Below are 59,047 nucleotides of genomic sequence, written 5' to 3'. Positions count from 1 at the left end.
AGCTTAGTTGGACGTGGACAAAGGTGTAAACGAACTGAGTTCTAGCTGAGATTCAAATTTGCCGAGTTATTAAAATTGAATTCAAATTTGGTTTAATTTTTGCTTACTCGAAATCGAGTTGAACTCAATCAACCTTAACTAGTATAAATGAATGTCTTACACTATGATATACATATATATAATAAATATCCAAAAAATTAAAGATATAAATACATACATACATACATATATATATATATGTATATGTATATGTATGTATGTATTTTTTTTTTAAAGATTGATTGAGTTTCATTAAACGTGACAACCTTTCGAGCCTCACTTGGATGTTGAATTCATCAAACTATTTGAGATGCTCAAACTTGGCTCGAGTTCAATCAATGAACTCGTGCTCGAATTTTGATCGAGCAAATTCATGAGACCCTGAGTACGTTCGATTTATTTACACCTTTAGATGTGGCAATCTTTCGTAAGATCAATTACTCTCTCTGCCTATCCTGATTATTTGATTTTGCTCAACGTTCAAGAAAACTGTAGTTGTCAAATGCGATAGAGTCGAATATTAATTGCTTTTAAAGGAAGGTAGCAAGTATATTAGGATATTTCAATGTAGAAAGTATGTCATGCTTACTACATAGACATACATACGATGGAGGGAATATTTCATTTCCAGTAGGGTAGGGCTCATACAATCTTTTTTTTTTTTTTTTTTTTTGGTTCTTTGATGTTTTTTCAAATGAGCCTTTCATTTTCTTGAAAGGCTATCATCATACACGATAAGCACTTGGCCGGTAAGATACAATACAACAGGTGACACTTTGCATTCAGTGTTTGATGCCGTCAAGCAAAGGTTCTAAAGAAGGCTGGGAGCCTCAATAGTAGACTGAAAAGGACAAATGGAAAGATGAAAGTGATCATGTTAAAGATAACAACAAATTCATGTCAAGGGGACTAGAAATAAGAAAACTAAAAAATTTTATTATTGTAGCGTAGAAAAGCTTTGGTCTTGATTTTTTTTTTTTTGTCGCAACAATAATATTTGTATAACTTACTCTAATTCAGTCTAAAAGGAGAATGAGTCGACGGAATTTTTCCGTCGAAGAAAGCTACAATTAAGTGATAAGGTGAGAGATAAGGGTTCAACCCCTTACCACGACACCACCACCAAGAGAAGCTTTGGTCTTGAAGCCAAGCTCAAAAGTAAAGAGGTACAAGTAACTCTTTTTTAGGTAAATTTGGTACATGGGATGGGGGGATTAGATTAGGTTCCTAATCTAATCAAATGTTTGGTCACAAAAGCTTAGGCAATTTTTTGTCAGATGGGATTCTTGAAAGAAGATCTATTGCTGACAAATTATGCTTGTTGACACCAATACAGAGAAGATCAGGTTGGCTACTAATCAACCTAGCGTTTTGATACCTGAAGTGCTATGGCAAGCAAGTTGTCAGACAGGCCAAGAATGGGGGGTGCAAAAGCATGTTAGATGCCTCCATGAACATGGCAATAAACATGATGGATTCCATTTAAGTTTTATCAGATCATTTTGCATAAATCCTTAGCCATGTTAAAATGAACAGATTGCCCAAGGAACTGCTCATTCACTGCAAACAATGGAATAGTTCTCAGGAATATTGAGAATTCAGAGAGGAGAAGCCCTATCAGATCTTTCCAGCTTTAGATCAGGGCTCTCTCAGGCCCATGCTACATGTGCATGGAATAATGCAAGGAATAAGTTATCCATTTTTGCATCTTTAGGACTTGAGAACTTAGACTGGAAACTCATACGAGATTTCATAATGCTTAGATGCTGCATTTCATGCAAGTTTTAGTGGGAAATATACAAATACAGTAACAGAAAGTGTCTTTCATTTCCAGATTACAGAAAAAGCAGAAATCAATATTCTAAAACACTGACCAGAACCTACCTCCACCACTCTGGATTGGAGCCATAGATTCCAACTTATTGCTTATAGACAAAACTACTACATTAGGCAAGAAAAGTGAACAAAAAGCAAGATATGGAGCTATTCGTGATTCAGTATGACCAGAAACCGAATGCCTGATCTTCAACGGGAAATCCATAGTAACATGAGCTTTGAGGGTCGTGATAATCAGAATCTTCCATCTTCAGGAAAAGATATGCTGGATGCATTAGAGTCTTAGTTATGTCATCTTCTTCATCCTGCGAGAGATCAGACTGATCCTGTTCCAAGGCATATGAAGAATCACCTGGTTCCAGGAGAGAAGAGTGAACTCCATCAGTGTAATGAGGGCTGTCTGAATCCAATACATCACTTTTAGCAGAGCTTAGATCTTCCTGCTTCAGAGCCACAGCTGATACTTTTGATACTTCATCCTCGCAAGCTGAATCAGCAGTGGATCCTTTTGCCGGTGCAGCAGAGAGGCTGCTGCTATGAGACAATTTTGAATTTTCATTCTCTTTTTCTTTGAGGAGGAGCTTCTCTGTCATGTGAACAACCTGAGTAAATTTGATAAATTATATTAGCACAGTTGAAAGCTCTAAATTAAAGTGCAAGACTAATATTTGAGCAACAGAGGGCTATTACCTCAGCTTTTAGCTGCTCTTTCTCCTTCAGTAGATTGTCATAATCTGCTTTCAGGTTATCATAGCTAGCTTGCAATGTCTCATAGTCTTTCTCCAGCTGCTTTGTCTTCCATCGTGCACGACGGTTTTGAAACCATACTGCAATCTGCCGGGGTTGCAAGCCAAGCTCCTTAGCAAGTTCAGCCTTCCTTTCTGGTTCAAGTTTGTTCTCGTCCTCAAAGCTCTTCTCCAGAAACAGAACTTGGTCTGCAGTAAGCCGCCTCTTCTTCTCTGGTTGTCGAAAGTACTCCTCCAATTCCTCATCCACTCTCTCCTCTTGATCATACGAGTGATAGAATGAGTTGTTTGATCTCTTCCGCCCATTAACATCTTCAAAGCTTACCATTGATCGGGAACCTAAAATCAAGATAAAACTGTAAGACCACTTTGCACATGATCATGAAAATTGCTAAACCATTTCACCAATCTCTAAAAGCAGAACATCCTACATTTTTCTTCAATCATTTATTGTTCATGGACATAAATTAACCACAGGTTGCTTACACAAAGGAATTAATCTTTGTGACAGGTGAAGAACTTTTCAATCTTCTTCCAACACCTTGAGTTAAAAGATACTTGACAGATTCAACGAAAGAGCAATCAAAAATGAATTTTTTTCAGATGAATTTAGATTAGATGCAGTCATATATACAGTAAATGGAGCATGCAGAACACATCTATTCAATCGTGTTAATTAAGCCTACTAATTGCTTAAATATACAAGGATAAAACCCTGGATTCTTGGACAAACACGAGAGAGACAAAAACATTGACTTTAGCAATCTAATTCCAAATTGCCGATCAGTATATAGGCTACTACTAGCAGTGAAACGGGAGTTGACTCATGGGTAGAAAAAACTTCCATTTATGGAATGGACAGCAAAAGATAAAAGACTCAAGTCCACATGATAAGATCTTTAGTCCAACATCTAGCAGAATGATCCAATAACGCAATATTAAGGCATTGATTATCAAAATAAGACAAAGAAGACAGTAAAATCAAAATTCCACATATCCAATACCAGAAAAAGAAAATAGAAGAAAACAACCACCAAGCAGCACAAATGAATCAACAATCATCACAAAGTCAACGCCAATTGAGAGATAGAATCTGAAGCAATTTTTTACCAAGAAAAGAAGGCGAAGAGCTGGAGATGAAGAGGGAATCATGATGAGGCTGAGACGATGAAGAGCAACCAACTCTTTGATTCTGAAGCAAAAAACTACTCATATTCGAAGCACCACCAGCACCACCCTGGCCATAAACCAGAGTCCTACCTGCCATAGCTGCTAGTTCTTGGGAGTCCAAAGATGGGATTTTTATACCCTTTTTCACTCTCCTCAAGCTGCCATCACCCTTCACCAACACCTCAATAATCCCTTTATCTTTTCTTACAGGGATATATTTCTTAAAGCACAAAGATTAGATTTTTCTTTTCAATCTCAAGGAGCTGCTGCCATAGTATTGAACAGCTAATTCCTCACCAACCGTTTAAATATCTTCTTGGGATTTGTCTAGTTTTGCAATTATATCAATATGTGAAAAAAAAAGGCTTAATATTTGTGGCGAAAGAAGCTAGTGATGATGATCTCTGTGATGTGAGAAGTGTGAGAACACCTGCTGCCTGTAACAACATCCATCATCGATTTTGCACCCGTTTTTTCACAAGTCTCGATTAAAAAGAGATATAAACAAAGAGGAGTGGAGAAAGGGGCAAAACAGATGGACAAAGGAGAGTTGAAGACTTGAAGTTGAAGTGGATGAGAGGAGAGGAGAGGAGAGGAGAATGATTTCCGGTAAAATGCCTGTTCGATTGTTGTTTGGAACTTTCTTGTCAGAGTAGTGTAAAGTCTCGAGATTATAAAGGGGGAAGTGATATTTGTGGAATTGTGCTCGAAAATTAGCCTTTTGAACTTCAAGGAGTCATATTATTCGGTGAGTGAATTGAGAGAGATTAAAATAGGGGTGCGAATATCAATTCCCTATCAAATGGGTTGCGAGAGCCAATTTTGCGCATTGGGCAAATTATGGAAAAGAGTCCCTAACGTATTGGTAAAGTTTTATCTATGTCCTTAACATATCGGGTAAATCAATTTGAATTTTCGTCCTTGGCCTCGAAATAATTTGTGTAATAGGTTGTGAGTAGCACAAGTGACCAAAATGAGAAAACATGTGGCCTTGTTCTAGTTGGTTTCGGATTCTGCAAAATTTGATTAGGAAAATTGATCATAGAGAATAATCAGAATCTGTAAATGTTACTCTTTAATAGGTTATAAATTTTAACTTTTTTGGTTTTTGCAAAATTTATAATCTAAATATAAAAATAAATATATATATAAAAAAATGATTATCCAAAATCATAATATATAATCATTTAAAATAATCAATAGTAAATAAGTCCAATGACTCATTACACTTTGAATAATAGTTTAGATAAGGTATCCGTATCTCCATAACTTTCTTGACCTTTTGGCTAAGATTGAGTGTATATCTTTCCCATTGAAACTTTAAGCAATATAAGTTAATAACATTGGGAATATCTATTCTTTTCACTTACTTTTTTCGTGGGAAAATTCATAAGTATTGAGGCCAAGGACCATTATGATGTACTTTGAAATTTTGGAGACCAAACTGCTTCATTTGAAACGTTAAAGGCTAAGATGAAATTCAAGAAGAGGTTAGGGACTAAAATCGAACAATTTGCCCGTTGGGGGCTTTGTGAAAAGGATGAAAGACTTTGATGGCAAATAAAATGATATGATATTGATAGTGGGTTCGAACTAAGAAGACATGAGTAGGCCCTAGCAGCTGTGCGGCTAACATTTTTGGGAATTCTTAGATCTGCTTGCTATTGTCAACTGAGTTTAATGACCATAATACCCCGCTCCAACAAATTTGATCTCTTATTAAGTAAGATGCTGTTTGAGGACTTAAATTTAATATATTCACGTCTTAACATGTTCAAACGCATTTTATAATAAAAAATAGAGTATCTAAATTAATTAAATAGTACTGAATTTTCTGGAGAAAACTTATTTTAAAGAATAAGTGATAAATTATTCATTTATCACTTAATATGATATACACTTAAATGTATCAAATTTAGTACTTAATAATTCCGCAACTTAACAGATTTAGACTTTAAATTTCATTTTTCAGATTTCAGTTTTATCGAACGCATCCTAAGCGTCTACAGAGGAATTTGTGAATTTCTTGTTCACTAAAATGGAGAAATGGCTATCGAGTTGCTTAAGTAACTTGTAAGCTCAGCGGAGTTGATATCCAAAGCAGACTAATATTCAAAGAGATACTATCTTTTAACTATTTAGTGGTTTTCACATTGCTATGGTTTTGGATGGAGTACATTAGTATTTTAATCAATTTCCTTCAAAAAATAAACATACAAAATTAGTGCACCCCTATGTCAGCTTCTTATAGCATACGGAAAATGACAACATTTAGTAGTGCCTTAAAAATAGCTACTCTAGTGATGTTAGTATATTTACAGAAGCAAAAAAAAAAAGAAAACAATAGCTATTTATCCATATTTTGAGCATCAAAAGACTAATGTCTAATGATATTACCATCTGTCAAAATTAGGTGTAAAATCAACACACATCACCGTAATCCTTCAAAAATTTGCTTGACTAGAGAAATAGCCACATATATGCTCATTGGCGGTACGTCATGATACTTGATAAAACCTACTTATTTCGTATTTAATACTAAGTTTAAGTCTTTAAATTTAGATAATTACATGAAACTATGGATAAGTAATATATAGTTTTGGTTAAGAAAATCAATTAATTAAGTGAGCAGACATAAAAGACCTCAAAACCCAACTTTCATCCTTAAGTTTAATTAGCAAGCTTTTGTATCTATACATTAAGCACTTATATAATGTGAACCTAATCTCATGTGGAATTGATTAGCCTATGAACTTAATAATTTTGAAACTATAAGAAATCCGTATCGCACGGTTAAATTACAAAAGTTTTATGATAATTATTTCTAACCTTTGTAGAATTAAGGCTTTCTAGACATCAAAAGAGTAGGTTAAACAAACCTTTTTTCACATTTTCTCTTTTTAGCTCTTCTTATGTTTGGATGATAACAAGAACATCAAGAGTTGTATAGATTCTTCAAGTAAAAACCTTGGTGTATAGGATTCAACCTGAACCCTAAACTTTAAATAATGAAACAAAAAATCTAATAAATTAAAACTACAAAGGTATCCATTCATGGCATAATGTTCTTGGTAATTAGGGGTTTAGACAAGTCCAATCAACTCGAACACCCTAATGTTCAAATTTGTTTGATTATTTTAATGAATTTGAAATTATGTTCAAGTTTAATCTGTTTATTTGTCGAATCGAGTTTAAACGAGTTCTTTTATCGAACTTGAATGGTATTAAACATAAAATCCTGTTCAAAATTGGTTTGACTAATTGGCGAATCAAACTTGAACAAGCTCTTATCAAGGCGAGTTCGATTCAAGTATCGAGTAGTTTAGTTCGTTTTTCAACCCATTTATAATAAACTCACAAAACAAAGTCTAAAATGGCAAATGCAAGGACAATGTTGTAAATGGCAACCGATGTGACGTAGGTGTACATGACAACAAGGCAGTAGAGAAAGCAAGTATAAAACAAATCATTTTGTCCAATCTATCGCTGTCTATGAGTGGGGAATGAGAGAGCATCAGAAATTTTCTTTTATTTCTGCCATTAAAAAAAAAGAGAAACCAATAGGGTTTGTCTAAATTCATAGGCCGCGACTTAAAACTTCAGATCACACTTTTTCTTTTTGCCCCCTTTTTTAATCGATACGACGTTTACTTGCAAAGAGGATTAGGAAATTGAGTTAAAAGGTTATAGTGATAGGAAAATACGAGTAAATCTTGACGAGGCTTCGATCTTAACTTGGCTGGAGCTAGGATAAAAATAGTAGATCATTTTGTAAATTACCCAAACCAAAGTGAAGCAACTTTTTTGTGTTTTATTCAACAAAAAAGTGATTTTATACGCATTTATTAAGTTTCAAGAAATACATATGAGAAATGAACATTTTTAATCTCGACTTGAGGGTAAAAAAAAAAAAAAAATACTAAACTGAGGGCCCGTTCGGGTTGCGGTAATTTGTTGAAAAGCGCTTATCTAATAGAATTTTTAATAAAAATACTTATTAAGTTTTTAAATACTTTTAAATTTACTGTTTGTAAACATGTTCAATAAATGTTTATTGTATTAGATATTGTGTAATTTAAAAAATTTTAAATATATTTATCTTTTTATTTAGTTTATAATATAGGATAAAATAATTAAATTTAATATTTTATTTTTTAAATCACAAAAGCTATTATAAAAGCATCAAATTTGAGTTTTTACTAAAAGCACTTTTCACACCAAAAATTCTATTTCTAATTATATGGAATGATATTCACGAAACACCTTAAAAACACTTTTAAGACTTAAAAAGTGTTTTTTTTTTTATCAAAAGTACTGCAATCGCAAATGAGGTCTGAATACAGTTTTAAATTCATTAAGAAATAAGCCAAGTGTAATCATCAAAATCGGTGGATTCCACTAATGACCATTCCACTATTAAAGGGTCAACAATGCGAGGTTTGGGTGCATCAATGAATTGAAGTCAGCTGTTAGGTGATATTAGCCTATCGCCACTCGACACCTGTTTGCCTTGTCCTTCCCACCATGGCTCCTCGATGCTCCTCATACAACCCCCCTTTCTCGCCACTAGGACGGCAAACAAATCGAGTCGCTTGTGTCAAAACTCGACTTGAGTTCGATTAATATTGAACTCGAGTCGAGCTTGAGTTGGTAAAATCGAACTCGCACTCAAGTTCGAGCTCAAAATATTAAGGTGACTCGCGAGTTCGAGTATATATATATTTTTTATTTTTTATTTTAATAGTAAAATTACATATATATTCCTAATATTTTATTATTTATTAAGAAAAACAATTATTTGTTATTTTTATTAGATTAATTTCCAGAAACTCGAGCTCACGAGTCAGAAATTCGAGCCACGTTACGAGCTGACAATTCGAGCTGCTCGCGAGCCAGAAATCGAGCTACAGCTCGCAAGCCTTGTCGAGTAGAGTTCGAGCCTACCTTTTCCTTGGTCAAGTCGAGCTCGAGCTCATTTTTCTTGACTCGTCGAGCTCGAGCTCGAACTCGAGCCCACCTGTTATTAAGTCGAGTTCGCCTCGATAAGTCCAAAATTCAACTCGACTCGGCTCGTTTGCAGCCCTACTTGTCACTCATCCTTGGTCAATCTCTCATACAAAATTTCTAGGCCAAATTAAATTAAGGGTTAATTTTACTTTGTACCCTTTAATTATACCCGAATTCTCACTTTGATTTTTAAACTTTAAAATAAGACACTTTAATTCCTAAATTATAAAATTTGTCATACTTTAAACTCTAATGTATAGAACTTGTCTGTTTTAATCCCTAATATATAAAAATTGCTCCAATTCAGCCCCTGAAGTATGCCACTTAGGCATAAATTTTGCCCACTTCCTTAATGGTGTTACTTGAGGGAAATTTTATAGTTTAAGGATTAAAGCATCCCTTATTAAAGTTTAGAAATCAAAGTGAGAATTTGGATATTACTGAAGGATGCAAAATGGAATTAACCCTTAAATTAAATAAAGCCAACACAACCGTTGAATTTATACACACACACACATATATATATATTTCCGTGCTAGATATATTCGAGATGTATGCAACAAAAAAGGCAAATAGAATTCTACCAAAAAAGAAAAAGAAAAAGAAAAGGAAATATGAAAGAAGTCCTTGTCAAATTGTCTTGTGAATGGTTTTTCAAGGGTAAAATTCCTAAAAAGTTTTTTATCGTATAAAGTCGTATTGTGGATTGGGTTGGTGCATGAATGATTAATAGGCAGAATATATGGTGCTCATTAAAAGCTCCAGGTGTACGTTCCGATTTTATCGTTATCTCCTTAAAAAGGACATTAGAGCTCCAAGTGTAAACAAAAATCAAGTTGAACAAGTTCCCGAATCATTGCTAGAATCTGACTTAATACTGATCTGGATACATCTAATACATCCTAGCAAATTGTTCCATATCGAAAAAGATTGGTCGGAAAAGCTACTTTGGAGCTAAAGTACAGTCGATCAAAGTCTCAAAAGACTAATGCTCCTTATCTTATTCTTTGTTCTTCACGCAGAAAGAAAATCCATTGCGTGGTTTGGTCAGGTTTTTGATAATTAGCCATGGGAATGTTTAGGTCGCGAAGGCTCTTTAGAGGGAATTTCTAAGGATTCGATTAGTTTTAGATATTATACTGCACTGCATTTGCTAATATCCCCAAAAAAAAAAAATACAATATTCTATTCGCGAATCAGGAACAAAAGAAGAAAAAAAAAAGGAGAGACTCAGTAGTATTTCTTGAAATACTTGCTATAATTCTATTGTGTATTTGCATTGAGCTGCGGTTTATTTTGTTTTCTTGGCTAGCTTCTCGGAAACTGTAGTTTTAATGATTGTGATTTTTGGACCAGCACCCAAAAAACAAAAGAAGAAGGATTGACGAGTCGTAGTACTTGTTCTTGATTGATTATTGTAACTGATTATATATTCTGATTTTGAATAATTATTTTTTATCATGTTCTTTTTTATTATTGTGTTTAAATTATAGATTTTTAATAACTTTAAAAATTAAAATTTATAATCAACTAAAAATTAGTTTTTGCTGATGCTTATTATTATTATTTTTTTGTAATTACTTTGCATAGTCAAATTTTGCAATGTCTACAGCAAGCGAGAACAAGGCTGATGCACTATTCGAGAAAAAGCAATCAAAACATTTAGCAGTGAGGATTCTTTCAAAATTTGACAGCAGAATCTGTTCAATTGTTTTTCTGACAGCAAATTGGATTGGTAAAACCAGGCTTCCTCCATGATGGTAGATCAAAGTACTGTGTACTGAAGAGATTAGTGGAGCAAAGGACGTGCAAAAAATTGTGACTTGGCCACGTATTGGTTTCTTTTCAATCCTACCTTTTTTCATCGAAACGATAAGATTTGTATTGATAGTCAAAGGTTGTATACTTGATGGTTATAAGCACACATTTTCTTTTCAATCCTACTTTTTTTTTTCTCGAAACCATAAGAATTGTATTGATAGTCAATGAAATCTGTCTGCATGCTTAAATTAGCATGTAGATCTTCTTTTCTTTCTTTTTGGTCTTTTTCTTTTAGTAAGGAAAAACATTTTTCAATGTATGTATTTGGACATGTACAACGAGTGCAAATAAGATTCTAAATGAGTTTAAGTGAATCAAATACTTTGCAATGCAAGTATTCGTTGGTTTCGATGATTATAAAATTGTATTCAAATTTTACTAATTTAATTTGTTAGTCGGGTTCTAGGGGTGCGCAAAATCGAAAAATTCCGATTTACCGAATTCGAATTGAATTCGGAATTTTCGAAATCGGTAATTCAGAATTTGGCACTGAAATCGGAATTTTCGATTTCGAATTATATGAATTTGGTTCGAATTCGGTAATGAAGTTTTTGAAATCGGAATTTTCGATTTCAATTTCGTTTTATAATATATATATTAATATTTATTTATTTATATATATTATAATATTTTTTATTTCAATTTCGTTTTATAATATGTATATTAATATATATATTTATATATAATAATATTTCTTATAATATATGCAATATAAAATTTATATTATATAACAATACATCTAACAAAAAAGAAAAAAAAGGTTTCCGAATTCGGAATTTACCAAATTCGGAATTGAATTCGAAATCAAAATTGAAATCGGAATTGGTGAATTCGAAATCGAAATCGGTCGGTAATTCCTATGCCAAAATTCCGAAAAACTCCGAATTACCGAATTCAAATTCGATGCACACCCCTATCGAGTTCAAACGGTTTCTTATTTATGTTGCATGTAAGTTTTACATTTTATGCTTTTGTTGAATGTGCCGGTTCGAAAATTTAACTCATGTTTTGTATTCTTCATCTTTAAATTAATTAACCGATGAACTCATACTCGGAACAGACTCTTATCAAGCCAAACTCAATTCTGGTATCGAGTATGTTAATTCATCTTTCCAATCCACATGTATAGAGCATGATTCTAAATGGAAAATTTGTCAAATTGGTCCCTAACATTTACCAAAAATACTTTTTTAGTCCCTAACATATAAAATCAACCAAAATTATCCCTCACATTTAAATTGTGATCCAATTTGGTCATAATGCTCGTTTTTGCTCATTTCTCCGGTTAAAAATAGCACGCCTCCTGATCATATTTTTAGGGATAAAACCGGAAAACACATTTCATTACCGGTTGAAAGTAAAAGGATAGGAGACCACCACTTCCTTTTCACCTTTCCCTCTCAAATTACAGTTTCAAGAAACCCTAAATTGCATCCCTTAATTAACAAGCATAACTTGGAAATGTTAGTGATGATGATGACAAAGACAAAGCTGTAGAGTGTGACGGCCTGCGTGCTTGGGGACATGGCATCTCGTCCTAATTTAGGCCTTAATGAACTGGATTTTGTTTTCTCCACCCTCGTCGTCGGCTCCATTCTCAATTTCCTGCTCATGTATCTCCTGGCACACACCGCCGAGGTTGGGGGCGCTTCTTCTTCTGGCCGCCTCCCCTCCATCTTCGCCGCCTGTCTTCCCAGCCACATGTTCGAGCCGGGAGCTTACGGTGTATTCAGTCGGATGGGGACTTTTGTGTACAAAAGCACCCTCTTTGCAGCCGTGGGCTTCGCCGCCCGACTCGTGGGAACTGCCATCTCCAATGCCCTGATCAAGATGAGGAAGAAGATGGATCCCAATTTCCAGACCCCCAACAAGCCTCCTCCGACGCCTTTGAACGCTCTCACCTGAGCCGTCCACATGGGTGTCAGCAGCAACTTCAGATACCAAGCCCTCAACGGCATCGAGTTTCTGCTTGCCAAGGGCCTTCCCTCTTTTCTCTTCAAAAGCTCCGTCGTCGTTTTGAGGTGCTTAAACAATGTCCTTAGAGGGATGTCTTTTGTCGTACTAGCCAGGTTAACAGGATCACAGGCTGCTGCTGCTGCTCCTCCTCCTCTTCCTCCATTTTCTGCTGCTGCTGAACTGGAACAACAACAACAACAACAACAAGTCAAGGAGGAGGAGGAGAAGGAGGAGGAGGAGGAAGAGGTGGGTGTCCGGGAAGGTGGTGTTGCAGCTGGAGATGTTTTGCCTGCTGACAAAGTCAAGTGGTCCCCTATCCTTTTACTTTCAACCGGTAATGAAATGTGTTTTCCGGTTTTGCCCCTAAAAATATGATCACGTGAGAGAGGCGTGCTATTTTTAGCCGGAGAAATGAGCAAAAACGAGCATTAGGACCAAATTGGATCACAATTTAAATGTGAGGGATAATTTTGACTGATTTTATATGTTAGGGACTAAAAAAGTATTTTTGATAAATGTTAGGGACCAATTTGACAAATTTCCCATTCTAAATTGATGACCAAAAAGAAGAAAAATTAAAGAAGACTTCGCATTTGGACATAAAAGATTTCCCTGGGCTCCAGTATTCTATCATTCATTCATTTGGTTGGGTTTTTCAACTAGGCCGCTGAACTCCAGGTTTTGCTTTTCGTGGACAAATGACGAACTTTTTGTCTAAACATCGAGGTCCATGAAAGAATATAGAGGTGGCCCAGTTCGGAAGCAACTTTCTTAGGGCCTAGCCTTGCTAATTTGCACAGCTTTCAGCATTTCAGTCTCTTGTGATTGGTAATCACTAATTTAGCTTTGCTAGAGTAGGAGGGGAGAAGCATTGGATCCCCTAATTTCCTTTTCTTCTTTTTTTTATTAATACTCATGAAAAGATTAGTTTTTGGGAAAAAAATATGGGCAATTGAGGAATAATTTTTAACATTTTTTCTTGTATGAGTTAATAGTTAGTCTTATGTGCACTGACAATATATAAATTATCACGATTAGATTGGATGCATGATACATATGCAAAATTTACATTTTAAATTCAAGTTCTGATTAGTTATCGTTCATCTAATAATGATAGTATATACAATATCAGTATATAAAAGATTAAACCATGATTTTGTACCACACATGTTATATCACAAAAGTGCTACAACAAATATTGCAAAAAGATCAATGACAAGTTTAACAATCTAGGGAGCTGCAACGCAATGACTATCTTAACCAAATACTGCCATTCTCGAATAGTACATGAGCCACAAAAATACTTGATCACAAATTCAGTGTAGTCAAGCACACCACAAACGCATTCAAGTGAAGAAAATTAACAAAGCCTAGTCTACATGGTCAAAATTTCATCCTCTCTGTTGATAATAACCATGAATATACACACATTGCCAACCCCTGTACCACATATTTGTGTGCCACCATAGTTGTTGCATCACAAGAAGTTGCATTTGCATCCTCGTGAGCTGAACCAGAATTGCTACCAGCCAGCGGCGGAGCTAACTTTGGCCATGTTAAAGTGAAAATGTCAATACGACATACGAGTTTCTTGTATCAATTATATGATTCTCTTGTATCAATTAAGCCTAGTTAGGATCAATTATATATATCTTTCCTTATGTAAAAGTTAGTGTCGGTTCATTAGTCTTTTTTTTTTTCCGAAACGATATTTGATTATATTACTTTCAAAAGATATACAAGTGCGAGCAAAGGCTCGAATTAGTCTAGATTCAATGTATTTTTGTGTATAAGCCTCTATATAGGCACATCTTATTGTATTTTGACGAAGAGAAATAGATCACAATTTTCCCAAATTTCTAGTTTTCTAACAGGCCAGTACTCCAATTTTACGTATAATTTTTTGAAAAATATTTTATTTGTACCTTATTAATTTATGATTGTCCCCCTACTGACCAAATAAAATTGTTCTTTTTACATTTTGAGTTATAGAGATTTTTTTGCCTAGATAATTTGTTGAAAACCAATATGTGTAAGTATGCATCAGTAAAGTTATAACAATTCTTAATAAAAATATATATATGTGTAATATATCGCTGTAATTGATGATTACAAATATAACCCTCATGGTGTAAGGAGTTAGTTTATTGGCTAGTATTTTGATTTTTTTTTTCCATCTAACGGCAACAATCTACTCTACTCTTATAATATGGTGAAGGGAGAATCCAACTAGACTTGTCCATGAGTTGGGGGTGAACCTCTAGATCAAACAAGAGCAAGCAATTGCAAAGGAGATAACAAGGTAAAAACATGCAAACTTGATAGCTAGTCGAGAAAAATATCTATCGTGGATGGATAAAAATTACCAATTAAATCTCCAAAATTCATTTACAATGCAAAATATGTACTTTTTTTTTTAATCATAATATTACAAGGAATGAATAACCATTGGAGTAGCAGTACACTACCAGATATCTTTTAACATTCTATTGAACTAAGTCACATGTGATGAAATGAGTAATATGGGCGTGTTTGGATAGGAGATTATTTGGAATAAGAATTTGAAAAAAGTTACTATATCACTTTTTTTATGTGATGTATATGAAATAAAAAAAAGATTAAAAAATATGTGTTTATGATGCAAGCAGATAAATTTGTGTAAATAATTTGTCCCATAACTAGAAAAACTCAATGCCGCAAAGATCAAAGTATTCTGCATGGTTATTGACACGTTCATTCATGTGCAGAATTACTCAGTGGGCAAACATCAAAGGATTTGAGGCAAACGCCCATTAAATTGGATGTGTGGCTGTCCATTCTACTCTTCCATATGTGCCTTCGCATGGCTGAAAGTTGTCTCGGTCAAAACGAAAACATTATTCTTGTTTGTTTGTTCTCATTCTAATAAGATCAGAAGTTCTCCAGATAGTTCATATTTTGGCAGAGCCTATTTGACAAGTGCTTCAGATATATTTGACAGTACATGCCAAACTCAGTTGCATTGTCAGTATATCTAATGATTTACTAGAAGAAACTGAAGAGAATCAGAGTGAAGCCGAAGCATCTACAAGATCCTGGCTCTGAAATTTTTAATTACTCTTTTTTTTTTGCCTCACAATTATGTTGTTAAACTTAGATGGGATCTTTTTGACCATTGCGTGGTGTGAAGGAATCGAGAGTAGTGAAGAAGCAAATAATATCTCTTGGATAGGACCAATGAGTGGGATTTAATCATTTTCAAGAATTTATGATGCTTGTGACATATCAGATATGGTTTGGTTTCTCATCAAAGCTTTCACGCTGAACATCGGCTGTGGTGCCAGCCGTTTTACACATTCTTCACATTGTAAGCCAATCAGCTTTCTTGGTCGGCTAGTTATCAAATTTCAGTCCCAACAAATAAAGAATCTGTATTAATGAGCAGCACGTTTTCAGGCTTATGCATCACTAGCTATCTTTCATTTCTGCGACAACACAGTCTGTGCAAACCAATTAATGGCGTCAAAAACCCTTACTAATGGACAATTCATATTGCAAAAGTTTTGCCCGCCGGGAGAGGGGGGGGGGTGGGGATACTCAAGCAAAAATCAACCAAGAATTTCAATTTTACGAGTTTTAACTAGGGATGGCAACGAAAGTGAGCACCCACGAGTACTGAGGCAGGGCGGGGGCGGGAGGAAATTTTCTCCGCCTGTTTTAAATGGGACAGGGGACGATATCCCCGTCCTGTCTCCCGCTTCAATTTATTAATATAAGTAAATGTAATATATTATATAATCTAATAATAATAAATTTAGAATATTTGACAACTAAACATAACCTTTATTTCATTTCTATCCGAATTCCTAATTGATATTTGGTACAAATATGTTACGTGTTCTATGAGTATTCCTAAATGTTATCTATAAAATCCAATTGAGTATCTTAATTTCTTGGTATTTTGTTTCAACACTTTTCTTGTTTCATTTTTTTCTTTTTTCAGCTTCGTATTTTATTTTATTCTTTGAATTTAGTTTTGATCTATTGAATAAAAACTTCTAGAAAAAAAAATTAAATTATCACCCGCGAGCACCCACTGGAGAAGCGGGGCACAGCGGGGAGGAGGAACGGAGTCGGGGACAGGGCGAGTGTTTTGGCAACATCTCCCGCCCCGAATCCGTTGCCATCCCTGGTTTTAACACTAGATTTTCATAATGTGGAAATCATTGAGGCCACTTAAAAGTCGGAAAAATTAGTCACAGATCTTGTAAGAAAATTGGTGTGTTACACAATTAGCTAGTCAATTATGACCTTATTCCATCAGTGACCAATGCATAAGCAAATTCACAAGGGTACTCAGTCCTAAGTCCTGGAAGCAATGGCTCTTAAACAGTAGTAAAAAAAGAAAGGGCTAAAAAAGGGTTGCAATGGCCGGCTAAGGTGTTAAAACAGTCAACACCGCTACTACCCCTTTCCTGAGGTAAAGGGTCACCTCTGGTCCCAGATTTGTGAAAGGAGCGTACGTATAAGATCCTTTGTCTAGCACCTGATTGCATATGCTATGTCCATATCCACTATTCCCCTACGTCTGTGGACTATGGTTATATGCAATTATGTACTTTCTTAACTAATCAAGCACAAAAATTGTAGAACTTTCCAAGTTCACAGTACAGTTTATAAACTTGCAGGCAAGAATTTAAGCTGATTACTACTGCTCTCCACATATAATGTTGACTTTTCAACGCCCACCACGGTTGAATTGGTGGCAAAATTTTGCATCCCACATCGACAAAGGCTTGAGGAAAGCCTTCTCTGGTTTCCTATAAATAAGGAAGCTTATTGAAGGAATTAACTTGCACCACTTAAGAGAGTTATATGGACTATTAGCTTCTTGAGTCATTTAGCCCATTTAGTCAAATATTTTAGGCTCTCTTATTTTGAGTTTAGGAATATTTTCTAAACTCTTTTGTAAGTGCCTATTGGCCTAGGAACCACTTTCCTACGGTCTTTTGTATTTTTTCTTCATAGTAGAAATATTGCTCCTCCCTCGCCCGTGGACGTAGGTCAATTTGACCGAACCACGTAAATCTTCTGTGTCTTTTATTTGCTTTGTTATCCGTCTTTATATGGTCGGTTTTACCGCCTAATTATTATATGGCTGGTATCTACCGCCTATCTATTATATGGTCGGTTATACCGCCTACTTTGTGCTAACTTGAGTTTGTCTATTCCTGGCCCGGTCCTAACAAACTGGTATCAGAGCTGGTTGTTATATTTTGCAAGACAGGTTCATCTGTGGGGCCCACTCATCCTGTGGGGTCCGTTTATCTGTGGGGCCCACTCATCCTGTGGGGTCCGTTTATCCGTGGGGCCCGCTCACCTTGTGGGGTCCGTTCATCCCGTGGGGCCCGCTTATCTTGTGGGGTCCGCTCACCCTGTGGGGTCCGCTCACGAGACTTGCATATTTGTTTGGCCAGTTTTTTTTTGAGACAAACTTCACGTTACAGATTTTGTGGCAACAATGACGATAACAAAGACGGTTGTCGAGAAATTCGACAGGAATGTCAACTTCGGAATGTGGCAGCTCAAGATGGAGGCCATTCTTGTTCAAGACGGAGTTGATCTAGCAATTCACGGAATCGAGAACAAACCAGAAGAAGTCAAGGATGCGGATTTCGCCGATATGGATAAGAAGGCCAGATCCAGCATAATCTTAAATCTCTCCGATGAGGTATTGCGTGAGGTAGCAACGGAGACTTCGGCCAAGGCTATGTGGGATAAATTAAAAGCCTTGTATATGAAGAAGACAGTCGAGAATCGGCTATATTTGAACCAGAGTTTGTACATGCTTCGGATGTCTGAAGGTACATCTATACTCTCCCATCTTGATAAATTTGATTCCATTATTATGGATTTGGGGAATATAGATTCGAAAATTGATGATGAAGATCAAGCCCTATTACTTTTGTGTTCCCTTCCCCAGTCTTTTAAGCATTTCCGCGATACTATGATTTATGGAAAGGAAACAATTTCGTATCGGGAAATTAAATCTGCATTAAAATCTAAAGAGCAGATAGATAGGGACATTACTGGGGAAACTAGTGGGAGTCAAGCCGATGGCTTGTTTGTTCGGGGTAGATCTGAAAAGAGAAACACAGAAAATAGAAGTAGATCCAAATCCAGACATAAAAATGTGGTGTGCAATTATTGTAAAAAGAAGGGCCATGTTATCTCTGATTGCTTTAAATTGAAAAATAAAGAAAAGCAAAAAGGGAAATTTGTTGAGAAAAATACTGAATCCGCTGAAGCTAGTATAGCAGCTGATGAGAATGATGGAACTATTTTCTGTGCAACGGAAAATAATTTTAGGTCTAACAATGAGTGGATTTTAGATTCGGGTTGTTCGTATCATATGTGTCCCAATAGGGACTGGTTTTCAACATATGAATCAACTGAAGGTGGAGTTGTCTTAATGGGCAACAACGCTGTTTGTAAAGTTGTTGGCAAAGGCACAATCCGGATTAAAATGTACGATGGTGTTGTGAGAACGCTCACAGATGTTAGACATGTTCCAGATTTGAAGAAAAATCTCATCTCTTTGGGCACTCTTGAGTCTATCGGGTGCAGGTATTCAGGTGGAGACGGAGTTCTCAAAATCACTCGAGGAGCTCTTGTTGTTATGAAGGCACACAGATCTGGTACTTTATATATTTTGCAGGGATCTACTGTTACAGGTGCTGCTGCTGTTTCTACATCAACTTTGTCTGATTCTGATTTTACCAAATTATGGCACATGAGATTGGGGCACATGAGCGAGAAGGGCTTATCTATTTTATGCAAACGAGGTCTTCTTGGTAGTCAAAGTATTGGAAAGATGGGACTCTGTGAACATTGCATTTTTGGAAAGCAGAAGAGAGTTAGCTTCCAGTTGCCGGCAGTTCACAGGACAAAAGGAACTTTGGACTACATTCATTCAGACCTCTGGGGGCCTTCTCGTGCTCCTTCTAAAGGAGGTGCCAGGTACATGTTGACTTTCATTGATGATTATTCAAGGAAAGTTTGGGTCTATTTTCTTAAACATAAAAATGATGTTTTCGTAACTTTCAAGCAATGGAAAGTTTTGATTGAGAAGCAAACAGGAAAACACATTAAGCGGTTGAGAACAGATAATGGCATGGAATTTTGTGGAGGTGAATTTAATGAATTCTGCAAGAATGAAGGAATTGTTCGGCATCACACCGTCAGGATGACGTCTCAACAAAATGGTGTGGCCGAACGTATGAACAGAACTCTTTTGGAGAGAGCAAGGTGTATGATCTCTAATGCAGGGTTGACAAACGACTTTTGGGCAGAGGCGATCAATATGGCCTGTTATATTGTCAACCGTTCTCCTTCTGCATCTCTTGATTTCAAAACTCCTGAGCAAGTTTGGTCAGGTACTCCTGCTGATTACTCCAATTTAAAAGTTTTTGGGTGTCCAGCATACATGCACGTGAATGATGGAAAATTGGAGCCTAGGGCTAAAAAGTGCATTTTTCTTGGGTATGCTTTTGGGGTGAAAGGATACAGATTATGGTGTCCTGATCCCAAATCTCCAAAATTTGTGATCAGTAGAGATGTTACTTTTGATGAATTGTCTATGTTATCTTCCAAGAAGGAGTCTTCTAGTCCTTGTACTACTGATAGTACACAGAAGCAGGTGGAGCTTGATATTGGCAGTTCTGGTCCTTCTCAGACCAAATCTTCTATTCAACAAATGCCAGTAGATGCACCTGAGTCTACTGTGGAAGATAGTTCAGAAGAAGAGGAATATTCCATAGCCAGAGATAGACAAAGGAGAGACATTCGACCACCACAAAGATATGCAAATTTAGTTGCATATGCTTTGTCTATTGCAGAAGAAACTGATGCAGTTGGTGAGCCTTCCACCTATTCAGAAGCAGTTTCTTGTGATGATTCTGCAAAGTGGTTGATTGCGATGAATGAAGAAATTGAATCTCTCCATCGTAATGAAACTTGGGTTCTTGTAAAGCCGCCGTCAGCTAAGAAAATTGTTGGATGCAAATGGGTCTTCAAGAAGAAGGAAGGTATTCCAGGGGTTGAAGATGCAAGATATAAAGCACGATTGGTTGCAAAGGGCTATAGTCAGGTACAAGGTGTTGATTTTAATGATATATTCTCACCTGTTGTTAAACATAGCTCTATTCGTGTTTTGCTTGCTTTAGTAGCCATGTATAATTTGGAGTTAGAGCAGCTTGATGTTAAGACAACTTTCTTACATGGCGAACTTGAAGAACAAATTTATATGAAACAACCCCAGGGTTTTGAAATTGAAGGTAAGGAAGACCATGTTTGCTTATTGAAGAAATCCTTATATGGATTGAAGCAGTCTCCAAGACAATGGTATAAAAGGTTTGATTCCTTTATGTTGGGTCATGGTTATTTGAGGAGCATGTATGATAGTTGTGTTTACTTCCGGAAGTTAAATAATGGTTCTTTCATTTATTTGCTGCTTTATGTTGATGATATGCTCATTGCTGCCAAGAATTTGTCAGAAATTCACACTTTGAAACTGCAGTTAAATAGTGAATTTGAAATGAAAGATTTGGGCGCAGCTAAGAAAATTCTTGGCATGGATATCAAGCGAGATCGAGGAGTAGGGAAGTTATTTTTGACCCAGAAAAATTACCTTGAGAAAGTTTTGGAGCGTTTTGGCATGAAAGATGCTAAACCAGTATCTACTCCTCTTGCTAGCCATTTTCGGCTATCCGCTGCTCAATCACCAAAATCAGACGAAGAGGAAGATTATATGGCACGGGTTCCTTATTCCAGTGCAGTCGGCAGTATTATGTATGCAATGGTTTGTACTCGTCCAGATATTGCACAAGCAGTCAGTGTTGTTAGCAGATATATGTTTTGCCCTGGTAAAGCACATTGGCAAGCTGTGAAGTGGATTCTCAGATACTTGCGAGGTACTTCAAATGCATGTTTGGAGTTTGGAAGAAATAATAACACTTTGGTTGGTTTTGTAGACTCAGACTACGCTGGGGATCTTGACAGGAGAAGATCACTTTCAGGCTATGTATTTTGCATTGGCGGTTGTGCTGTTAGTTGGAAAGCTACTTTACAACCTGTCGTAGCTTTGTCTACTACTGAAGCAGAATATATGGCTGTGACCGAGGCAATCAAAGAAGCCTTGTGGTTGAAGAGTTTATTTAGCGAGCTAAGTCTATATCAAGGTGTTATTGATATTCACTGTGATAGTCAAAGTACCATACACTTGACTAAAGATCAGATGTATCATGAGAGGACGAAACACATTGATGTGAAGTATCACTTCATTCGGGATATCATTGCTGAGGGAAAAGTCCTTATTCAGAAAATCAATACTAAGGACAATCCAGCCGATATGTTTACAAAACATCTTCCACTTTACAAGTTCAAGCAGTGCTTGGACTTGATTGGTGTTCGTTATTGGTGATTTAAGCCCATTGGGGCTTATGTGAAGAAGGTGGAGCAGTTTTTTGGGTGGAATCCAAAATTATGCCAAGGTGGAGATTTGTTGACTTTTCAACGCCCACCACGGTTGAATTGGTGGCAAAATTTTGCATCCCACATCGACAAAGGCTTGAGGAAAGCCTTCTCTGGTTTCCTATAAATAAGGAAGCTTATTGAAGGAATTAACTTGCACCACTTAAGAGAGTTATATGGGCTATTAGCTTCTTGAGTCATTTAGCCCATTTAGTCAAATATTTTAGGCTCTCTTATTTTGAGTTTAGGAATATTTTCTAAACTCTTTTGTAAGTGCCTATTGGCCTAGGAACCACTTTCCTACGGTCTTTTGTATTTCTTCTTCATAGTAGAAATATTGCTCCTCCCTCGCCCGTGGACGTAGGTCAATTTGACCGAACCACGTAAATCTTCTGTGTCTTTTATTTGCTTTGTTATCCGTCTTTATATGGTCGGTTTTACCGCCTAATTATTATATGGCTGGTATCTACCGCCTATCTATTATATGGTCGGTTATACCGCCTACTTTGTGCTAACTTGAGTTTGTCTATTCCTGGCCCGGTCCTAACATATAAAGTACTTAGAAATCATGATTAGGAAGGTTGAGTTTCTTACAAAAACATGCTATAGATCAGGAAATCTCAAGGTTGAAGTGCTCTCAGGAAAGGGCGGCCTTTCTTGACACTGGTCACCATGAGAGTCGGAAATAGTGCTTTGATGAAATTTCCACTACCAGAGGTCGGTAGAAGGTTGAAGAACTGCACCCTGTCACATCCACATCCAGCCTACATAACTTCAAGAATATGGCTGAAATGTGGAAGTGGCATGCGATTTTTATCCACAGGTCACCAATCATGGGAGAAAACCCCCCAACCTGGCAGACGCAGACAGGTCTGATTGTTCCAGAAATGCATTACTTCAGGAAATGGGCATGCGGAAGTAGCAGAAATGTAAAGTTAGTAGTGCATGACTTTTAGGAACAGGAAGAGCTTTAGTCCATATTCTGAGGCTAGAGGCCCTTTCTTCTGCAGATAATCCCTTCGAAGTACAACAAAGTAGAGCAATTCTTTACAATATGAATTAGAAGAATAAATTATATCAGTAACTATGACTTTTTCATGATGTTAGCAGAATGCTAAGCCTTCAGGATATCATCTATTTATATACTCACATACAGTACTGGAAGAAAAATTGAATTTCAGGATATGCAGGTCTCGTTGAAAGAAAATTTTTTTAAAAAATAAAGCACTGGAAGAAGAAAAGAAAACAGTTACCAAGATTAATATCAGACTTCACAATCAGCATCAGCATAAAATCCAATTAAAAATGCTTAAACTTGGTAGCCACGGAGTAAATAATCTCTATGAAGATGACATAGTAATACTGACACAAAAAAAAAGAAAAAAAAAAGAAGTTTCTCTTCTTTTTTTTTTCGACAGTGGATAATAATCTACTCTACGCTTACTCCTACTCTAACCTATTCTAGGGGCGGACCTAACTGAGCCTTTGGGGGGCCGATGGGAATTGAACCACCATCAGATCAAATGGGTGCACTACACACCCATCTGGATTTTTAGAGAGCCACATACTGTGATAATTGGTGAGAGACAAGGTTTAAACCCTCGCCTCCCACCCCATAAAGCCTTAATGGCTTGATGGTGGCCATCCGTCCAAAGGCTGTGAAAAAAATGAAGTTTCTTATAGAAGCAGTTATGTGGCATATTTCGGGGTTTAGAAATAAAAAGAAAGATCATCAAGTAGATTAGGTCCTTGCTTAACTTTAGGAAGCTCCCAAGTACACCACTTAATTAGCAGTCATACAGCACCAAAACGGAAAGTTCGAGAAGCAGCAGCATAACAAGCTTGATTGAAGGTGATGATTATACCAGCACAAAACCATTGCACTTAAATCTAGAGGGAGTATCTATATTTACAGTATAATGATTGAATGTTCTATTCCTCCTTCCACGGTAATAATAGAGTTTAGTTGATCAGAGATGGAATAAAAAGTGCAGAAATCTTAAAGAACAAACGAGTCATATAATCAGAAACATCAGTAAAAGCATTGGGCATCATTCCCAGGAGAAAGGTTTGACCCAAGGCAACTTTTTACCTACCTTGTTATCAATAACAACATGTATTTCATAAGCACAAAAACCACTGTTGATTTGGAGACGTGTACTTGTGTATCCATAAAGCGAATGAAACCGCTACTAATTGCTGAATCACATGAAAAAGACAGGTAACTTTACCCTGGCCTCACCCAGATCATCACTAGTAAAGCAAATAAAAAACTGTCCCATGCTTCTAATCAAGAGATGTTTGAAAAAATGCATCAAAAGTTTAAATAAAACTACAGAAATCTGTAAATATGATTTCATACTTTGAAGGGTCATGATCACTCAGCTTGAGGATCTATTATATCATGTGTTGGAAATAGTTAGTGATGAATTCCATATTGAAAGTGCGTGAAGAATACAAGATGTTTATAGTCAAGTGCACACCTATTCAAATCAATTTGGATGGTGGGAAATTTTGGAAGAAAACTTCAAAATTGCACATACATTTATCACGTTGACTATTGAATTAAAATATAAATTTAATATTCAAAAGATTGGCACTTGGGCACTTAAGAACCAAAATTAATTTTAATTAAAATTAATTTCATTTTAATATTTCTTCTTAATTAAACGGTTTCCTTTTAGTGTTGTGTCTAATGATACAACTCATACAACAGTTAAGTATCCATTTATTTTAAAAAAGTGTCTATTCATGAAGAAATACGTTTCTAAAAGACATGACATTTCTTTTAGGGTATCTGAACATTATAAATAAGAGTGTCCAGATATCAAAAAACTCACTTTTACTTTTGGTTTTACTTTTTCTTCTACTTTAATTTGTTCAAAACAATATTCTCTAAACCGTTATTGGGAGAATTTCTGCATACTATTGTGTGGAAATTCTGGTTGGCTTTGTTATTCCTAGAGGGAATTGCCGCGAACCCGATAGTAGAATAGTGGGGGCAAATTTCCTAAGGAAAGTAAATCTTCATGCCAAAGCCATTTTCTGTAGTTGTAGTTATTACTATTTCCTAAAATCATGCACTTCAAAATTCTATTGCAAACATATCCACACATCTGACCTATCGAAGCAACAAGAACACTGGATGGCCCAGATAGGAACTGATAAAATCAATTAGACCACTTGATGAGTAAGCCATAACCAGACGATTCCAGCAGCAAGAAGAAACAACTAGAATGTAGTTCAGAGCTCTATGGTAACCAGCTGAAGGAGAGAGTCCATGTGAACTGGACAATGACTTGTAATCACCCTCCGATGATTCGAGAAAATGGCCTCTGATGAATGAAGTTGATGATTCGAGAAAATTAGGTCCATCTATATAACAAAGAAGAAAATAGTGTTCATGAGCAATAGGGTGTCGAGCAGGATATACAAGATAGATATTGAAGAACAATTGATTTTTTTTTTTTCAATCATAGAAAATAAAAACAAGGCAGTTATAGCATTCTTAGAACTCCATTATGCATATAGCTTTTAAAACTAACCAATTACATCTGGAAAGGCAGCTATTCAACAGCACTAAAGCACTAGAATATAAGCATCATGAACTTAGTTGATCATCAGGCTGCACATAATGTTTCATGTCATCTCATGTTGTCCACCAGCAAATGCTTATACAAGTAAGTCAAGCATCATATCATGGTGCTTATGTAGGCAACCAGCTAAGAGTAAACACATTTATACTACGATTCCACCTGTTTAAACACCAACCTGATGCTGATACAGGTAGTCAAGCATCATATCATGGCACTTATGTAGACAACCAGCTAAGAGTGAACTCATTCATCATACGATTCCACCCGTTTAAACACCAACCTGATAAGAGTTATTTTTCAGATCTTCAGTCTCCAGAATACGTGAGGTTTTTGATAAGTAATGGCTACTGCCCTTTCTGGTAATATCTGCCAATTATGAAAAAAAGATACATAAACCACTAAATTTTGCTAGTCCTATTAAATGTCATGCCTATCTTGTAATAAACAAGTAAAAATGGCTCTAGACCCCTCTCTTTCTTCTGTACTCTCAAAACACAAACACCACTTGATATCCAATGTCAGCACCTAAAAATGTGTAGTTACGCGGAACCATACTTGACACAAACTAAAATATGTGGGAGAAAAGGAGTTTATTATCAATCAATCACACATATAATAAGCACATCCGACTTTCATATAGAGATCGGCAAAAATTCTAAACATAATTGCCTTTACAACAACCACAACTCTCTTTAATTTTCCTCTCACTCTTCTCAACTGAAACAAATAACCAGACACCCCATATATAGCACACAGTACTTGGTAAATAGGAAACTACTAAGACAGAAAAGTACCAAATAATTATTCTATACCTTAGACAAGTAAACCACTAAAATTTGACTATTCTTTTAATTTAGAAATAGGAAACAACTAATATTAGGAAGTTTGGTTTAATTATGCCACTTCCAAACTCTAACATTGGTCAAAACATCCAAGAATAAATCTTCCTAGTAAAGAATCCAGAATTTTCTTAGGCTGGACCCCCCCCCCCCCAACAACACACACACACACACAACAGAAACAAAAAAGACAAAATCCCTGCAGTATATAAATGCAATTGCAGAGTAACTCCTACCAAAACAGTAAAGGTGTTTGATCAGGTCTCCTGCAATCAGATAAGCATACACTGTCAACAGCAATGGTGCACACTTTTTCTGATACTTTAATTTGTGTTTCTACTTAGATTCTTCTCCATCAAATTGAGAGCCCTGTTTCATGATCTTTTCATGCCACAAATGCAGGAGGAAAGACACTATTCAGACAAATGGGAAGGCTATGTAGATTGGCGAAACAGACCAGCCCTGAGAGGCAAGCATGGTGGCATGGTTGCTGCATCCTTTGTCTTAGGTTAGTTTGAATATCTATGTTTCAAGGTATATATTTACCAGTAGTAAATATACTGCTATGATGATTGCTAGAGAGTTCAACACAAAAGTTGAAGATAGAATTTTTTGATAGGATAATCCCTCTGCACCTTTGTTCACTTTTAACAACCAGAGAAATGCCACAACAAATACTTACTTGATTTTCTCCGCTTGCAATTTTAGTTGTCGAGATACTGGAGAATCTCACATACCTGGCAAATGCAAGCAACCTGGTGCTTTACTTGTCAAAATTCATGCATTACTCTCCATCTAATTCAGCGAACATGGTAACTAACTTCATGGGCACTGCATTTCTCCTTGCTCTTCTTGGAGGCTTTTTATCTGATGCCTTCTTCACCACCTATTGCATCTATCTCATAAGCGCAACAATTGAGTTCCTGGTAAGAACTATCCTTAGATTCCAAATTTGTTTAGTCAACTGACTTACATGACACACAATGTAGTTGAATATCTATCAAATAATGAACTGCTCTTTAGCCAATAAATGGTCCAAAACAAGCATGTCAGACTTGCGTCTCATGGTCAATAACTTCAATAGTGATCAATCAATAGAACTATGGTTTAGCATTAATTTCACAGCTTGCAGAGGTGAGGTTTACCATTGAAGCACCTGTTATCAAATAGGCAAAATGCAAATAAGATTCATTGGTGGAGTATCTTTTGATCTTTAGAAGAATGAGTGATTTTGAAGAGAGTGGATCTAGCAAACTGAAAATGTCCATGTAAGCAACTTTAAGCCCCTCATAGTACAAAAGTTATACAGAACTCAAACAGAGGGAGTTCACTTAATGGAGACATAAACACTTCTCTGTAACAATAATAACTCATGAAGATATGTATGACTACTCAATTGCACGTACCATGCAGAAAAATGTATGAACTATGAATAAAACTCCTACTTGGGGCAATGGTTTTGACAGATTCAGCGGTAAATTGACAAATACAATAGTCATAATAGTTTTCAGTTTTGAAGCAAATAAAAGTTTTTTCTTTCTTTCAGTATCAACAAATAAAGATGCTTGAAACATATTTTGGGCCTGAGAGTTGGGGGTGGGAGGTAATAAAAAAAAAAGATGCTTGAAACATTGAGTTCAATTCTCAAATCACTGCATCGACGGACAACTACTATGGCCTAGAGGTATTCATTGCATAGCAGTTCTTTTATAAGGGTTAACATGAGTCCATTTTGACTAAAGGAATCTTTCTAAGGGAGACTTTTACCATAGGATAGATAGACACTATGAGTCATGGTTATGGCCTTGTATTCTTGCTTTGACTGATTGCAAACCTTGGAAACAGGGCCTGCTAATGCTCACAGTGCAAGCTCACATACCTTCACTGACACCATCCGCTTGCACACCAATTAACAGAAACACTTCATGCCAGCAAGTTGATGCTGGGAAAGCAGCAATATTGTTTGCAGGCCTCTATCTGGTTGCCTTGGGTGTTGGAGGAATTAAAGGTTCCCTTCCTCCACATGGAGCTGAGCAGTTTGATGAGGATACCACACGTGGAAGGAAGCAGAGGTCGACATTCTTCAATTACTACGTCTTCTGCCTGTCCTGTGGTGGACTAATTGCAGTAACATTTATGGTGTGGATTGAAGACAATAAAGGTTGGCACTGGGGCTTTGGTATCTCAACTGGTATAATACTTGTTACAATTCCAATCTTCCTACTTGGTTCTTCTACTTACAGGATCAAAATTCCAACTGGAAGCCCTATTACAACCATTTTCAAGGTATAGCTTTTCTCTAGAATTACAGTTTCTGTACTTTTTATTAGCCAATGTCTAACAAGGAAGATCCATACTAATATTTCACCAGGTTTTGGCTGGAGCTGTTTGTACGTGTTGCACTTCAACAACTTCCAGGAATGCAATCATGAGCACGAGCACAACCTCAACCTACACAACTGAAACCGGCCTGGAAGAGAAAAATGGCAAAAATGGAGCAGAGACTCACACAACATCAGAAGACCTGAGGTTCCTAAATAGAGCGGCAATTGGAAGGCCTTTCCATCAACTGCTACAATGCACCATCAAAGAAGTAGAAGAAGTGAGGATTGTCTTTAAGATTTTGCCGATTTTTGCATCCACCATGATGCTGAACTGCTGTCTTGCTCAGCTGTCTACCTTTTCAGTCCAACAAGCAGCAACCATGGACACTAGGATTGGCTCGTTCACAGTTCCACCGGCTTCCCTTCCAGTTTTCCCAGTAATTTTCATCATGATACTTGCACCAATCTACAATCACATCATTATCCCACTTGCTAGGAAGGCTACCGGGACAGAAATGGGAATCACACATTTACAGCGAATTGGAACTGGCTTAGTTTTCTCAATTGTGGCCATGGCTGTTGCAGCATTAGTGGAAATGAAGCGAAAGAAGGTGGCAATGCAATCCGGCATGATAAATTCAACAGAACCTCTTCCAATCACATTCCTTTGGGTGGCATTGCAATATATGTTTTTAGGATCAGCTGATCTTTTCAGCTTGGCTGGCATGATGGATTTCTTTTTCACAGAGGCCCCATTTAGCATGAAGTCATTAGCAACAGCTCTCTCCTGGACCTCACTGGCCATAGGTTATTATTTCAGCTCGGTACTTGTATCAATTGTCAACAAAGTTACAAGCACCTTTAGGCACACGCCATGGCTTTATGGAAGTAACTTGAACCATTATCACCTTGAACGATTTTACTGGTTGATGTGCATATTAAGTGGGTTAAATTTTCTGCATTATCTCTTTTGGGCCAGCCGTTACAAGTATCAGTCAACTTGGCCTGGAGATCAAGAGGAGATTCAAATAAGAGTTAACTCATCTGAACTGCAATTATCCCACTCATGAAAGCTATTCAGGACGAACCTTCTCCACTGCCTCTCTATGTGAATGTGTGTGTACGAGAGAGAGAGAGAGAGTACTAGCTGAATGTATAATTTATCATTGCGATTTGAGTTATCAGTTCAGTAATACTGTATCATTCATCCCATTCTGGTAAGAATAATCTTAGTGAATTTGCATATCATTTTCAATCGGAGCCTCAGAAAATGCATTTGAATCATTCAATTTCATTCGAAAACTATAACTCCATTTCATGTGCACAAAAAATTTATCAAGGGACAATTAATCTGACGCATCAGTCTAAATTGAGTTAGCTGATGTACAGATCCAAAAATCATGAAACTATAACTTGTCCAAAATGAACAAAGCGAATGACGGCACTGATAATATTTTTGTATGTTATTAAGCCAACTCTTTTCTTCTTCCCCTTCCCAATATCAGCACTTCAATTCCAATATTCAGAAAGAAAGCAACAGGGGCCAGCAACAATGACAGACCGAACCTACTTGGTTACATTGCCAGAAACTGACAAGATGATCAATACCAAGCCAAGATTCCAGACCAACATCTCAGCAATGTTGTAGAAACCAAAATCAAGATTCACATCTAACAATTCTCACAACACTAAAAAAAAGGAACAATAAGGGCTGGCCATAACTTAAACAGCATTGTACAACTAACGGCTACAAACACAATCAAAGCATATACCTGCATAATGAAATCCAACATAATCTGTTGCATTTGAAACTTCCCAATAGGATAAGCCCTTTAACTAATGTACTCATAATTAGGATGAGTTTCATTAAGCACCACTTGTTCCTTGACTCAGTATTACCACAACCAATGGTATTTTAAAATGTTATATCTTATATGAAGCCAGCTTCTCGTTTGTCCAGATCAATGTCTTTACCTCAACTAGAACACACACACACATATATATATACACACACTCATTTTTGGAACTGTTTTGTAGTGTCAAGACCAATGTCATATTGAACAGCAAATTGGAATCCATTTTGTTTGCCATTTTTGCTTCGTTATTCTCATGTTGCTCGATAAACCCACTCCAGTTTTGGATTTTTTTTTTCTTTTTGGAAGCAACAAATGTCTAAACTTATAAAGTGCAATTCATCATCATCATCATCATCTTATGATGTCGGCAGAAAGCACTGACATGAACAAGGATTCAGTAGAAGGGTTGGTACCTTAATTTACAAGGGAGAGATAAAACTGCCATGAATTGGTGGTGGTGAGGTTTAGGTGAAAAGTATCGGAGCAGAGAATTTGTAACGGCCTAACGGGTAAAACCCAACTAGAAGAAAATATGAAATATTTGTTTTCCAAAGAAATTATTCGGGGATGTAGCTCAGATGGTAGAGCGCTCGCTTAGCATGCGAGAGGTACGGGGATCGATACCCCGCATCTCCACTGTTTTTTTTTGAATTTTTAATTTCTCAAACTACTTTCCTTTTAAAGCCATAAATCTTTTTGAGAAAACACTTCATATAAATAAGGTACCTACTAGCTACACAATTGATAATTTGCTTATTTTCATCTCCACTGTTTTTTTTTTAATTTTTAATTTCTCAAACTACTTTCCTTTTAAAGCCATAAATCTTTTTGAGAAAACACTTCATATAAATAAGGTACCTACTAGCTACACAATTGATAATTTGCTTATTTTCTACTAAGGTATATTCAAAAGTTGTTGATTTTGGTCTCTCAAACTACTCTCCTTCTAAAGCCATAAATCTTTTTGAGAAAGCACTTTATTTAAATAAGGCGGCTACTAACTACACAATTGACAATTTGCTTATTTTTCTTCTATACCCCGCATCTCCATTGCTTTTTTTTTTAAAAAAAATTTACATTTAAATTTCTCAAACTACTTTCCTTTTATGGATAATTTCAAAAACCTCTCCTGAGATTTCTAACAATTTCACTGAACTCCCCTGAAATTTAAAAAATTACACATACCTCCCTTGTTATTTAAAATGGCAATTTTACCCTTAAATATTTTAATGAAATTCTCTTATTTGGTATGTTTATACTTAGAATGAGTTTTAAAATTATTTTTTCATTCTTTTTCCTTCTTATTCCTTTTTAAAAATTTTTCTCCAATAAAACTGTAAAACTATCAATAATACCTCTAGATTTCTATTATAACCAAATGTCGAACTAGTGATTTTTTTGACGAGTTAATTTTATATGTAATCCAATATTTTTGCTGATCTTTGTTTTCTATTTTTTGGTTTTAAAATTAAAAATAAAAAAAAAGAAATGGCCTAAAAACACTACTAAATTATGATATCCATCACTCGGGGATGTAGCTCAGATGGTAGAGCGCTCGCTTAGCATGCGAGAGGTACGGGGATCGATACCCCGCATCTCCATTGTTTTTTTTTTTAAATTTTAATTTCTCAAACTACTTTCCTTTTAAAGCCATAAATCTTTTTGAGAAAACACTTCATATAAATAAGGTACCTACTAGCTACACAATTGATAATTTGCTTATTTTCTACTAAGGTATATTCAAAAGTTGTTGATTTTGGTCTCTCAAACTACTCTCCTTCTAAAGCCATAAATCTTTTTGAGAAAGCACTTTATTTAAATAAGGTGGCTACTAACTACACAATTGACAATTTGCTTATTTTTCTTCTATACCCCGCATCTCCATTGCTTTTTTTTTAAAAAACAATTTTTACATTTAAAATTCTCAAACTACTTTCCTTTTAGGGATAATTTCAAAAACCTCTCCTGAGATTTCTAACAATTTCACTGAGCTCCCCTGAGATTTAAAAAATTACACATACCTCCCTTGTCATTTAAAATGACAATTTTACCCTTAAGTATTTTAATGAAATTCTCTTATTTGGTATGTTTATCCTTAGAATGAGTTTTAAAATTATTTTTTCATTCTTTTTCCTTCTTATTCCTTTTTAAAAATTTTTCTCCAATAAAACTGTAAAACTATCAATAATACCTCTAGATTTCTATTATAACCAAATGTCGAACTAGTGATTTTTTTGACGCGTTAATTTTATATGTAATCCAATATTTTTGCTGATCTTTGTTTTCTATTTTTTGGTATTAAAATTAAAAATAAAAAAAAGAAATGGCCTAAAAACACTACTAAATTATGATATCCATCACTCGGGGATGTAGCTCAGATGGTAGAGCGCTCACTTAGCATGCGAGAGGTACGGGGATCGATACCCCGCATCTCCATTGTTTTTTTTTTAATTTTTAATTTCTCAAACTACTTTCCTTTTAAAGCCATAAATCTTTTTGAGAAAACACTTCATATAAATAAGGTACCTACTAGCTACACAATTGATAATTTGCTTATTTTCTACTAAGGTATATTCAAAAGTTGTTGATTTTGGTCTCTCAAACTACTCTCCTTCTAAAGCCATAAATCTTTTTGAGAAAGCACTTTATTTAAATAAGGTGGCTACTAACTACACAATTGACAATTTGCTTATTTTTCTTCTATACCCCGCATCTCCATTGCTTTTTTTTTAAAAAACAATTTTTACATTTAAAATTCTCAAACTACTTTCCTTTTAGGGATAATTTCAAAAACCTCTCCTGAGATTTCTAACAATTTCACTGAGCTCCCCTGAGATTTAAAAAATTACACATACCTCCCTTGTCATTTAAAATGACAATTTTACCCTTAAGTATTTTAATGAAATTCTCTTATTTGGTATGTTTATCCTTAGAATGAGTTTTAAAATTATTTTTTCATTCTTTTTCCTTCTTATTCCTTTTTAAAAATTTTTCTCCAATAAAACTGTAAAACTATCAATAATACCTCTAGATTTCTATTATAACCAAATGTCGAACTAGTGATTTTTTTGACGCGTTAATTTTATATGTAATCCAATATTTTTGCTGATCTTTGTTTTCTATTTTTTGGTATTAAAATTAAAAATAAAAAAAAGAAATGGCCTAAAAACACTACTAAATTATGATATCCATCACTCGGGGATGTAGCTCAGATGGTAGAGCGCTCACTTAGCATGCGAGAGGTACGGGGATCGATACCCCGCATCTCCATTGTTTTTTTTTTAATTTTTAATTTCTCAAACTACTTTCCTTTTAAAGCCATAAATCTTTTTGAGAAAACACTTCATATAAATAAGGTACCTACTAGCTACACAATTGATAATTTGCTTATTTTCTACTAAGGTATATTCAAAAGTTGTTGATTTTGGTCTCTCAAACTACTCTCCTTCTAAAGCCATAAATCTTTTTGAGAAAGCACTTTATTTAAATAAGGCGGCTACTAACTACACAATTGACAATTTGCTTATTTTTCTTCTATACCCCGCATCTCCATTGCTTTTTTTTTTTTTAATTTTAAAATTTAAATTTCTCAAACTACTTTCCTTTTAGGAATAATTTCGAAAACCTCCCCTGAGATTTCTAACAATTTCACTGAGCTCCCCTGAAATTTGAAAAATTACACATACCTTCCTTGTCATTTAAAATGACAATTTTACCCTCAAATATTTTAATGAAATTCTCTTATTTGGTATGCTTATACTTAGAATGAGTTTTAAAATTATTTTTTCATTCTTTTTCCTTCTTATTCCTTTTTTAAAATTTTTCACCAATAAAAGTGTAAAACTACCACTAATATCTCTAGATTTCTATTATAACCAAATGTCGAACTAGTGATATTTTGACGAATTAATTTCATATGTAATCCAATTTTTTTGCTGATCTTTGTTTTCTATTTTTTGGTATTAAAATTAACAATAAATAAAAAAGAAATGGCCTAAAAACACTACTAAATTATGATATCCATCACTTGGGGATGTAGCTCAGATGGTAGAGCGCTCGCTTAGCATGCGAGAGGTACGGGGATCGATACCCCGCATCTCCATTGCTTTTTGTTTTAATTTTTAATTTTAAAATTTAAATTTCTCAAGCTACTTTCCTTTTAAAGCCGTAAATCTTTTTGAGAAAACACTTCATATAATAAGGTAGCTACTAGCTACACAATTGGTAATTTGCTTATTTTCTACTAAGATATATTCAAAAGTTGTTGATTTTGGTCTCTCAAACTACTCTCCTTCTAAAGCCATAAATCTTTCTGAGAAAGCACTTTATATAAATAAGGTAGCTACTAGCTACACAATTGACAATTTGCTTATTTTCTGGTCAGACATATTCCAAAGTTTTTTTAATTTTTTTTGGCTCTTCCTTTGCTTTTTTAACATATGTGCCACATACATATCTAACTGGTGTATATACTATTATTGTATACAACATTAACCTATATTGAGTAGTCAAAAGAGAACTCTTAGAGTCTTCCGCACTGCTAGATTGAGTCTTCCCCAATGCTAAATTCAATATTCGAATTCTGTGCCTTACAATCTTGGGTAAAAAAGGTGTGGGGAGGGATGGGAGGGTAAAAAAAAAAAGATTAAGGTTGTAATTTAAATTACAAAAAAAATTCATGAGAACATGTACACTTGTCCAAATTATTTTGAAGGTCAAAAATAAATCTTACAAAAGTTTTGAGTATCAAATTCAAGTCTACAAAAATTAAAGGAAACTTAAAAAGGTCAAAAAAATCCCATTATAGATTAAAAAAAATAAGGAAGCCCAATTTTTTCCGATTTTCTACCGGTTCTGACTAGGTTTGATTAATTGGTCAATAGCCACCCATATAATCATACCTTAACTAAATCCCTATTTGTTAAATTCAATAAATTGAAGATTTGGTGGAACTCGACACTGCTTCCTAGGAAGAGAAGGAAGTGCAACGGACTCTTCTGCTAAGAGGTAGCCCTCCTTTAAAATCTAACTTGAGGGATTATCGAAGGAGTCATCTAATTAATTGGTTTCAGAACATGAATAAAGATTGCAAAATGGCTTGATATTCATATTCTAGATGCTGAGTTGAGAAAAATGGAAGCGCAGATGGCAAATTGGGTTGATTTTTATAATTTAGATGCAGATTTGAGAAAAATGGTAAATTATAGATGTCAAGCTGAGAAAAAAATAACCACAACAAAGTGACTTTTGCAAACTTTAAAACTAGACAACGAAATAGTTAGAACTTTTTACTACTCTATACTATGTCAATCAGTTAGTAAAATATTTTTTGTCCATCACTAACATCTTTATCTCTTTCCTAATCCTTTATCGTTATTATAGGTGGCAAACCAACCCACTTAACTAAATTTACCCATACACGCCCATGAATAGATGGGTATGGGTATCTTAAATTTTTGTATATGGGTATAAATGAGTTAACGATTCGTTATCATTACTATATAGAAAGTATGATGAATTTTGACAATAAGTATGATAAGTCTTGGCGGTAGAGAATTTAGGCACGTGTAAGAATATTTTGATCTTATTTTTTGTTATACCTAAATTACCCTCATATCTTTTAATTAAACCTATTGCATTTCAATCATGACACTAATTAAAAAAAATGAAAAGTTCCAATAAATTACATCTAAAAAATGTTGATAATTAAATTAAAAACTGCCCATTTACAACTATATTCACTAATCATTTTCTTCATATCCTATTATTGTATGTGTTAAAATTATCTCCAATTATTATATTCTTGTGCATGATAATTAAAGCTAACTATATTTTATATACATATTGTTTAGAAGAAAATTATGATAAATAAGAAGGCAAAAGGTTATAAGCAGTTAATGAGAAAACAAAAGGTTAAATTGATGATTAATTCACTATATTATGTAATATTGACTAAGAAAATTTCAAAAAAATATTGATAATTGTAAAAATATAAAAGAAAAGATGTACAACTATTGAAATTGATAAAAATTTGTTGTATCCAAATCATAATGTATCAATATGTATTTTGCTTAGATTTTGTTGTATACTGTAAGCCCCGATGCAACCAAATACAACCAAAATACTCAACCAGACAAGTAGTCAAGTAAATACAATGACAAAGAATATAAGCAATTTTAAAGCACAAAAATAGAGTAACAATAAAGTAAAAGAAATTCAAACCAATCAAACTCCCAAACTTCTTCCAAACTTGGAGTTGAATCCACCAAATAGCTTCTTCAATTGATGGTAGTGCTAACCAACTTGTACAAGTGAAGGCTCACTCCTTCCTCACCCCAAACATACTTTGGTTGAGCAAAGGAATTTTACTACTCTCTAAGTAAACACTCAACTAGCTACAATTGAAAGTTTACCCACTCAATTAAGAACTATTTTATACAAGTGAGGCAACCTTTATCAAGGTTTTACCACTCCAAGTGATAGGTTCACCTTCACCAAGGTTTTACTCCTCCTAGAGAGTAACCTTCACTTGAGCAACCTCACAACCCAACTTTCCCAACCCCTTATACAACCAACAAAGAATAATTCTACTCAAAGATCTCACTTGTAAGCTTGTATTTAGTGTTGGCAAAAGTCTGTGTCTTCTTGTGTTTTGGGGTATTTATAGAAGGTGAGAAATGGCTCCAAAAGGCTCTCCAACGGTCAAATATTAAATGCTGTCGAAACTAGCCGTTGGCCTGTCGAACGTCCGAACCATTTGCTCTGCGTCCGAACCATGCGTCCGAACCACCTATCGGACGTCCGAACCATTTGTTCTGCGTCCGAACCCTGCGTCCGATAGAAGTCAGAATGTTCAACTTTCATTCTTTTTGTGTCGGACGGCCGAAGCAATGAATGAGCGTCTGATCCAAGCGTCCGAAGAGTATCGTCGTCTGTCGGACGTCCGATCCTCTATCGAGCGTCCGATCCTCTACGTCCGAACCTTCATATTTCTTAACTTCTCTTTGATTCAAATCTTTTCGATTCTCTTTTGGATCAATGACCTGTTCTAACAAATTTCTCACATAAAAACATTAGTCCAAATCTACATTTTGGTTTGTTAATCATCAAAACCAAGGACTGATCAACCAAGGTCAACATATACACTGGTTTGATACAACATAGAAAATTTTCTCTTCTTACTGCCACAATCCAAGCAAAATATGCAACAATTTAGTTTAGATATGATAATCTTCCATGGTCAGAGTTCAATAAACTTTTAATTACTTTGTATATAGTAAATGTTTTGTACAACAGGCAATTGCTTAATGTTGTTTATTATATGGTTTCTTAGTCATTGTTATACCAACAACTTAGTTGTAAAAATATGGACTATTCCATCTTCAGAGTTTTTCTAACTATAGAATGCACAATAAACTTTTAATTATTTTGTACTCAATAAACATTTTGTACAATTACCAATTACTTAATTTTGTTCATTATATAGTTTCTTAATTTATATTATGCCAATAATCAAAGTTTTGCATAGAAATTTAATATAGTAAAAGTTTTATACCTTGTGAAAATATATTTAGGTACAAAGCACATGAGTTATTACTAGTAGGACTAAAGTCTTGTCTGATAATCCAATTCAACACTTAAATTTAATGGAATTAGATCTTAACATATTCAGACCGTTTGATAACCAAAAATTGAACATCTGAATTAATTAAATGGCACTAAATTTTCAAAGCAAAACTTGCTCCCAAAATTAAGTGATAAGTTATTTACTTATCACTGAATATAATATGCACTTAAATGTATTAGATTTAATATTTAATAATTCAATAATTTATTGGATTCAGACTTCAGATTTCAGATTTCACACTTAAGTTTTCAGACTTCAGTTTTATTAAATGCATCCTAAGTGTAGAGTTCCATATCATTTTGATATTTACATTGAAGGAAGGCTTTTGAAACTGCCATCAATTGAGATCATCTACAGTCAAATTTTAGTATTAATTAAAAATTAAATGCTACCATAACAATATTGCCCGCCTTAAAGAAAACCTCCCATTTAAAAAAAAAAAACTAACAATATGCAATTTCAGCTCTAGGGAATATGCAAGTCTTTACTAGCAAAACACTGATTAGCCAATAGAAGGAATGTAAATTACATATTACAACATTGTCAACAATATTGTTGTGTTCAAAAGTGGAAAGTCAATGACTTTGAAGATACATTCATGAAAAGATTTGCTTCAAAAAATGTACTCTTCAATGCAATTTCATGAAAAGATTTCCTTCAAAAATATATTCATAAATGCATTTTTTTGTGAAAATATTACTTTTGGGAATATATAAATAAAGGCATCACGCACAATGAAATTGACTAAACATAGACAAAGGATTAAAAGCAGTAGTAAAAAAATTGGCCGCTACAATATAGTATGTCATTTCCAAAAACATGTTCCTATAATTCACAATATAGACAGATATATTGTAGTAAAGGCAAAAAAAAAAAAAAAAAAGGTGGACCCCATTCATTCGCAAAGGAGCTAATTGCAAACTCGATGATAGTAAAGATCCAAACTTCTCTCGTCATGCAATGGCGCCATAATGGTGATTTTGAAATCCTCGTTTGCACACCATGGTGGCATTACGCGAATTTCAAAATCCTTATGTGCGCGTTATAGGGCTGCAAACGAGCCGTATCGAGTCGAATTTTGGATTAATCGATCCGAGCCTCGACTAAATTTTACCAAACTCGAACTCGAGCTCAAGCTCGACGAGCCGGCAATTTCGAGCTCGAGCTAGAAAAAAATAAAAAAAAATAATTATTTTATTTTTTTAAAAATAAATAAAATAATATTTTTTTAATAAATAATAAAAATATTAAGGATATATATGTAATTTTACTATTAAAATAAAAATATATATATATTTAAAATAAAAAATATATATATACTTAAAATAAAAAAATAAAAAATATTTTATATATATATATATATATATATATATATATATATATATATATATATATATATATACTCGAGCTCGCGAGCCGGGCTTAATATTTTGAACTCGATTTCGACTCGAGCCAGCTCGAGCTCGACTTGAGCTTGAATCGAGTGGCTCGCGAGCGGCTCGATTCGTTTGTAGCCCTAGCGCGCTATGGCTAGATAACTGCGATTTCGAAATCTTCATTTATGTGCCTTAAAGAAACTTGCATCTCAAAAAAAAGTAAAAATAAAAACAAGAAGTCCAAAAAAGATGTACTCCACTCGACGATACTAAAGATTTAAACCTCTTTCATTGTGCCATGGCATCATAATGACGATTTTAAAATTCTTGCTTACCCATCCTAAAGAAAAAATTAAAAACAATAACAAAAAATCCGAAAACTTCAAAAGCCTGTTACACATCTGCCAACACTAAGAAGACTGCAAAAACTTATTCATGCTAAATCATAGACCCACCACACAGCAATCAATTAATCTATTGGATCAACTACAGAAATGGATCAGTATCCCAAAATCACTGAACCTATGAAAATCAAGAGCAAGCAACTGAAAATGGATCCCAAATTGCACAAATATTTACCAATGAATAACCAAATCGACAACAATAGTGAGACCCGCAAAGTAACCTTAGAATCAAAACAAAATAAAGAAAGAGACGGCACAATTTTAGCACAGAATGGTCCTTCAACCCCCAAAAGATGGTCCCAATACAAAGCCATAATGCCTAACATACACTCAAAAGAAATAGAAACATCACCACAAATTAGCACCAACACGTACAAAATTCCCAAGAAAAACAGAAGGATTCTGAACAGATTCAATCAAGAGCCGCCCCGATTCCTGAAACAAAACCAAAAAAAAAAAAATCTGTACAAAACAGAGTTAGTACAAGTTTGGCATAGAATGCTTCCCAACCCCAAAAAGTAGTCTCAAAACAAAACACAATGCTTAACAATCAGTCTAAAAAACACCAAAATTAAGAATGATCACCAAATATTAGCACCAAAACTTACAAAATTCCCTAGAAAAACAAAATGTCCTGAACAGATTCAACCAAGATCCACCAGATTATCCTGAAACCAAAGGAAAAAAATATAGTTTGTATTGTATTGTGTCATTTATGCCTTGCATGCAAAAAAAAAAAAAAAAAAAAAACTAACAGAAATAGATGCAGAAATCGAAACGGACTGTACAATGAACTTCTTAGAATTGTTTTGAAGCATCAGCATTGTGAGAAAATGAAGAGATGGTGAGATTGTATTTTTGCCAACGAAGAAGTTTTTGCAAAGCTACATAGTGGTGGAGGTTACAGCTACTATTGAACAAGTTTGTCTCATAGCACCAAAGGCGGTGATCAGCTCACTTGATCGATGGATCAGCACTCGAGAGTAAAGAGTAGCATTGCATGCTATCTTTCCTTCTTCACTCTTCAGTGTTCACTTAGCTCTTTTTCCTTACACGTCATTGTTTTGAGGCAGCTTCTTTTGCTTGAGATCACACGCACTTGAAGGTGGGCATTACACACAGACAGAAGTGTAAATGCTTTTGAATTCCTTCTACAAAGAAAAGAATGCCAAGGATAAGTGAAACATTTTGTTAGGAAACAAAATTTTGTCTTTTTGTTTGGGAAATTTTTTACCCCAGTGAATTATGATTTATTTCTTTAATAAATTTTACTTGTATGAAAAATGGATTTGCATTAGTTGAAACTAGAAAATAAAGGATAGTTTCCTATTTCTTATGTGAAATTTCTAGGAAAGGAGGGAGAGATAAGGAATGGTAGAAGTGATTAAATAATATTTGTGACTTTTTTTTTACTTAATGTGTGCTAGTCTGTGTGATACATGTATAATATATGGCATCTTACTTTCAATAGTTTAATAATGACCAAAAGCTTATATATGGTATCTTGTTTTTAATAGTTTATTTTAATAATGACCAAATGCTAATACGACTAAATGCTTATATGGTCAAAGCTCTTTGGACCATGCGTCCTAAATTGGATAAAACTCTTTCCATTTATTTAAGCTAACAATTTCAAGATACAATTCACGGCTAGATAGAATTGATTTGAAATTGGATTAATGAATGTATAGTCAAAATTTTTGGATCCACTTGTGGATGTGGTCTGAAAAAACTAAATGAAAGATTAATCTTACATACACCAATAATGTATATTCTCATAGATATGAATGCGTGCTACCTAATTCTAAACTAAATTTGAACATCAATTGTTTTTTTGGCATATGTGGCATGCAGATATCTAGCTAGTGTATACAAGATTAACTTATATTTAGTGGTCAAGGGATGATTTTTAGAATTTTCTCCACTATCAAGTTCAGAGTTCAAATCCGGTAACTGGTAGTTAAAGGTAGGAAGGATGTTGGAAGGGATGGGAAGGTTAAGAAAAAGATTAACCCATCTTTTAATTTTATATATCCTAATGCATGTCTGAATTTTAAATAAGAATTTAGTGAGTTTATATAAATCAACAAGACTTATATGACAATATAAAAACTACACTTATCCAAATTATTTTGAAGGGAAAAAATGAATCCTAGAATAAATATGAGTATCAAATTCACATCTAGAAAAATTAAAGAAAAATTTTAAAAAAAACATTAAAAAACCCAAATAAAAAATTTAAGAATGGCGCGTTGCCCGACTGTACCGTGAGCACCCTAGTTTTCTTGTTACTACCCGTAGATCGTGCTCTGAGTAGCCCACTGGTTGACAAAGAGGATTATGACCCTTCTTTACTTCTCAGAGTAAGGCAGCTCAGCTGCAACTAACTTGTTTTCTGAAGGCCATTAAGGGCTAAGTAAGGTTTGTTGCTAAGGTAAACTTAAGCTGCGGACTTAGTAAAGAAGCACAGAGAGAGCAAAACGAGTTAGGGTTGGTTTGGCAAAATATGCACAACATGTCTAGGTGAGCGAATTCCCAGTTCCACCAATTGAACTGGCCTATCTAGTCCGATTTTGAAAACAATGACCCTTCCTAATTGACAGATAACTGGCAAGATACAATCATGACATTGATAAAGTTGATTTGAAGCTGGAGACGAATGAAATTGATTGCAACACAACCTTCAATGAGTGACAAAATTTATTGTATTACACACGTTGGCATCTTAGTGTCTATATTTACCATAGTGCTTACATCTACTGTGTAAAAATGAAACTTCAAAAAACAAGTCATTTGTGGCTTTTGATTTAAAAATGCAAAATCCAGGAAAAAAAAAAAAAGCAATCTAGAACATCAAGTTTACCCTCCTAGACAGTCTATTCCAACTGTTTTTTGGAATCTCATTCCTCACAAAAATCTAGAGAAAGCCTATTCCCACTCCATCCAAGAAACATCTAAATTACAGGGGTCAAGTTTACCCTTCTATGCATCTCTATCTTTTATATATGTGTCAAATGTTAAGTTATTTGTGAGTTAACAACTTCTACTACATTTTAGTCATAAATAATTCTAGTTCTATTACTTAATAACATTTTCCCCTCTTTTTACTATCTAAAATGAGATATTTAATTAAAAATTTTAATATTTTTGATTTACAAAATTGGATTATGTGATGATATTTGTCCACTCAAAAGAAGTGACAATGTCCTAAAATATATTCATATGCACTCTAAAAAAAAGGAAAACACACACTACCAGTCACAACTATACCTTTTTGTTTACAAATAGTTCTGAGGACCGAATAGAAGCAAATCAAGGGGACATAGAATTGACATGTATGCAATTTGAATATTCAATTTGGCTAAATTAGTATTCAACTATTGCATTTTTATGTTATTGAAAAATTATTATTATTATTATTATTATTATTAAGTTCTATATCTCTAAATCAAATATCTAAGGAATGTATTCTTGCTTAGTAGCGTAGTTGGAAATCAAACTCAAAAAACTAGCCATTTGCCTTAGGATGCTAGTGTCAAACAAAATGAAAGAAGAAATATTTTACGGCATGCTTAGGGCAATTAAGTAAACATGCATGTGCGGTATTGGATATATATCATACCATCTAATTCCAAATTTGAAATTCAGATTTTACACAAATGACATATATCTATAACTGGTAGCATAAAAAACTCTGGCTCCAGTTGGATTGGCCTATTTTTCAAAAACTAGTTATGCAAATATAATATTACAATAATACACAAACAAAATTAATTCAAAAAACACATCATCTATACAATATATAAAAAGCAACTCACAAATATACACAAAAAATTTAAAAAATTTTCTATAACATTTTTCACATATCACTATCACCCATCACCACCACCACCCACCACCGACACCACCCCTTCCCTCTTCCTCCTCCCCTCCCTTCCTCCCACCACTCAGGCCCTCCGCTTCCACCTCAATCTAGTTGAGACTAGATCCAGATTGCGGCCTCTGATTGCGACCAAAAGGTTGCAACTTTCTGGTCATGATCTGGCCACGACCAGATCGAGAAGGGAGGGGAGGGGAGTGGGAGGAAGGGAAGGGAAGGAGAATAGAAAGAGAGAAAGAGAAGAGCGAGGAGGAAGAGGGAGGGGTAGAAGAAAGCAGAAGGGAGGGGGTGATGGTGATAGTGATGGTGGGTGGTGGTAGTATTAATTTTTAAAATGTACCATAAAAATAATTTAATTTTAAAAGTTACCCCAAAATATATTCTAAAAACCCCTCCAAAAACATATTTACAGTAAAAATTTTTCAAATACACTGCTACAATAAAATATTTTAAAATACCCTAAAAAATAGCTAATCCAAACGAAGCCTCTATACTAACGGTGTATAAAAACTTAATATGTTAATTATTAGTAGTTTATTAGTAATAAAGAAAATTAAATAAAGTTAGTAAATCAGATTATTTTAAACAAGTATTTGGATGATCTATTGAATTTATAAAGCTTCCATATGATTATAGCTATATTGAAAGTTTTCAAATTTTAACACAAATAAGGGCAAGAGTCAGATAACAGCAATCCAAAATAAATATCAATCAAAAATGATTTAAGACGGCATTAAATTTTGCCAATGAATATGGTACAGATTAGCAAAATGACATTTGTATCTAAAAGAAAAACTTGGAGTGAAAACAATAAAATGGTCAATGAATGTGATATTCGTAACGCTTAGGCTTCAAAAGATTTTCTTTCTATATTAGGTCGCACTCTAGTGGATAGTGATTCATAAAAAATTTGGCTTCGCCTTAAGACCTTTTTTTGTTGCAGACTATGATTCAGTGTGGAGAGCGTCCCATAATAGAACTGGCTCCACAAGTGAATCCTACTTCAGAGTTCCTATCATAGACCACCATCTAGTATACAGTATCTCATAATAGAATTCGGTCTTACAAGTGTATCATGCCTTTATTGTGAGGTAAGTCCACAGTAGGATTGGCACATGAAAGAAAATAAATATATTTCCGTTCAATTTTTTTTTTTACAAGAAATGAGTGAGATTTAAGAAACATCAAGAGATTTAAACTCGAAATCTTTAGATTCTGGGGTCTCAACCAAACTATATAACAAATATAGTTTCACTTATCCTTCCAATCAGGACAAGTAAGTCTCTCGCATGCGTCTATGGAACTAAGTGCTTCAGCAAGAAAAACTTTAAAATTGAAATCAATTGCCCAAATCATGCAGCCATTTTTTGAAGTAGAAAGGTTCAGGTACTCAGATATTAGTTAGATGACGGTGAGATTTCTAATTTGAATTTCATACCTTTCCCCTTCCTCGTTTCCTCTTCTAACAATCACGCTCTCCCTTAAACTGAAAAAACAATTTAGGATCATGTTCCATGAACCCCACATATGAATGCAGCTTACCATGATCGCGTACAAATTCTTGAAATATATATAAAGACCTACCAAAATATGAACGCTCCTTCATGAAATTGACAAGAATGGGAAAGAGTAACAGGTGTTGAGATATTTGCCTCTGAGTAAAAAAAAGAAAAAATTAGTTTTTTACATAATTCAAGAGCTAAGATGGAATCATCATTGAAAAACTCCACTAACCTTTGAAAAAATATTCTTGAACTTTCTTTATGATCTTGTGAGCTAAGCTGCGCTAGTACACTTCCAATGTTATGTTAGGTGATTATACCTATATATATATATATGTTCCCGACGTGCTTCTCCCGATTTTCCAGCACGTTATTTTTCAATTACCATATTTGGCTTTAACTGATATTCATTTCTTACCAAATTTATTATTCTACTAAATTACAAATAAAGTTTATTGGAAGATTTGGTGTTAGTAGATGACGAGAAAATATTAAAAATAGTTAGATTCGAACCCAAAGCTTCTTTGGATGTGCAAATTGTGCTACAATTTACCTTTAATTAAGAACAGATTTTAATTTATTAACTGATTTTTTTTGGTGGCCAAAGGCTTGTCTAGCAAGTGCTTTACAGGGCGAGGAACTAATTTTTTTTTTTTTAAAAATATGTGACTATTTTGGAAAATTATCTGAATGTAAGGAAAGTAATGAATATAAAGAAGCCCATTCAAATGGTAAATTTCATGTCTTAAGGAGTATCCAAGAGACTAGAACCAGCCATTATATTATACTTTTGGTCATTTGACTAAAGTTCTTCACCTGAAATTAGTGAGGAAAACAGTCTACTGATTGATTTTTTTTTTTATTTTGTAAGGCACGGTATATAATAGAATGAGCACATCAAAGAAAATAAATCTAGTTTTGCTTACAATAAGTTAAGGTGAGTCTTTCTCATGAGCATGTGTCTAGAAAACAAGTAAGGTTAATGATATAGGCACAGCACAAGTTATAGCACCGCACTAGTTTCCGTGTACAATGACAACTGCATAATTTTACTTAACTTCTCTTAGATTATAAAAATTAAACCTATCCTCCTTAGTATGGGAAAATGATTATATTGGCCTTCATTTAATATGTAATTTACACTATATTGCTATGAGATATATATACAACTAATAAAAAGAAAAAAAAAGAATAAAATAACCCTACATTTCATGTTCACAACTGACGATTCCATCTCTCTCCCTCACATGTTCCCTCTTTCCTCTACAGTGTTAGATGAACAGTAAAAGTTGGGAAGGTACGTATAATTTTTGAAACTTGAGAAGAGTTCTCCAAAATTAGGGCAAATTACATTTTAGTTTCATGTGGTTTTCGCAAAAACCACGTAACCCCCTATGATTCAAAAAGTTATACATAAATTTCCTGTGGTTTGGGTTGAACTGTCAAATAGACGGAAAGCACCCATCGTGACGATTCGTGGGCAAAACACGCTTGTACTACTAGTATCAATAAGAAACATTCCCATATTACTCCTGACCATTTTAACGCACCCAATAAAGCCTAGCTCTGTGTTCCTCATCTCTTTCCAGCTTCTGAAAGTACTTGGTTGGTGAAGGCAATACATTTAGTGAAGAAACAAACCAAGATAGAGAACGAAGGAAATCTAAAGGTGAGTTATAACATCAAGGAACAGCTGATCTAGTAACAATTCGAGCATCCGGCCATGGAGTCCTCCGGCAAACATGTAGGAAACGACAGGGTTTTATCAATGAGGCAGAGTGATCGAGAGCAGATGAAGAAAAGCGTTGCTGGCGTGAGGTCTTCAATCGCCGATACTCCGGGTGGAATCGGAACCCCCGAGCTACGCAGCGAGTTAAGAAGAATCCCTTGCGAATCATCTTCCTCCATTGTTTTACTTCTGCAGCTGCTGAGAACGCCAGGGAGATGCCCTTTGGTTCCGGAAGCATTTAATATGTATGAGCGTTTTGGGCTATGTTCCAATGGGTTGAAGATTGCTTACGAATGACTATTTACGGCTGAGCTCTGGGCTCTGGGCTCTGGGCTATGCTCCTCCTCTGCAGCTGCTAAGTAAAGTAACCCAATTTCTGTACAGGGGAAAAAAATATTTGAAAAAAATAGAAGACACAGAAGAAGAAGCCCATATCTCCCCGGTGGCTGACAGATTCTTTTCACAACACAATTCTTCACGCTACCCATAAATAACAAACCCCTTCACAAAACTCAAAAGGAGGGAATAAAAAATAAAAGCGAATTAATACAAAAATAAGGAAAGGAGCTGCAAGAAGAAATCCCCAAAGCAGCCAAATTCCGCAAGGCAAGATCCCCACCACCCTTATCACTGCCCACCAGTCACCGAATCCTCTCCAAACTCCGAAGGTAAAAGCCGATAACCCTCTCTTTCTCACTATAAAGACCAGAGCAAGGGAGAATTTGACTTCATTTGCTTCTTTTTTGTATTTATATTAGGGTAATTTGGACATTTGCCGACGAATTGTCACGATGGGTGCTTTCCGTCTATTTGACAGTTCAACCCAAACTACAAACTACAGGGGGTTTATGTATAGTTTTTTGAATTATGGGGGTTATGTGATTTTTGCGAAAACCACATGGAGCTAAAATGTAATTTGCCCCCAAAATTATTAAAAACCTCAACGGAAGTTCGTGAAATTTTCCCAAGACCATTTCCTTTCACTTAATTAATGAACAACTAATGGGGGCTGAGCGTTCCAATTGGGAAAACAAGAAGAAAGAGGCAGGTCGAACAAGAATATAATGAACGAATTTTGGTGACAAGGAAGAAGGAAAAAGGACAGCGAGACCTAAAATTTAGGTGACTGGGGTGTGGGTGGGTTCGGCATTAACCCTTCTTCTTTTTTCTTTTTACTTTGGCTCAAAATGCTACTAATCTTTAAATTTTAATTCAAGCATAAAATAAGTGAGAGAAGTTGCCTAATGATCTCACAATAATTTACATTAATCAGTATACAATTATATGCAGAAGTGCAGAAAGTTTTTTTGAGCATTTGGACAACAAATTAAGTGTCTGAAATTGCTTACTACCATTGTTTTCTTCTAAAAACCACAAAATTTTGAAGTGTTGTTCCAAAATTTAGGTGTTATTGTGAAGTACCCAGAAACGTCTTATAATTAGGCACAAGATGGGGGAATTCATAATGTTTTTCGAATCATCCCTCGTCTCCCTGTAGTTTGTACTACTATGTATTTGCATGCTCTCCACGGATGGCTGGTACTCCTCGTAACTTGCATGAATATATGCTTTCTTATGTTGTGGGATAGCCCTCTCATGCTTATAAGAGAACTTTTTGATATGGGATCTTGCAGAGCAGCTAAGACAATACCAGAAGTAAAACTTTCTACAAATAAGAACCATAAAAGCGATCATCTACTAATGCTAGCAAAATTCTTAACTATTGAGCAAACCACTGCTAGCTGAACATCATAGTTCCTGTCACTAGCATACCAAATTAAAGTAGACCGTCTACCTTTCCACAGTATCCCTTCAAATAGATCAAAAGGGGGACAACTGGACCAGACTGTCACTCTAAGTTTTTTCTTCGTTGGCTTTTCTATACTTATTGCTACGGATGATAGATCCCAAATTTACAAACATAGAGAAAGACTACTACTTTGTTGTCTGATTACTCCTGGAGGCTGGAACTGCAATTGTGAGACCGAGTAGCAAAATGTAAAGGAATCTGACCAGTTGGGGCTCTTGCAAAAGGCATCTGTTCCTTCAAGAACTGCTCATTCCACCAACCTTTCATTTCAGTCTTGAATGCCAACTTACCAAATTGATCTCTTACCTCCCGGCAACTATCGAAAGCGTATAGCCCATCGTAGACATACACGAGACCCTTCCCATTGTTTATTCCTATGGTATCAAATGCTTTAAGAGTTTTACGACAATGAATGACCCTCACAGGAAACTTGCCAGCCATGTTGTTCTTCAAAGCAAGGTTCCCCGTAACCATTTTTGGTCCCTGGGCTTCTTATGCGTAACGTCTGGATTTCGCCCTTCACCTGTGCAGATGAATACATCAGAAGACTTGGTGACATTTTCATAACGACCCGTGTTCACAATGCTAATTGCACAAGTTTTGCTGCAAAATCTAGCTATGATTTGGCAATTGATTTGAATTTCGAAGTTTCTCACAGAGAAAAAGTATTTGAGCACCCAAGACCTAGCTATGTAGTCTAAATTAGGCCAGTAGTTGGCTTCTTCAACTGCATAGGCAAAGGTTCTCATAAGATAAATTTTATTGCTTTTCTCCATTTTCATTGTAATACAATAGTGTTCGACAGAATTTACATTTATATTCGTTGGCTAGTGACAATGCTAAAGCACTTAGTTCCATGGTATAGTAAAGCATTTATGAAATAACAAATTTACACTTTCCACAATACTTTCAAATTTCGATCTTTGACTTGTAAAGAGCAACGTTGTCATTTTATAAGAAATCTGCTAAGAAACTAAAAATTTGGTTGAGGAGGCATTGATTAGTAGTCAAGGTTGAGAATCGAGGGTTTAAAGGTTCTGGGTTCGAATTTCTTTCTATCTTTGCTTCTTAAATTTCATTTCTCTTTTGCTAGAAATTTTTTTAAAGGAATATTTTTTTAGTTAGGGCATGATACACTTGTAAGACCAAATTCTATTATGTGATGTTGTCCACTAGATCGGGGTCCGTGATAGGAAAACCTCTAAGATAGGACTCATTTGTAAAGCCAATTCTTTTATAGGACGCTTTTAACTAAACCACAGCCCATAAAAAAAAAAAATAATCCTACGGTGTGAACCACTTCCAGAACCAATTTTTTTTATGAGTCATTATCCATTAGACTGCAGTCCATATCAAATTGAAGTAGGATCCACTTATGAAGCCAATTTTGTTGCGAATCATTATCCACTAGATTGCGACCTAATATAGAAAAAAAATCTTTTGATGCCGAAGCGTTATGAATATCATATTCATTGATCATTGTTTTGTTTGTACTCCTAGGTACAAATGTCATTTCTGTGTTTTAGTCATTTTGCTAATCTGTGCTATATCTGTTGGCAAAATCTAATGCTCTCTTAAACCATTTTTTATTGATATTTTATTTTTTCAATTTGGATCACCATTATTTGACTCATGCCATGTGCTAAAATTTGAAAACTTTCAATATAGTTAGAATGATATGGAAGCTTTACAAATTCAAGAGATCATCCAAATACTAATTTAAAATAATTTGATTTGCTAACTTTATTTAATTTTCTTTGTTACTATAAAACTAATAATTAACTTGGAAAGGAAAGGGCATTTTAAAAACCTCCTACAAATCCGTCCTTACAAAAGTGATGCTGACATCACTCTTCATCAATTTTGTGAGCTGCGGTCAGTTAAAACTGCAAACGTCATGAATTGTATCTTGCCATTAATCTGTCAATTAGAAAGAGTTGTCCGTTTGGATGAGTCATTTTTTTAAAAACAAGTTTTTTAAATATAATGTTACAGTAATACATAAGAACTTAAAAACCATCTCATCCATATAATATATCAAATATTTCAAAAAATTTTTATAGTAAAAAATTTTTCATATACACTGTTACAGTAAAATTTTTCAAAAAACACCCCCAAAAATAGCTAATCCAAACAGGTGTTTTCAAAACCAGACTAGACAGGCCAGTTCAACTGGTGGAACTGGGAATTTGCTAATTATCCAATCATTGTCTAAACCGTACCAAAGATGTAGCTTCCAATATGCTGCTCACCTAGATGTTGTGCATATTTTTCCTATCCTTCAACCAATATTTTTAAACCCGGACCGGGGAATGAATCGGAAAACTTTCTGGTTCACGATACGACCGATTTAACCGATTTAACCCCGATTCAAAGGTTTAATAATTTTTTATTCATTTTAGTATTAAAAATTTTGAATAAAACTAAAATATTTATTTTAGAAAATAAATATTTAATAAAAATCGGTTGAACCTCCCGATTTTTACCGGTTCAACCGGGTCTTGACTGGTTCAATTAATTCTTTGGCTTTGTGATTGAACCGGACCGAAGGCATGGCCGGTTCGCAATTTGGCCGGTCCGGTCCGGTTTTCAAAACATTGCCTTCCACTGGCCAAACCAACCCTAATTGGTTTTGCTATCTTTGTGCTTCTTTACCATGTCCATAGCGCCAGTTTACCTTAGCAGCAAACCTTAGTAGCGAGCAAGTTAGCTGCAGCAGAGCTGCCTTACTCAAAAAGTAAGGGTCGTAATCTATGTTTTCAGACTCGGACCGGCAATCGACTCGGCCGAACTCAGGGGTCAGGGGTCAATGGGTTCGACTGGAGTCGATAAGGGGTCAAACCGGATGACGTCATAAATACGTCATATATATATATATATATATTCTGCAAATCAAATTTACAAAATATAATCAACAACCCAATCATCCAAATTTATATCCATTTCACCAAACAATTCACCAAATTCATCCAAACTCACAAAATTTACAAAATAGAAATCCTATACATGTTCAATCCTTGACAAATAGCAATCCAAATAAGGTAACAAGTTCATGTTCAATCCTTGATAAATATCAATACAACACTAAAAAACTGGCACAATCAGAGGATTCTTACATCTTCCCGCTTGTTCAATACTGAAGGACCTGAAGTGAGGATTATACTACTAATTGAGAAATTCACTAATGGACCAAACCAGCAAAACTTTATGTTTTACATCCCATGTTCCAGCCACAGTCAGAATAGAATCTAAAGAATATAGTTAATATATCTAAAAGATGCAATTGCAATCCTTGGCACTTAAGAATGGCGTCAACATGTTGACTCAACCTCCTACTCAAAATGCATATTGTATGTCATATAGGCCACACTTTTTTTCAAACTCACATAAAAGAAAAACATATCTGAAGCATCTTGAGACCATCAAAAGATTCACAAGAATTTTCAAGTCATATCAACTTTAGGAACTACAAGAGTATATGAACCCAGATTTTTTATAAGTTACCAATCTATCAAGAATGTAGCACTCGATTAGAAACAAAGAGACTGCCAAATCTAACTATGAAGAACATACAAGATCAATACAAACCAGACCAGCATGCAAGAACTTAACCCTTTTGTAATCTAACTTGCATACTATATTTGTCAATTATCACAAAATTGAAAGTCTAGAATTTAACAAGCAGGTTAAAGCTCTCACCTAATACCCTACCATCAAGTTTACATGAAACTTATAACTTTCTGTTATATATAAGTAACTGAAACCATCTGCCTAGCTAAGGGCATCTTTTACAGTGTCCCCAGTCAATCTTCGTCATTATAGTCAAAATACTGCCGATGAAGTGGTAGGAAAAAACACTGGAGGAAAACAAACCAATCAATAAGGAGGTAAGACCGACGAACCAAACAAGAAAGAAAGGTTCAAAAGGGTTTTCGTTTCCTTTTCGTAAGTAACCAGAAACGCCAAAAAATGTTCAAGTCCTTGAGGCCTAATTCCTCCGAATCAAAGAAATGGCCCAATAAAAAATGTCCAGAGAAAAAGGGCAGAAATATTCTTCTATTCCATCTATTTTTTCCCCCACAATAACATCTAGAGCATAACTATTTTCTTTCCATCATCAAGCAAAAATGAAGAATATAATTAGTCTTAGATTCTAAAAATTACCAGATTGAGCTCTGACCTCACGCGCTGCTTGAGCCTTGAACTCTGAAGAAACTGGCAGTGCTGCAATGGTGGAGGCTAGAGGTTGAACGACACATGATCGGCGGCAATCGCGATTAGGAAACGATCGGTGATTATGAAGAGACGGCGATGGAGGTTTTTAGGGTTAATCTCAGATTCTCAGGAACGAACAAAAGAGAGAAACAGAGAGTTGCGTTTGTCTAATTTCATTCCATTTTTCCCTTTTCTTTTTATTTTTCAGTCAATCAAGTATTGAGTCAAACTTTTTATTAAAAAAAAAGGCAGAAAAAGGAAAAAAGAAAAACCGGGGTTAATTTGATTCTCCGGTTCACCGGTCAAACCCGAGTTCTGACCGGGTTTGACCGATTTTTTATTCCCCGAGTTTTTTACCTAGCTCGGATCGGATGCCTGGCCGGTTCCCGGTTCGACCGGTTCAACCGGCCGGTCCGGTCCGAGTCTGAAAACACAGGTCGTAATCCCTTTTGTCGACCTGCGGGCAAATTAGATCACGATCTAGGGGCAGCAAACAACAAACTAGACTAACTAAGATGCAAATGGCAAAGCCGAGCAATGCATCATTCCTACAGGTAGCAGAAGTATGAGAGGAGTCACTTCTTCGTTTATGCTTTTTAACCAGAAAGAGTAGTGGCATTTAGGCATTATTCCTGTTCTGATTAGGCAAGTAATGAGTAGATTGGGGAAAGAGAGACAAGCGAAAAGTAAGGTGACAAATAAGTATAAAATCATTTAGACGACTCTTTCGATAATGTCTTAGATTAGATTTTAAAAGAGAGCTACTACTTAGAAGATAGTAGTGTCAGTTGCGCTTCCTTCTCGTTCTGGGAAGCAGTATCGATTTCCACCAAATCTCCAATTTATTGAATTTAACAGCAGGGTTTAGTTATGGTATGATTAAATTGGGTGGCCATTGACTAGTCAAACTTGGTTTTAACTAATAGAAAATCGGCATAACCTGGGTTTCTTCATTTTTGGGATTTTTAAAATTTTCAAGACTTGAATTTGACACTCAAAAATTTTTTAGGATTTATTTTTGACCTTCAAAATAATTTGGATGAGTGAACATGTTCTAATGAATTTTTTCTAATTTTAATTATAGTCTTAATTTTTATATTTTGTGATATAAGTCTTCTCGATTTATATAAACTCATCAAACTTTTATTTAAAATTCAAAAACATATTAGGATATATTGTTGTAGGTATTTTTTCATGTTGTTATATATATATATATATATATATATATATATGTTAATTTTTTTAACTCTCTCATCTCTCCCCACACCTTTTCTACTTTCAACCGTCAAGCACAGAATTCGAACTCTAAATTTGGTAGTGAAGAAAACTCTAAAAGCTCTCACTTGAGCACCAAGGCATTGTTTGATAATTTAATTTAGCATTTAAATTTAACAAGTTTAAATCTTAACATGTTCGAATACGTTTGATAAAAAAAATAAAACATCTAAATGAAGGAAGCGGCATTGAATTTCTTAAGCAAAACTTGTTTCAAAAACTAAGTGATAAATGATCATTTATCACTTAATTTGATATACATTTAAATGTATTAAATTTAGTACTTAATAATTCAATAATTTAATGGATTCAAATTTCAAATTTTAAATTTTAGTTTAATCAAACACATCCTAAATATAGATTAATCTTATATACACTAACTAAATATATACGTGCCACATATGCAGAAAAAATTGACGCTCAAATTTAATTTAGAATTAGATGTCATGCATTTATATCCATGAATATGTATATATTCATGGATATATTTATATATATATATATTTCGTCAAAAGCTTCTTCGTTGGCAAAAATATAATCTCACCATCTCTTTGTTTTCTCACAATGCTGATCTGCTTTAATCCCTGTTCTCTCAGAACACTTTTCAGAAGTTCACTGTTCAGCCACTTTCGATTTCTCGATCTATTTCTGTTAGATTTTTTTTTTTTTTGCGTGCATCTGGTGGTTCTTGGTTGAATCTGTTCAGAACCCTTTTGTTTTTCTTGGGAATTTGGTAAGTTTTGGTGCTAATATTTGGTTATTATTCTTAGTTTTGGTGTTTTTTTGACTGATTGTTAAGCATTGTTTTTTGTTTTGGAGCTATTTTTTTGGGAGTTGGGAAGAATTCTATGGAAACTTATGTTCTAACTCTGTTTTGTACAGATTTTGCTTGTTACTGTGTTGGGATTTTGTAGGTTTTGGTGCTAATTTCTGGTGCATAACCCCTTTTTTCCTTTGGTTTCCGGAATTTGGGCGGCTTTCGTTTGAATCTATTCAGGACCGTTTTGTTTTTCTTGGGAATTTTGTAAGTGTTGGTGATAATTTCTATTGATTTTTCTGTTTCTTTAAGTGAATGTTAGGCATTATGGCTTTGTTTTAGGACCATCCTTTTCGGGGTTGAAGGAGCATTCTGTTCTCAAACTGTACCAACTCTTTCTTGATTTTGTTTTGATTCTACTTGTTACTGTGTGATCAAATGTTACTATGGGGGCCTCACTATTGTATTCGATTTGGTTATTGATTGGTAAATATTTGTGTAATCAGGGATCCATTTTCAGTTGCTAGCTCTTGATTTCTGTGGGTTCAGTGATTTTGGGATATTGATTTATTTCTGCAATGGATCAATAGATTGATTGATTGGTTTTTGTTATCAGTGTGGTTGGTGTATGATTTAGCATGAATAAGTTGTGCAGCCTTCCTGGTGCAGGTAGTTGTATACTGCCATTGTAGCGGCCAATTTTTTTTTTTTTTTTTTGTTGGTGCTTTTAATCCTTTATCTATCTTTAGTCTATTCCATTGTGCACGGTGCCTTTATTTATATAGTCACAAAGGTAATATTGTCACAAAAAAAAATTGCATTTATGAATGTATTCTTGAAGGAAATATTTTCATGAAATTGAATTTCTGAGTGCGTTTTTTGGAGCAAATCTTTTCATGAATGTATTTTCAAAGTCATTGATTTTTCGCTTTTGAACACAACAATATTTCTGAAAATGTTGTAATATGTAATTTACGTGCCTTTTTTTGGCTAATCAGTTTTTGGTGGTAAAGACTTGCATATTCCCTATAATTGAAATAGCCTATTATTGGTTTTCTTTTCTTTAAGCCAGGCAAGCAAGAATTTTGAAATCGCCATTATATATGGCACCATGTTGTCGTGAGAGACGATTGGATCTTTGGGTCATCAAGTTTCTATTAGCTTGTTGATAAGCAAAGGAGGTCCCCTACTTTCACCTCTATCATGATATATGATTATATTCTCCCGTAACATAAGATATCAGAACATGTTTTTGGAAATGACCCACCATTGTTATAGCTACCAATTTGTTTTATTGCTGCTTTTAATTCTTTTATCTATCTTTAGACGATTTCATATTGTGTGTCGCCTTTATTAATATATTCCCAAAAGTAATCCTTTCACAAGAATGTTGCATTTTTTTAAATATATTTTTCATGGAAGTCTTTTCATGAAATTGTAATTTCAAAGTTATTTATTTTTTGTTTACTTTCATTACTCTCTAACCTTTTTCCTTTTTGTTTAGAAGAGACTTGACTGCTTGGATTCCTTTGAAAAGGGAAGAAAGGCAGCCACAAAATTTTCTGCTAAATTTATGCTTTTTCTCATTCAAGGTATAGGTGTTACTACCATTCATATGGATGAACAGTAGTGTTCCTGTAGGGCTGCATATTTTGTATGCTTTAAGCTATTTAGAGATATGGTTTGAAATGTGATATGACAACCTCTAAATATTCTTCTTTAGTATGTTTTGTTGTTCCCCTCAAGTTTTTGAATTCCTGTTCAGAAGTTGAATTTGGAAATAGCAGGATACATTTGCTTTCAGTAGTGATGAGAAGTCCTAGAAAGGTGTTTGACACCGAGAAACGACTTGCTGAACATAATAGTCATCATTATAAGAGATTTCAACCCTATCACAAGCATGCTAAGCTAGATATATCCAAGGGTGCAGTAGCCGATAGATTTGAGGTTGCACCTGCCAAGGCTTCTAGAATTTTACCACCAAGCGATGCAAGAAGCAAAGCAAATTTGGTTGGGTCATGTGCCAAGCCTGATGCTTTGGAGCTAAAAATGATTGAGAAGAATGTGAAAAGGTGGAAAGAATGATGAATCAAAACATCTTGTTGCAGGTGGTAGCAGTCACAGCTTTGATAAAGAGAAAACCAAATCTAAATATGCACCAGTTACCAATGGGTCCATCCATCTTCACAGCTTGGAAAAGGGGCTTATGTCCCCAAGGAAATTCAAAGAAAGTTCAGAGGACTGGAATAGTGGAACTCTCAGGTTTTCCTTGATAGGAGTTCTCAGGTGAAACCAAAGTCATCCATTATAGTTGAGACGCAAGACAAGTTGATTAAGGATGGTTGTTATTTGACTGGGAGAAAACAAGACAAAAATGCTCAGTTTGAAAACATGGGTAAAGATCAAAACAGTCATGGACAGTTAAGTAGACATGAAATGATCATGGCAGCCCATGCTTTAATGGACTTGAGCAATGCTAAATCTACACTTGAAACAGATGTTGCTAGATCTAGATTGTCAAGATTGAACTCTATAGTAGGTTTTTCTCCTTTACCTCAGTCCAATAATTTGTGGAACATGGCCTCAGTGAATGTCCTGAAGTTGATAGTCCCAGCCAAGTGCTCAAGTCCATAAAGCTATTTGAGGAACAATACATGAATCTTTTGCAACAATAGAACAATGAAATCAGGAAAGAGAAGGAGCAAATCAGATGATTGATATAAAAGCAGTCACGATTCTAAAGAAAGAAGAAAAGTGGTTCAATACTACTAGAGAAGTTGGATATATTCTTAGTGTTTAAATTGGTAATCAATTTGAGTATGGAGTTGAACAAAAGCAAGTTTAGTCCTATATTGAAATCGATCACCAATTTCAATACCAGGGATTTCTCCAAATTCTCCAGTAGTATTGAACCAGTTTCCTTCTTTCTTTAGAATCGTGGCTACTTTTATATTAATCCTCTGATTTGCTCCTTCTCTTTTCCTACTTTCATTGTTCTGTTCTTGCAGAAGATTCATGTATTCCTCCTCAAACAACTCTATAGACTTGAGTACTTGGCTGCGACTATCAATTTCAAGACATTTACCAGAGGCCATGTTCCACAAATTATTGGACCGAAGAAAAGGAGGTAAACTTGCTATATAGTTCAACTTTGACAATCTAGATCCAGTAACATCCATTTCAAGTGCAGATTTAGCATTGCTTAAGTCCCTTAAAGCATGCGCCACCATGATTGTTTCATCTCTACTTGACTGTCCATGACTATTTTGATCTTTGCCCATGTTTTCAAAGTGGGCATTTTTCTCTAGTTTTCCCCTATTCAAATAAGAACCATCCTTAATCAGCTTGTCATGGGTTTCAACCATTCCAATGGATGACTTTGGTTCCATCTGAAAACTCCTATCAAGGAAAACCTGCGAGTTTGGCTGATCCGGTCCTTTGAATTTTCTTAGGGATATAAACCCTCTTTTCCAAGCTATGAAGGTGGATGTCCATTGGTAACTGGTACATGTTTAGATTTGGTTTTTTCTTTATCAAAGCCATCATTGCTACCACTTGTAGCCAGATGTTTTGATTTCTTCTTCTCCTCGACACATGACTCAACCAAATTTGCTTTGCTTCTTGTATCATTTGATGGTAAAATTCTAGAAGCTTTGGCAGGTGCTGTTAGGAAATTGGCTTGATTTCTTTTATGGAAATAACTAATTTCTAATTGTTTAGTTATTTGGAATAGTTGCCAAATTATTTCATATTTTGTATTGGTTTAGGAATT

At 34.9% G+C, this 59,047-nt stretch overlaps 2 protein-coding genes, 5 non-coding genes and 1 pseudogene across 9 annotated transcripts; 7 read left to right on the top strand and 1 right to left on the bottom strand.

The window, feature by feature from the left end:
* Positions 1-1,787: 1,787 nt before the first annotated feature.
* LOC113742188 (uncharacterized) lies at positions 1,788-4,437 on the bottom strand. The gene is made up of 3 exons (XM_027269942.2): positions 3,732-4,437; positions 2,566-2,960; positions 1,788-2,477 (listed from the first exon to the last, which is right to left on the bottom strand). The coding sequence occupies exons 1-3, from the start codon at positions 3,886-3,888 to the stop codon at positions 2,034-2,036; spliced, it is 996 nt and encodes a 331-aa protein (XP_027125743.1). The 5' UTR covers positions 3,889-4,437; the 3' UTR covers positions 1,788-2,033.
* A 7,221-nt stretch (positions 4,438-11,658) lies between these two features.
* LOC113741119 (protein RETICULATA-RELATED 3, chloroplastic-like) lies at positions 11,659-13,277 on the top strand (annotated as a pseudogene).
* A 13,474-nt stretch (positions 13,278-26,751) lies between these two features.
* Positions 26,752-30,099, top strand: LOC113741950 (protein NRT1/ PTR FAMILY 4.6-like). Of its 3 annotated transcripts, XM_072048019.1 has the most exons (6): positions 26,752-26,822; positions 26,923-27,028; positions 27,229-27,446; positions 28,366-28,806; positions 28,892-29,122; positions 29,192-30,099. In XM_072048019.1, exons 1-6 carry the CDS (start codon positions 26,820-26,822, stop codon positions 29,912-29,914), a joined length of 1,722 nt encoding a protein of 573 aa, XP_071904120.1. In that variant the 5' UTR covers positions 26,752-26,819; the 3' UTR covers positions 29,915-30,099. The 3 variants fall into 3 exon arrangements, with proteins under 3 accessions (XP_071904120.1, XP_027125426.1, XP_071904119.1); XM_027269625.2 differs by having other exon boundaries at positions 28,892-30,099; XM_072048018.1 differs by lacking the exon at positions 26,752-26,822 and having other exon boundaries at positions 26,917-27,028; positions 28,892-30,099.
* A 1,164-nt stretch (positions 30,100-31,263) lies between these two features.
* On the top strand, positions 31,264-31,336 carry TRNAA-AGC (transfer RNA alanine (anticodon AGC)). Its single transcript has one exon. It is a non-coding gene; the product is annotated as a tRNA-Ala (tRNA).
* An 892-nt stretch (positions 31,337-32,228) lies between these two features.
* TRNAA-AGC (transfer RNA alanine (anticodon AGC)) lies at positions 32,229-32,301 on the top strand. Its single transcript has one exon. It is a non-coding gene; the product is annotated as a tRNA-Ala (tRNA).
* Positions 32,302-33,063: 762 nt separating this feature from the next.
* Positions 33,064-33,136, top strand: TRNAA-AGC (transfer RNA alanine (anticodon AGC)). Its single transcript has one exon. It is a non-coding gene; the product is annotated as a tRNA-Ala (tRNA).
* A 761-nt stretch (positions 33,137-33,897) lies between these two features.
* Positions 33,898-33,970, top strand: TRNAA-AGC (transfer RNA alanine (anticodon AGC)). Its single transcript has one exon. It is a non-coding gene; the product is annotated as a tRNA-Ala (tRNA).
* A 759-nt stretch (positions 33,971-34,729) lies between these two features.
* On the top strand, positions 34,730-34,802 carry TRNAA-AGC (transfer RNA alanine (anticodon AGC)). The gene has a single exon. It is a non-coding gene; the product is annotated as a tRNA-Ala (tRNA).
* Positions 34,803-59,047: the final 24,245 nt, after the last annotated feature.

The sequence above is a fragment of the Coffea arabica genome, chromosome 4e (genome assembly GCF_036785885.1).
Source record: "Coffea arabica cultivar ET-39 chromosome 4e, Coffea Arabica ET-39 HiFi, whole genome shotgun sequence".
Lineage (NCBI taxonomy): Eukaryota > Viridiplantae > Streptophyta > Magnoliopsida > Gentianales > Rubiaceae > Coffea > Coffea arabica.
This window is presented reverse-complemented; position numbering and strand designations above follow the sequence as displayed.

Bases quoted from the DNA above. Each gene is read 5' to 3' on its own strand.
- LOC113742188 (XM_027269942.2), bottom strand. From the start codon at position 3,888: ATGGCAGGTAGGACTCTGGTTTATGGCCAGGGTGGTGCTGGTGGTGCT. The intron at 2,961-3,731 runs GTAAAAAATTGC...TCTTGATTTTAG, and splicing joins CTCTTCGCCTTCTTTTCTTG to GTTCCCGATCAATGGTAAGC. The intron at 2,478-2,565 runs GTAATAGCCCTC...AAATTTACTCAG, and splicing joins AAGAGCAGCTAAAAGCTGAG to GTTGTTCACATGACAGAGAA.
- LOC113741950 (XM_072048018.1), top strand. From the start codon at position 26,917: ATGCAGGAGGAAAGACACTATTCAGACAAATGGGAAGGCTATGTAGAT. The intron at 27,029-27,228 runs GTTAGTTTGAAT...TTGCAATTTTAG, and splicing joins TGCTGCATCCTTTGTCTTAG to TTGTCGAGATACTGGAGAAT. The intron at 27,447-28,365 runs GTAAGAACTATC...CCTTGGAAACAG, and splicing joins GCGCAACAATTGAGTTCCTG to GGCCTGCTAATGCTCACAGT.